Source organism: Eptatretus burgeri, chromosome 7 (assembly GCF_056783735.1).
Source record: "Eptatretus burgeri isolate ZD-2024b chromosome 7, Ebu_testis_v1, whole genome shotgun sequence".
NCBI lineage: Eukaryota > Metazoa > Chordata > Myxini > Myxiniformes > Myxinidae > Eptatretus > Eptatretus burgeri.
Window position 1 is genome coordinate 91,318,769 of NC_140967.1, and position 57,500 is coordinate 91,376,268.

At 46.5% G+C, this 57,500-nt stretch overlaps 1 long non-coding RNA gene across 1 annotated transcript; it reads right to left on the reverse strand.

Annotated features, from left to right (window-relative positions):
• Positions 1-11,710: 11,710 nt before the first annotated feature.
• LOC147023787 (uncharacterized) lies at positions 11,711-47,494 on the reverse strand. The gene is made up of 3 exons (XR_015059757.1): positions 47,161-47,494; positions 16,558-16,627; positions 11,711-12,049 (listed from the first exon to the last, which is right to left on the reverse strand). It is a non-coding gene; the product is annotated as an uncharacterized LOC147023787 (long non-coding RNA).
• Positions 47,495-57,500: the final 10,006 nt, after the last annotated feature.

The following is a 57,500-nucleotide window of genomic DNA, read 5'->3' on the forward strand; positions in this document are numbered from 1 at the left end:
GAGATCCAAAGACAAAATCATTTTGTGGTTTTGGAAATGGACCCCCAAGCATTCAGATGCATGTAGGATTTCCCATCGACAGATATTTCTTAAGTTTATACTTATACATTTCCTACCTTTTGTATAGCACTATAGAGGGATTTTGGGAGGAGATGAGTTGTGAGTTTAGCATGTTCAATCCTGGAGTAACGTCCCTCAACTTTCCAACTTTTGGTCCAACAATTCATCCGTTCGTTCCTCCATCGCAAACCCCTCCCCTCGTCCATTCCCCTCCCAATCCCACACTTTACAACCATCCTCCTTTCCCGAGTCAACACGTCATGAATTACCTACGAGCTTAGTACAATGGAACCGAATTACTCCAACTCAGTACAAAGAATCCTTAATCATGTGCAAATCACTGGAATTTTAATTTCCTACAAAACCCCCCATTTAGACACAATGGAGGCGATCATGTATCTTTTCATTGTGATTTCTGTCCATCCATTGTAAATACATGCTCATGATTACTATCGTAAATACCTGCCATTGCTGATTGTATAAACCTTGCTGTGATTGTTAAACTGTTAAACGTTTCCAGCTTGCTCAATATCGTCGTTTCCTCCATTGGCCCAACATCGTGTGTAAGTTTAGTTCAACATGAAGTTTTACCCCACTGATTGGCTCTGGGATTAGCCAACAGCCATCAATGGTTCATTCAGTCGTACATAATAGACGGGTCACTGTTGAGGGCATGACCCATAATTAGGGTTGCCATGCCAACGGTAAGGTAACACGTTACCAGAGAGCAAAAACCTTCCTGGGCTCGGCCGTTCTAATTGGCGGTCAGGATTGTCTAGCAACCTGTCGGACTGCAGAGTATCTGTGGCTGGCAGCCTCAGGACCAGAGTTCGGGTAAAGGTGCAAAGAGCTCCCTCGTGATAACCCCAGATCCCGGATCCGTAACAATATCTAAGGGGGAAGTGTGCATCAGTCTTGGACATATGGTTCTGCATCCAGATGTCATCAACGAGATAAAAATCAGGTTATAATGTGAACCTTACAGAAAGAGATACAGTATCTCCAAAGAATTAAAAACTTCTATATTATGATGTTTACCACACAAGGAGCTGATAGATAAAAATGCAAAGATTTAAACAGTATTGGTGAATCTTCTGAAAGCCTCCTATGGATTATCAGAATGTGTATGTGGCAAGTTGACATTGTTCCAGAGCTGGGAATATACCCTAGAGGGAGTAAAGAGGTCATGGACATGCACCTGATCGCTTGGTTAGACATCTAAAGAATGTGCCATAGTCGCCAAGGTTCAGATTAGCTACTCTCCGTGATGCAATTACAAGAACGGCTAGCCATTAGAGTATTAGACCCTTGCAATGATGATTGCTACATTTACCCGGAGTGGTGATCAGCGTTGTAACTGCAGGTGTGCATGGAGCAAGGAGTGAGGAATGGCACACAATAGCCAACACTTTTCAAAAGTGAGGTGGAGTCTTGAAGATCCACAAGCAGTTCACGAGGGAGCTCTTTGCACCTTTACCCGCAGTGTATCAATGCATCACGAGGGAGCTTTACCAACAATGTATCACCTTTACCCTCAATGTATCACGAGGGAGCTCCTTGCACCTTTACCCGCAGGTAGGAAAATCAGCTTGACACCCTTCCAAAAAAACTGTGTGATCTATGATGCAATGTCCTGCATTCAAAGTGTCAAAGCAAGTTCTCAGTTATCCATTTCTATTTGGGTTAAAACCGAGCCTCGAAATCCAAAAGGTAAGTCGTTATGAACTCGGGGATGTAACATTACAGAATGGGGTATATTTTCTTTAAGGATACATTTTAGTTTATTCATTAATGTGACAGCAGCACTGCTGTGTTGCCTTAAGTGTGGAGACCTATTCTTTCTGTCCATAGATGGAATCAACAGAACATTGATCGGGGTTTGCAAACCAAAGGCGTCGCTATCTTCCAAAATGATTCGGGGCCCGAGACTCCTCAAACTTCAGATCCCCTCACCCCCAATATGACATTTATCACAGTCAGGTAAGGTATGGGAGCATGTGCCGGAGTAACGCGTCACTGCATCTACTTTCCACCGGTACTCCAGGGGCCTCCATCTGGCCATCCCCCAAGCAGATGCCTGGCCCATCCCCATTTCCTTGAGATGCTGATCAACCTGCTGCAACCACGAGGCACGTGGTCGACCCATTGGTCTCCTCCACTCACGAGGCTCCCTCCCTGGAAGAATCAGGTGAGCACGATCAGCATCAGGAAAATGAGCCACATGTCCATACAGCTGCAGCTGATGCACATGGACTGTGCAGGTAGCAAATCTCATTTGAGTCTCTCTCAGCAACCACTCATTGGACACAAGGTCCAACCAGTGATTGCCAAGGAGTCTCTGAAGAAACCAGGTACCAAAGGAATTAAGTCTCCATCTCAGATCCCTGGTCAGAATCCAAGTTTCACATCCATAGAGCAAGACTGGAAGCACCAAGGACCTGAAGACTTGGACTTTCGTCCTCCTGCACAGGTACCGACAGCACTACACCCCATAATCCAGTGATTCAACGACTCCCCAGGCCCGACCCAGATGTCTATCAACCTCTGGCTCACAGTCCGCGGAGACATGAATATCATTGCCAAGGTAAGTGAATCTCTTTGTGACCTCAACATCCTCACCACAAACAGATACAGACAGGATAGCAGCATTTAAGATGTCATTGAAAGCCTGGATCTTAGTTTTGACCCAGGAAACCATTAATCCCAGGAGGCATATGGAGAAAAACAGGTTAATCATTACAAAGTGGCCTATCATAGCCAAGGAGTTAAAATAGATTTGGGGCACAACAAAAAACATTCGGGGCACATGCCCCATGGGCCAGTGCCCAGCGATGCCCCTGGTGCTTACCACCACAGGAAGCAAGAAGCTGAAGTTTCAGCCATTCACCCTTCTTCGTTTCTTGCTCCAACAAATGGTTAACACCTGAAGCATCAGTACCTCAATCAACAACCTGTTGATCATTTTATTCCATCAATTGTTCCACTTGTCTGACGATGCAGATCGACACTGGTCTTCATGAGTAAGACTAGTTAAGCCTTTCTCTATTTAATAGGGGCAGGCTTATAGCTGTTGTAGGGTTTGTTTCTACAATTGGTACGCCTCATTTTTAATGCTACGCCAGAATTTCTTAGACCCTGAGGAATACTAAACCACCATTAAGAAATTGTCCTTTTTTTTCTGCCAATTTGCGAGCTGTATTTTGGAGCTGGCTGGTGGGACCTTCAGAATTTAATCTTGCATCAACAATGCATCAAGAATAATAGAAAGGTAAGTGGGGTTGACATAATTTTGACCTTGACCTAATTTTAGGTCATGACTCGATTATAAACGTTTTGTCATTAATTAAATAATTCTCCTCCGATTTTCATGATGTTGAGTTCTTGATAGATTGTAGATGGGGACACATTTTCTTAATTTAAACTCTATTCCTAAATGTTGAAGGTCAAGATCATATGGTGATCCAAAAATAATATGGCCATCATTGGATCTGATTCTTCCAGGGAGGGAGAGGCTTACCTTTGGCGATTGCTTTGTGATCGCAGATATCTCGTTCTTCGTTCTTCATTTTCCCAATGTCTTCTTGGCTTGTGGCTGTCTTTATCCGGGTCAACCCTTCATGAAAAGATCTGCTGCAAATCCCCTCAAAGCAGGTGATGTCCTAGCCCAGCACCAAGATGGAAGATAGGATATGTAAACTAAACAGTCTGTGAGCCAAATTAATTGCTTCATCCCATATCAGCTGGAACAAACCATTTGGAACCATTGATTTTGACAAATTTCCCTGACAATATCTGCTGCTCTTCCTTCGCTCCAATTGGTTCTTCTGACCACGTCCTTATTAAAGTGGACATCTCTCTGGCTGTTATCAGAGAACCACCTCACCGCCGTCGAGTCTGGCATTTCACTCAAGCCGACTGGCAGGGTCTCCGAGCAGCCATCAAACTTACAGACTGGTCTCCTATCACTACTTTCTCAAACATCAACTCATCCTGGGAATTCTTTCAAAGAAACTTGCTCTCCCTCATGCACAGATTTATCCCCTCTCGTGTTCAGTTGTCTTACCCTTCCTCCCGCCCTTGGTTTACTGAAGCTTGTGGCGAGGCAGTTGTCCTGAAACAACTTGCCTTTGCCTCATGGAAAGCAAACCCAACTGAGGGCAATCTCAGTTCTTTCCACAAAGCTCGGAACAAGTGTGTAGCTACCCTCAGGAGAGCCAGAAAACAACATCTTTCTCATCTCAAGTCTGAACTCTCTAACCTCTCTCCCTCCTCAAAATCCTGGTGGCGTTTAATCAAATCTGTTTCTGGTGTATGTTCCCCCTCCATCCCCTCCCTTACCTCAAATGGCCGCACTGCTGATTCCACACGTGATAAAGCTGAATGTCTAAACTCGGTGTTTGCAGCTAAATCTTGTGTCCCAAACCCATCACTATCTCTACCCACTTTACCCAGTCGCACCCAACTGTCCCTGGACTCTGTATCCTTTTCTCCTGACAAGGTGGAGAGCTTGCTTTCAAACCTCGAGTCAGATTCTGCAACCGGTCCAGACGGCATCAGCCCACGTGTCCTCAAAGCCTGCTCTTCTGCTCTTGCTCACCCTCTCTCTGTTCTATTCACCCTCTCATTTTCCCAAGGTCATCTGCCATCTGCTTGGAAATCTGCTAACATCACTGCCCTGCATAAAAAAGGTGCAAAAACAGATCCCTGTAACTATAGACCAATCAGCCTTCTCCCAATCATCAGCAAGGTTATGGAATCCATCATCGCTTCAGACATGAAATCCTTCCTCTTCTCCAATGGCTTGATTTCCAATCATCAATTTGGTTTCAGACCAGGTCACTCTACCCTAGATATGCTGCTACTGCTCTCCCATCAATGGATGGAGGTCCTCAATGCCAGACAGGAAATCCGAGCCGTTTCCCTGGACATATCACGTGCTTTTGACACAGTCTGGCACCCTGCCCTACTCACCAAACTCTCTGCCCATGGTATTCAAGGCCATCTCCACTCATGGCTCGCAGACTTCCTCTCCTGTCGCAGTCAACGTGTGGCCCTAAATGGAGTTCTTTCATCCCCTCTTCCTGTGCAGGCTGGAGTTCCTCAAGGTAGCGTTCTGGGCCCTGTTCTTTTTCTGGTTTTCATCAATGATCTCTCGGACTCTCTGGAAAATCCTCTATTTCTCTTTGCCGATGACTCAACCCTCTGCCGTACCATCTGTCATCCCTCAGCCCGGCAAGCAGCAGCTTCTTCGCTCACTGCAGATCTGGATAAAATCACAAACTGGTCCAACACGTGGAACATGTCTTTCAATCCAGACAAATCTCACACTCTCACTATGTCTCTTCGAAAGGACCGTTTACAAAACCCCCCATCCACTTTCTCAACAATCCTCTGGAAGAAGTCTTTTCTTTCAAGCTTCTGGGTCTCACTATCTGCCATGACCTTTCCTGGGAAAGTCACATTTCCAACCTTGCCTCAAAAGCCAGTCGCCGACTGGGAATCCTCCGTCGTGCAAAGTCCTTCCTCGGCCCTCTTGAGCTCCTGACCACTTACAAAGCTTTTGTCCGTAGCCTGATGGAGTACTGCTCTCCCATCTGGGCTGGTGCTCCTGCCTCCCACCTTTCTCGACTTCACGCTGTCGAAACCAGGGCTTTTAAGATCATTGGCATCTCCCGCAATGAAGCTGAGTCTTTGGGCCTCTCACTCAATCACCGCAGGTTGGTCGGTGGTCTTTCTGTCTTCTACCGACTCCTCTCCAGCCTTGCCCCCCTGCTCTCTCTGCGATTTGTCCCAACCACATTTCCACAGGGCGCTCAAGGTCCGCCAACAACCCCTTCTGGTAAAACTACCAAAATCACGAATCACTGCTCATCTTCACTCTTTCATTCCTCTTTTTCCCGCCTTTGGAGTAAACTTCCTCACTCTCTTCTTTCCCATTCTTCTCTTCACACTTTCAAAACAGCTGTTCACCACCACCTCTTATCTTCCCCCATCCAAATCCTCGATCTTTTCTACCCCCGATAATCCACCCAAGCCCACTTCCTTCAATTCTCCTGCTTTCCTTCCTGAAAGTCCCTTTAATGTCCATCTTCCCCTCGCCATGTTCCCCGTCCCATCCCCATCCCTCTCCCTTCCACAGTTCACCTGTGTCTGTTCCCCAATGTTTTGTCCCTTCCACTCCCGCCCCTCTTGTCTCATGCCTCCTTGCTGTGAGTTGTGTGTTAGCTCTCATACGAGCCTCGACCAAGGTATACAAAAAAAAAAAATAATAATAATAATAATAATTTGGAAAGCTCAATAAAGTGGGTTGTAACCTGACCAAGGTTACAGCCAAGGGTCAGAGGAAAGGGAAGGGAGCAGCTGCATCGGAAAGCATGTGAATTTGGCTCAGGCTCTGGCCATGCGTAAAAAGTGAGGTCAAGTGTGTGTGGTAGAGAAAGTGTAGTATTAATCGTGGCTCATAGAAGATGATAGAAGGTTCTGGCTGCTAATGGTAGCTACCCCCCATACTGCTGCTGCTTGGCGTTTCGTTGTGCGATTGAAGTGGTGATCGTGTGTGAGAGGTTGGTATACCTTTGCAGCCTGCTGCAAACATCCTCTGCATTTCTTCTGCTCCCAAGCCACGACTGCTACAGCTTCCGAGCAATATAACAGGGACTCAGGTTCACTGGTCAATTCTGCTTGTTTCACATGTTCAATTTAATTAATAGTGTTCACCATTAACTTGTATGCCTGGTGTTGGCTTAATGGTTAGGGTGGTGGGCTTGGGATCCTAGGATCCTGAGTTCAAATCTCACTTGGCTGTTGAATTAATATCAGGTGGGGTTGACTCTGCCTGTCATCTTTCTGAGGTTGGCAAAATGAGTGCAGGCTTGCTCGTATCCTGTGTTGGAGTGGCATGCTGTACAAGATTGTGCCCAATAGACAAGGAGACTGCTTCGGCAGCACCAACGCTCTGAAAAGAGTATGGTCCCAATGGATGGATGGATGGTCCTGCTGTTGCCATTTCCTGCTTATCTTTCTGGTGTTCCTTTTGTTATGCTGCGTTCTGATTTGTTCTGCGTTTTCGCTCTTCCAGGATCTTTGACTGTACAAAAATAAATAAATAATAATTGCACTGCTTCAGATCTAATGCCCTCATCAGTGAAACAAAATGGTCGATTCAAAGCAAATGTTAAAACTTGCTCATCTACATACTTGCAGATGAGACAGCCAGCTTATCTCCGAGAGAAGACGCAGTCGACGATTCAGTTCTTTTTAACCAGTGCCTCCCCAGAACGGCAGCTTTTGCCCCATGCACGCGAAGCAAAAAGTGGGGTTAAGCAATTGGTTCATGTCCGTCTGTCCGTTTCTCAATCTGTCTGTCCACAAACGTCGGTTTATGATCGAGAAACAACTAAAATTTTACTCTGCCTGCCTGGCAGTCAAACAAAAATTAAAATCAATCCAAACAGGAAATTTATTGCCTTTAAGGGCATCATAAAGGACACAAACAACAGGCAAGAAGGACTAATGTAACACGTTAGATCGGGTGGTCTCATCGACACTGCGTCAACGGCGGTAAGACAGTAAATTCCGTAATTAATATTTTTATACGACTTTTACAAACTTTATTTTATTTAAATTGAATTACATACTTGAACACTGTGGAACACAAATTTCCTTCTTGTCATTTCCAAAAAACCTTATGTTTAGCACTAATTGGAGATCTTAAATAAGGTAAGGGTGGTGTTTTGGACTGCTTCAGTGGCGCTACACTTTATCCGGATATTTTTTTGAAACAATCTTTAGAATAATTATTATATTTAAATTTAAGTATATACTTAAACACTGTGTGGGGTATCGTGTTCTATGAATCCATACTTGATGTCCTGCCAGCTTACAGAGAAGTCTTTAATATACCTCACTGGTTGGACAGCTGTTGGGTCGTTTGTGGATATTGCAGCTCTATTAATCAGCAATGAGTGGAGCTGTATGATCCCCCATACTTATCCTTTCTCGGTCTATCTACATGCATTGTTGAACACAGAAATATTCTACTGTAAGCTCCACAACGAGTTGACAAATATACTTTACACTTCATATAAATATGTCATTAATCCTACTATTAATTTGCAATTGGTCACTGGCTTTGACACCGATACAAATTTTTATTACAGACTCTAGGCATCAAAAAGTTACATACAGGTAGTGGACGAAAAAAAATGGAAACACTTGTGTAAATGAGGGACACCAAGCAATGGCTTCCACAAAGGTGTGGCAAGGAAATAACATCGCAGCATGTTTATGGTCATGTATAAAAATGCTGCACAGACCTGGTTGCCTATAATTTAATATGGCTAGTATGGCTGCAAGAGGAGACCCCCAATGTCCCCCATCCACACAGCACGTGTGTTCGTCCAATGGTTTGATGAGCATGACACTGATATGATGTTATCCGTATGTCATGGCCTTCTCAGTCACCAGATCTGAACCCAATGAAGCATTTATGGGATATTCTGGAACGATACCTGAGACAGCATTTTCCACCTCCATCAAACATGTGTGAGTTGATCGACTTTCTCGTGGAAGAATGGTGCCGCATCCCTCCCGGAGAATTCCAGACGCTGGTGGACTCGATGCCACGGTGCATACAGACTGTACTGGCCGCACGTGGTGTGAAGTTTACATGATGACTAATCTGGGTTTTCAGCTCAGTTAAAACAATGGCATGAAGTGTGCAGCATACCTATCATGACTTTGGAACTACAATTTTATATTATAAATATTTGGCAATAATTCGTGGGAATAGCAGGTTCATCAAGACCTTTCAGGTGCAGGAAACTGAAGGCTAGACAATCGAACCCAGCCAGGGCCTCCATAATTCCAGAGCACACAGTCCTCAGGGTAACATAGTGAGCAGAAAGGCCTCCCCTGTACTTTTTGGGTGTAATGAGTGTTTGAGATGCTGGGTTAACAGTTGGATCTTTTCATTGGAAAGTAGAAAGGTGGGTAGAGCTGGCACAGGTTTCAGTCGGTCAGGGGAAGGAAAGGAAAAAAAACTTTGGCTATGAGAGTCGGCCTGACAGCCCGACCAGCTGAGGAAATAGAAAATGATGGTCTTGCATCCTCCCACCCCACCTTTGGAGATGTACAGTACAAAACGGGCATGAATGGACCCCACTTCTCAATGCTGTGCACCGATGAGGGGCAGACAAGCGGTGCCTTCACCCGAGGTCCAGCATTGCTTCAAAGGCCTTCCGCTCGTTGGCGGCAACATTTACGTAATGAGTTTTCCGCTTTTCTAATTATGTCCGAAACATCGACTTTCAATCAAAAATCTGCACGTTAACATGTTGCAACGGAAATCTGAAAGATGTTTGGGTTTCACATTCTTTACACGGTCTGCCTTGAACGTCGTGTGCACAGATTTATTTCCATTCTGTAAGCGTGCTACAGCTAGAGACAATAATATGGATTATTGATGGGATTCCTTGACCCTCTAAACCTACAAGGGCATACATCATAAGGGAAAAAACAGGAACCTTCCTGTCCACTTGAAATGTCCAGCAAGAAGTGTTCTGGCACATAAAACCTGAAGTGAGAATGTTTTGGACATGCAGACATTTTTGAGGTGGTAGTTTGTAAGATTTAATAGTACGAGGGAATACTTTGAATTATAGAATGTGGAAGCAATTATTTTTTTCCTGCTCTTATGGTTTCTAAGATTAATGGAGGAGCTTGTACATAATAAATTAGGGCTCAGACTTGAACAAGGAGACTACTTTAATGTAGGAATATGAACAAAACTGTAGACCCGGTGTCACGTCTTTGGGGTCGATTCGCGAGTCACAATTTTTAATTCTCACGCACCAACCTGACAAGGTCAACACCCTGCTTCAGAGGCTTTCTCTCGTTCAGATCTGTATCTTTCCACCCCCCCCCCCCATCTTATGTACTCTGACCTCACTTTTTGTGGGAGTATTATTTAATGCATCGGGCCATAAAAAATTACCGAACGCATGGGGAGGGTAGGGGGTGTATGTCCAAGTGTTAAGGAGTGTGTTACAAGGGGGGGGGTAGTGTTATGGAGGGAGGGGGAGTGTTTCCAGTTCTGTTATGTAACACTAAATCAATTGACGAAAAAAAAAAAATTTTCCCAGGAACCCTTAATTTAAAGATGCGAGTATTTAATGATACACTCCCTATTCGATACATTAATGATAAAAGCAAATCGCTTTTATATAAGTTCCATCATTGTTAGTCAATCATTGATTTTTTTTTCCACAGATACTGAATCTCATTGGCAAATGAAAGCAATAATATGGAACATATTTCGAAAAGGTTACATCACTCCAGAGTGATTTGTCCGATGACATCATGACCGCTGCCTGGTCTTATTAAACGGCACACGATACCGCCTTTACTTTTCCAAATATAGGTTGTCGGAACTGGAAGGAAAAAAAAAACCGGGATAAATAGCATCCCAAGATTAAGATATGAAATAAGGGGAGGTGGGGTGTCAGATTTGGGCAAAAAAAAAAAAAATGCATTTTGTAATTTTTGAATGCCCCCGGACAATGAAATTTCCAAAATGGCACGATTGAGTCACAGGTTTAAAGACTCAAATGTAAAGGTTCAAGTCCATGTACCATGGATTCTTCAGCTTCACGAGTCGACAGGAGAGTGCGTGAGCCATACATAAACTGGTCCAAGTTACAATAAACCTGCTATACTGCACAATACTACTATGTGAACATTAATTACATTATTCTACCACAACAACCTGCAGAATTATGAATTAATAGATTACTGCTGATGACAATTCTTCTTCTCATTCGTTCATAAGTAGCACAAGACTGTGGGGTTTAATTGGCTGAGGCAATGGCTGTGCCATTGAAGCAATGCCCTCTGCTGGTCATTTGTAATTCGTTCATGGTGGCGACCACAACTCGCCGACTCTTCACAAAGGACACCATGTGATCTTTAACGTCCACCAATGAATGCTCGCAAACAGGACATCCGTTTAATGTCCACCCAAGGGACGGCGCACACATTGATTAACCACCCTGCCTGTGAAACACCAGGATGACAGTTTATATCTGGGTTAGGATTCAAACCCAGGCCAGACAGCTTCAAGGTGACTGTGCCAACCTCTGAGCCATCCTCCCAGCCCAGTTAGGGAGTGATTGTTTAAAATCCATTTCATCTGCAGGAGTAAAAAAATATATTTATCTTCAAACAATATTAAAAACTGCACTCGGGCAACCAAGGGATGTGACGATCATGAGAGTTATCATTTGGGGTACACTGGTTATATTGAGTGGTTAACTTGATGACAGAGTGAGTAATGCCCTGTTATATTGCATTCAATGCTGTGGGTTTGATTGCCGTAGCTGGTCAGAAATATGACCGAAACCAAGCCGAAACAGCCTAGAGGCGAGTGTGCGTACCTTGAGGCCATCCGGTCAGCCCACTGTTGCCGACAATGACTATATTATACACAACTACAAAAACTATAATGATACTGCATATTATAACGATACCAACGATATCATCACTGTAATCTGCCGTGACAACACAGACATTGCAGTACGTATAGTGCGCTCATCGATCCATCAAAATATCCCACACGAGATTAAACTACAAAGCATGATTTTTATTGCTTTATTCCAGGGCAAGGTCAAAACCCATGGCACCGTGCAGAATTAGCTGTTTAAACTCGGGGTAAAAACATCTGTTACTGCACCGTCTGGATTCACAAAGGAACCTTATTCTGTAGCTCAGCACAAGCCCTCACCAGAAATGCCAGGAATTGCTGTCGGCCTATAGCTCTGGCCGTCGGTTCTGAGGCTGCCAAGGTTTGACGGACGCCAGAGTTAACCTGAGCCAGAGAATCTGTCCGAGAAAACGCCAGGCCATATTGAAACAGCTGAGATCTTCCCACTTTTATCAGCAGCACGTTAGTAAGCCCATAAGGCTACACTGAACTTCCACCGGTTGCACGCTTCTATGGAGTAGGGTATGTGGTCAATGGATGATACAGCATCGCAAGTTTCAGCAATACCGCAAGAAAAAGGGAAACAGTGTCAATTCTACCAAATTGATGAATGCCTAAGAGAGCAATGTGGTTTAGCAGGAAGGTCGGCAGTGTAGCTAAGGATAATCAAAAGGCATTCATCATGTACAAAATAACAGGACTAGAGTCCGGCTCATATCACTAAAGGAGTATATGGGCTAGTCAAGGATATAACTCGGCAAGCCAAGATAAGATATGAAAAGGATATAGCCAAAAATATTAAGCATAACAGCAAGACATTCTTTAACCTTAACTGCACTGGGAGGGCTGGGAGCCCCCCTCCTCCCACCCCCATGACATTTTTCACAATATTTTTTTGCAACCGTCGAGGATTTCAAATTCCACTCTCATGACTTTTTCTATCGGCTCTTGCACACATTTTGATACCACGTACATCCAAATCGGACTTACCTTTCAGGCGTCGCATGACAATTAGTAGTCACATGTCCTAAAAAAAAAAATATTAAAAACCTGCAATTTTTGTGCAACGAACACATGTGACCGAGGGCGACATGCTTTAGGACACTGATGGTGTAAATTAATTGGCCTGTAATTTTTTTCTGAGCGTTTTTGCACGTTCTCAGACAAACTGAATAATTATCGACAAACAAAATACATCCACACCTATAAAAGACAAAATCTCTGTCTGTCTTTCTGTCTCTTTCTCTCGATGTTCTATGCATGGCCACATCTTTTAAGTTACAAACTCCAAACTCAGAGTACAAATACAACTTTGTGAGTGGGCAACACAAGCAATGTGGCCTCACGTGAGGGTGTAGGGGACGGGGAGGGGAATGTAAAATCTCTATGTGAATGTGTACCATGTAGCTCCTCCTGGTGGTAGTGGCAGAGGGAATTACAATTTCCAAATTTCCTTTGGCTACAAAGTGTTACTTATTCACGTTTCTCTTCGCGCACAACGCCGGTTAATCTGCATGTAAAAATACAAAATTATCATGATGAAAAAAAAATGTTCACCGTTGCATTCATTACGTGATATATGCGTATGCAAATTTTCAAGTTCATCGGACCATCGGCGATTGGACCCAGTCAGGGAAATGTCAAAATCACCCAGTTCAGTTTGGGGTAAATGCACAAGGGGTAAGGAAAGGGTGAGGACAAGTGTGGGCCCATTGAGGTACAGCACAGGAAGAGTGGTTCATAAGGAAAGCCAGATGGCAGGCTTATTCCCCTCGCCGAAGGAGAGGGTATTGCATTTGGGTCCGTTTGTTACTTGGCCAAAATTTGTTTTCCAAGTATGTTGGTCTGTCTGTTTGTCTGTCACAAGATTTTAGGCCACAGTTTTCAAGCAATCGTTCTGAAATTTGTGTGTGTGTCGGTGACCGGCCAAGGACAGCAACGCTTAATTTTGATGAAGATCCGGATCTGAGAATTTTTTAAATGATTCTTCACCATTGAGAGATCGGGCCAAAAACGATATATAGCACAATATCTCAAAAGGTTATGGATGGATTCACACGAAACTTGGGGGACAAGTTGGGTATGTGACAAGGACGAATTGATTCAATTTTGGTGAAGATCTGAATACGGTTCTGCATACGAGAGTCATTTAAATTTTAACTGATTCTTCACCATTGAGAGATGGGGCTAAAAAGGATATTGCACGATATCTGAAAAAGTTGTGTGAACAGATTCGGATGAAACTTGGTGGACAGGTTGGGTGTGTGACAAGGACTAATTGATTCGATTTTGGTGACGATCCGAATCTGGATCTGAGAATTTTTTAAGTGATTCTTCACTATTGAGCGATGAAGCCGAAAACTATGGAAAGCATGAGATCTCAAAATGTTGTGGACAAGTTATGACAAAACTAGGTGGATGAGTTGGTTAAGTGACAAGAACAAGCCGATTCGATTTCGGTTAAGGTCCGGATTCAGATTGACCTATGGCATACAATAGGTAAACTATTCAACCTGGTGGAGGTATGCGCTCTCCTGAGTGTCGCTCCGTTTCGCCAAGTTGTCACTCTATGAGTGATTTTTCATTTATTTGTTTGTTTGTTCCGCACAGAACTTTCGTGTTTTTCTCCACAACCGCTCATCAGATTGATACAAAATTTTCATCATTGGTGTGACTACTCACGTAGAATACTGTAATGATAATTATGATGTCATAGGCCACGTGGAGTGGCAGCCATATTGGAAAAACTTTGGACCTCTGTATCTCTGAAACCGCACCAAGGAAAAAATTTCAACTTGGCACATAGCAAATACTCCTCATGGGGAATAAGTGTGACTTTTTTAAAGTCATAGGTGCCTTTGTTATGACGTCATAATTGCGTACGTAGAACACTACATCCGATCAGTATGAAAATTTTTGAGGCTCATCTCGGGATAAGATGCTTCACAGAAAGAAAAAATAAAAAAAATATAAAAATAAAAAAAACGATGACTTCATCGGTCACGTGATTCGGCAACCATATTGTTTTTCTTTTTTTAATTTTCAAAAATCTTCTCTGAAATGGTTGAACATATCGAGGCGAAACTTTACAAATATACCGCCTATCCATGAGGAACAAAAGGTTCACACATATGACGTCATACGTCATATGGTTTGGCAGCTATATTGGATTTACCCTTAAACATATAAAAAATCTTCTCCAGAATGGCTGGACAGATCAAGGGGAAACTTCACACAAATGATCCCCCAAAGCATATGTGTGCAAGTTGTTTAATGAATAATAAATTGATGTCACAGGGTTTAGCAGCCATATTTGATTTAAGAAAAATATTAAATAATGTTTTCTCTGAAACTGCTTCATCAATTGACGTGAAACTTCACAATTGTGATCCAGTAGTGATGGGGAATACATGTTTTAAATTTAAAAACTTGATCGGACACATAGTCTGGCAGCAAGAATTATTCCATTTTTTGATGTGGGTTTGTGTTTTTTGTTGGTTTTTTTTGTTTTTTGTTTTCGAATGAGGCTCACTTGGATATGCCTGGATGGGTTTGAGGGTAGAGGAGTAACAGCTGAAATGTGAATCCTATCCAGGTTCCTCCTGATGACTTAATCTTTTATTTTTCCTTGTTTGGGTTCCTTCTGATTACTCCAATGTAGGACTGTTCCTGTTTGGTCTTCCATTTGATCTGAATTTAATCCTATTCTGCATTTATTTGAATAATAATAAAAAAACGTCATGGATCAGGTGTCCGATTAAAGCAGGGTTGCATCAAAGCAGGACCTCTTGGTACCTGGTCATCACTGCCAGCAGTTATAAAGTGGCAGTTGTAATTATGTCTCTTATTAATTATGTAGCACACCAGTGCACAAATGCCACACAAAAGAAGTTCTGGAGAGGGTGTGCAATCTCCGATTGCTCTTTTTCTTGTTCAACAGTTATTTTGCTTAAACATTAACGCAAGAACAGTTTGGAGAATTGCCAATAGCTGAGTATCTATCAAGGAGGTGAGGAAGGGCTTTTAGAAGAGATCCAAGTTGGAGTTGAGGAAGTGAAGAAACAGCTTGAAAATTTAAGGCATGATAAAGCTACGAGGCTGGATAATATGCATCCAAGGAGTATCGAGGTAGGTGACTGAGCAGGTAAGTGTGATAACGGATATCTTAAACAGCTCGTTGGAGTCAGGATAGGTACGAAGAGATTGAAGAGAAGAAAATGCAACACCATTATTTAACTTGGGAGTTCATAAAACGCCTTACCCCATGCAGTGTTAAAGTATTTAAGTCAACTAAAATAAAATAATTTTTTTAAAGGTTGTAAAAAAAAAAAATTCCAGAAGTTCACTGCAGTTGTCCAGTGTCTTTTACACTACCCTATCTAATACGTTACATAAGTTATTTGTACCTGCTGTTTGCGTCCTTTACAACATCCTTAAAAACAATAAGTTTCCTGTTTGGAATGATTTTCAGTTTTGTTTGACTGCCAGGCAGGCAGACAGAGCAAAAGAAAACGAACTATAATGTTTCATTCTTGAAATGTGTTTTTCATTCTTGGACACAAGAGTAAGATCAGGGTGTGGTGATAGATGTGGGGGTAAATGGACAGCACAGTGCCAGGCAGCCACATTGTAAAGCTGATTGTATTTGTAGGGGGATAAATGATAAATGAAAGAGGTAGTGTTAACACCATACAGGAATTTAGTGAGGCCTCATCTGGAATATTGCGTTCAATTTCAGTCGCAACATTTGAGAAAAGACATAGCCGCCATGGAAAGGGTCCAGTGCAGAGCTACTACATTGACTCCTGGGTGAGCGAGACTTAGCGATGAGGAATGGCTGAAGGAGACTGGACCACATTTAGTGAATTACAAAAGGGGATTACGAAGGGATCTGATTTAAAAAAAGTTTAAGACAATGAAGGGTATAGAAGGAATAAGCAGGAAAAACTTTCAGCAGAATGCGGTACAAAACATTGATAGTTTAATGATTATGACCAAACTTCATTGTATGTACTTACAAATTGTTGGAAAAGTGCTCGAACCGCACCAGGAACATTTCAAACTAGTCTGGAAGTACCCAACTCGAGCCTGTGGCAACAAATTGGTGGAAATGTCATGGAGTGTTCATATATTTTATTACAGAGATGTGTATTTAGATGTGAGTATTTTTGCAAAATACTGTGGGAGTTTTGTTAAAGTTTGGTTGTGAAGTAAAGAAAGCGAACTGAGAGATGACCAGCAAATGCCGGTTGTTTAATTCAGAGCCTTTTCTTTGTAATTGCACTTTTTATACAGGATGGTATCGAAGCTCATCCTTCTTCATATGCAGCACAGGGCTGTGGGTGGCATTATTGGCTGAGGGTGTGGCTGTGCCACTGATGCAATGCCCCAATTACCACATTACACTGGTACTCATTTTACTGACCTCGGAAGAATGACAGGCTGTTAAACCCGCCTGGTGGTAATTCAACGACAAAAAGGGGCTGGAACTCAAGACCCCCAAGATCCCAAGCGAGCCACATGAACCATGAAGAGAACACCAGGCTTATCAAATCTCATGAAGGAGCAGAATAACAGGGAGCAAAGGTCAGGTCAGATATGGGAGCATGTGCTGGAGCAGTGCGTAACTGCGTACACTTTCAATCGGTACTCCAGGGGCCTCCATCTGGTCATTCCCAAGGCAGATGCCTGGCCCATCCCCATCTCCTTAAGATGCTGATCAATCTGCTGCAACCATGAGGCACGTGGTCGGCCCATTGGCCTCCTCCACTCATGAGGCTCCCTCACTGAGAAAATCTGGTGAGCAGGATCATAGTCAAGAAAACGAGCCACATATCCAAACAGTCGCAGCTGATGCTCACGGACTATGGAGGTAACAAATTTCAATGGAGTCTCTCTCAAGCAACCGCTCGTTGGACAGAAAGTCTGACCAGCGATAGCCAAGGATTCTCCGAACAAACCTGGTACCAAAGGAATTGAGTCTCCATCTCAGAGTCCAAGTCTCACATCTGCAGAGCAAGACTGGAAGCACCAAGGACCTGAAAACTCAGACTTTCATCCTCCTGCACAGGTACTAGCAGCACCCCACCACACCCCATGATCCAGTGAATCCATGACTCCCCAGACCCCAGCAAGAGGTCTGTTGACCTCTGGCTCACAGCCCGCAGAGACAGGAATATCACTGCCAAGGTAAATGAATCTGTGTCATCAACATCCTCACCACAAACAGGTACAGACAAGATAGCAGCATCCAAAATGCCAACGACAGCCTGGATCTTAGCTTTGACCCAGGAAAGCCATCATCCCAGTGTCTCCGACTCTTCAATCAGCACCTCAAGGGCCCACAAAAGGATATCCAGAGTCTCCACAAAGACGACTGCATCATCTGCGAAATCAATGTCAGAGATCTTGACATTCCCAAACGATGCACCGCAGCTTGATCTCTCCGACATCCTCCACAGAATTCAGTCCAGATAAGCGCTGAAAAGTGTGGGGGCCAGTACACACCCCTGACGAACTCCAGTAACCATTGGAAATAAGTCAGAGATGGTACTACCACATGTCACAGCACTCTCAGTACCAGAGTATAGTTCAGATATCAGATTTAACAGTTTTCGTGGCATCTCACAAAGACCACGAATCCTCCAACAGGCATCCCGATTCTCTGAATTGTATGCTTTGCAGAGATCACAGGCTGCAAGCAGCTTCTGCCAAAACTCCCGTCTGCATTCAGTGAGGACCCGAAGAGCAAGGATACGGTCAATCATTGACCTCTTTGGTGTTCAGCCTGACTTGTGGATGCTGGTGCTCAAGCAGATGGTGGCGAACCATATCAATAATTATCCGAGCAAAGACCTTGTGCGGCACTGAGAGCAGCGTCACCCCATCAGTAGTTCAGTTATAGCAGTCATGGCGATCACCCTTCCCTTTCCAGAGAGAGACAACAAGGCACCTCTTCCAGTCAGTTGGGATGATGCCTGTGTTCCAAGCAGAGCACAGAACTGCATGCAATGACACGAGTACAGCATTTCCACCAGCCTTGAGAATTGCAGCATGGATGCCACAGATACCAGGAGCTTTACCCCCATTTCAATCGGTTCACCACAGGCTGTGTTTCCATAAATGAAGGTGGATCACAGTTGAATGGAGGGTCAGCAATAGGGATCATAACACCTTGACATCCAACTTGACAGCTGGTGGATCGGCCTGGTACAGCCACTCAAAGTAACCAGCCCAGCGGGCCTTCACTTTGAACTCCTCTGTCAACAGCCCACCACCCTCCACTCTCACTGCAGTACACCGAGGAATGGGCTTGGAGGAACACAATGCACGAATTGCCCTGTAAGCAGAAAGAAAAATCACTTGACCACAAATGATGCTCCACCACCTCACAGATTCCTTACACATAGACCTCCTTGTATACCCCGATTAAAATAGGTATACCATATCCCTGTGTCGTAAGAGGCGACCAGGGTTGCGTCAGGAAGGGCATCCGGCGTAAAACGTGCCAAATCACTATGCGGATCATACGGATGATCCGCTGTGGCGACCCCTAACGGGAGCAGCCGAAAGAAGAAGAAGAAGAAGACCTCCTTGTCCAGCTTCAGAGCAAGCACAGTTTTATGCCTCAACTCCCTCAACAGCTCAGCTCTGCCAATAAGCCTGGCCCTGCGACTCTGGTCAATGATATCCAGTATCCCTTGAGACCAAATTCTTCTTTGCCCTACGGTGAGTTCCAAGACATCCACTGGCAACATCAAGGACGGTGATCTTGAAGGCACTCCACAACTCTTCAGTATTCCCCAAAGCACCCAGACTCCCCAAATCCCCACTTAGCCTGTTCGCAAACTCTTCAACTATCCTCTCATTATTGAGCTTGCCAACATCCAGCCTAGGCTGGGATGGTACCATCCTTCTGGATTAAAGCTGCAACTTCAGAGTTGCTCCAACAAGCCTTTAGTCAATATTGAGGAACTGAACACTCCAGTTAACCCTGCAGTTCTGGATCATGCTCCAGTAACCATCAGAAGCACATGGTCAATCTCCTTTGCCACACCACCAGCGTTGGAATACCAAGTCCAGCGATGAGCCTGTGGGCACTGAAATCATGAACCAGCCATCCTAAGTCCACGACTTCTTGCAAAGTCAAGGAACTTAATGCTATTCTGGTGTACAGCTCCAGACCCATGGAGACCAACAAATGTCTCATAACCATCCCTATCAGTTCCAGTCGATGCTTTGAAATCCCCCAAGACTAGAAGAGTATCTCGCCTGGGGCACCGATCAACCACAGACTCGAGCATGGCATACAATGCGTCCTTCACGGTGAGATCACTCGCCTCAGTCGGAACATATACAGAGACCAGGGAAACGACACCCAATCCTTCGTCTCCGAATACGCTCGTTGACCGGTGTTGCCTCAATTATCATGGGACTCAGATTATTGAATACAGCTACAGCAACTCCTTGGGTATGGTAACCATCAGAGCAACCAGACAAATAATTGATGTAACCATCCACCATGATCTCACCACTTTCCAGTCTCCAAACCCCAGAGAGTGCTGTAATACCCATGTTCAAATGCTTGAGCTCAGATGATAACAGAGAGTTGATCATCCTTTCTGAGAGATAGGACATTCTAGGCACTTACTCAAAGGGACCGACTCAGGTTAACCCAGATCGCCACCTGGTGGAGGACACCTCAGCACCACTCCCCCACCCCCTGCAATCTGACCCTGAAGGTTTACCCTGTGGTTTTCCTCTGATCATCAAGGAATGGGGGTCCCAAAGGTTTTGCCCCAATCACGTCATCTGGTGAGCTGCCCTGTGAAGGGCAGCAGCACAGGAAATACTCCCACGGAGTGGGTTTTCAGATTTCCTTGCATTTGTGGGTTTTGCGGAATGAAGTGTTTTATGGTGGCCGGAGTGCAAATCCTGCCACCAACCTCCTGAAAAAAGTAATCCAACTACAGGACGACGACCGCAGACATAGTTGGGCACTAGAAATGGAATGGCTGTTGGCTCACAAGGAGCTCCTCACCCTTTGACAGGTTTTGTTTTCAATCCTGCTGGGTGTCCATATCCATACAGCCTCCTCACCAGAAAACCTGGTGGTGGAGACGGTTTCGTCGCAGACAACCCGACCATGAAACAGGTTAGTACAGGTTTACATGGTACAGTTAGTAAGTCATAAATGTAATCTGGCTTGACCTGACAATCAGCAAAGGGTCAACATAAAAATGTGCTGAAGTGAAAACAGAAACGATTCTCCATGTTCGTGGGGTTTGAACTATTGGTAAAAAAAATGAAAGTGTCCGACACCCTCTGTGAAAAACAATACTTGGGCATTATTGACTAGTTTGGGGTCTGAGGAGCAGATTTAGTTTTGTGTACCAATTCTCATCTCTCTGCACTGCTGCTCCAATCCATTTGAAGGGGGGGGAGCATGTGGGTGGCAAGCCTGTCTGACACAACTCAACTATTTATCATTGAAGAATGTTGATTTTGGTGTCAGATGAAAATCCATATCCAGTCCACAACAATTGTACTTTTAACTTTAGGTATACTCACATTTTTGCCCTCACGAGAACCCCACCCCCTCCACCCATCAATGAAGCAAACTTCTGACGAGGCAGCTCTTCTGCACATTACTCTCCAAGAGGTAAATATGAAGAAAGATGACAATGAGGACGAACATCCAATTCCTCCAATGTCCTATGGAGCTATTGTTATTGATGGAGGACTTCTCATGCACTCACTGATTCCAAAGCCAACTTGCACCACATTTCATGACATTTTATGACTATGTTCTATCCATACTTGAGATCTCAACTGCGTAGCTGTGATTAGCTCCATATTGTTTGGAATTGGTATTTTGAGCACAGTATCAAAACTGAAACGAGATCAAAGAGAGGTGGCTCAAAATCAGGAACTTGCACATATGTGATGTGTGCCACACAAATCCCACATGGTCTTCGACGAGGGAAACGATTCCTCTCAGATTCAAGTAATAAGCAAGAACTGTTTGAGTACCTCTCTCTGGAAGCAAGTCAGGCTGGATACCATGATGACAAACATCTTCTGGTGATCTTAAAGGACAGTCTTCTTCACGTTCGTCTTGGCGACATCGTGATCAATGCCTGCCATCATGAGGAAGCCGATACGTGCATCGTAATACATCTTATGGCCGCTGCTAGGACATGTCAATCTATTCTCATCCGGACTGGTGACAGATGTCCTGGTCATCACCATTGCTCAGTTGGCTACTATTGGCCAAATCAACCTCAGTGTTGAACTCTGGTTGGCCTTCGAAAGAGGCAAGAACGCCTCCTTCCTGATGTGAATGCTATCAGCCACTCTCCTAGCCTGGTGTTGGCTCAGTGGTTCGGGTGGCGGCTTAGGATCCTGAGTTCAAGCCCTGTCGGCCACTGAATTAATACACCAGGGGGTTGACTCAGCCTGTCATCCTTCTGAGGTCAGAGAAACGAGTACCAGTTCCAGTGCGTGTACTGGTAGAGGGGCACTGCATCAGCAACACAGTCGCGCTTCAAGAAATGATAGCTACCCCGGCAGCTAAGCTGCCATACGACCACACACACACAGCCACTCTCTTGGACCACATCGGACCAGAGCTCTTTCCTTCTTTCATGCCATCTCAGGGTATGATTCCACCAGGAGCCTAAAAATGAAGGGGGAAACGGATGTGGTAGAATGCCTGGCAAATGATTCCTGAAGCCACAGAAGCTCTTCAGTGCCACAGATCAGCCATTTTCAGAAACTATAGATGAATACCAAACTGTCCTGGATTGGATGGTTTTCAGGATGTATTACCCAATGGCAAAAATTGGCAGTTCCAAAAATGACCTCCGGTGCTCCCTCTTCTCCCCGAAGAGCTGTGATCTCGAGTGGGTTCCACCAACACAGGTGCATGGTGGCTTCAAGCTGCTCTGCAGGCCACAAGTCATTAGCACATCATGGATGAGGACCCTTTCCAGTTTGAATGGAAGGAGAGTGAGGATGGTGGACTGGTGCCCATCTGCACCACGAGCAGGATGGCTGGGGAGGTCTTTCAGGTCGATGTAATCTGCAGTTGCCGAGGGAAATGCCCATCACACAAGGACATCCATTTTTTAATAACTAAATTTTGATACTTTCGTGTTGGATTTTTAGGAATATAGCACATCAAAAGTCATGCTGACAAAAGTGATGGATGTGAAGGTCATGTTTGACATCATTGATACATGCACCAATTCATTTCTCTTGAATAATAGATATTATTTCATGCATCACACATCGGGTTTCTTGACAGCCGTTACCAGAATGGGGATCATGAGAACGTGGGTGGAGGGGGGGGAGGGGGGACATACATGTGAGTATTCCTGAAGTGTATGTGGTCCACAATAGTTGTTCATCAGATAGACTTTCATCTGACACCAAAATGAACATTCTTCAACGATAAATTGTATTTTAACTTCAATTCAAACTTCTGGTATTTTAACAGACTGCTCTCATTTCGACCTCTCCTTCATTCCTTGCCTAAAAAAATCCAACGATTACAGCGCTTCTTCTCTCCATTCTCTGAATTCGCCTTCATTGCATCCATCAAGAATTGTGTTAAATCGCATCTCTGACCTAAAACTTTTAAAAACCACAGTTTGCCATGGATGCTCGCTTTCCATCAACCATTCTTTTTTTCCAACTTCAGTGCCAACTCACCCCCCTCACCCCTCACTCTCACTCTCAAAGCAACCATCCCACTCTTCTCCCTCCAAGCCTCCATCTCACCTCTCTCAAAAATTCCCCCCTCCCCTTTCTCCCTCCTTTCATCCCCCTCACTCTTCCTTCTCAAAGTTGCCCCCTCTCTCATCCACCAACCTGCCTCCCTCCACTGCCCTCTCACCTCCATCTCTTCACTCCACCTCCTCAAATCCTCAACTGCCTTCTTCCTTGTCTCTTGTCCCCCTCTCCCCCAGCACCACAGAGCCTTTTCTCCTCCTTATTCGGCCCCCTCCCCTTGCTATTCTGCAATACCCCACACTCCTTCAGCAACCCTCCTTACCCGCCCCCTCGTCCCTTGCCCTACCCTCCCCTCCTCCACCTCCACCTCCTGCACCCAAAGCCTCCTCCTCTTCCTCTTCATTAAAAGTGTGGACCTCAAATATCCGGGGCCTTCGCTCAAACCTTTCAGATCTTTCCATACAGGTTGCCACTGACAAACCAGACATTATCTGCCGAACAGAAACTTTCCTCTCCCAAGACGTGTCTGACTCCCAAGTATCTCTCCCTGGCTACTCCCTCTTACGGTATGACAGACCTGAGCCTCGTCCTGGTGGAGGTGTTGCTCTCTTCATCAAAGACTCTATTCCTCACTCTCCATGCACTGCTCTCACTCCCCCACAACCCCAGGAATACCTCTGGCTTCGGCTTCCCCTCCACTCCCACCTCATGTTTATATGTGTACTGTACCGTCCACCGAACAGTGATGACTCCATCTACACCTCACTATCCGAAAACATGGACCATCTTCTATCTTCTCATCCAAACTCTCTCTTCCTCTTATGTGGTGACTTCAATTGTCATCATGCCAGTTGGCTAGGTGTGGGTACCTCTCTCACCTGCCATGGCACCTCAGCAAAAGCTTTCTGCGACTCATTGGGACTGACTCAATCGGTCAACTTCCCGACCCGGATCTCAACCAATGGTACTCCATCTCTTCTGGATCTGGTTTTGACAAATTTCCCTGACAATATCTGCTGCTCTTCCTTCGCTCCAATTGGTTCTTCTGACCACGTCCTTGTCAAAGTGGACATCTCTCTGGCTGTTATCAGAGAACCACCTCACCGCCGTCGAGTCTGGCATTTCACTCAAGCCGACTGGCAGGGTCTCCGAGCAGCCATCAAACTTACAGACTGGTCTCCTATCACTACTTTGTCAAACATCAACTCATCCTGGGAATTCTTTCAAAGAAACTTGCTCTCCCTCATGCACAGATTTATCCCCTCTCATGTTCAGTTGTCTTACCCTTCCTCCCGCCCTTGGTTTACTGAAGCTTGTGGCGAGGCAGTTGTCCTGAAACAACTTGCCTTTGCCTCATGGAAAGCAAACCCAGCTGAGGGCAATCTCAGTTCTTTCCACAAAGCTCGGAACAAGTGTGTATCTACCCTCAGGAGAGCCAGAAAACAACATCTTTCTCATCTCAAGTCTGAACTCTCAAACCTCTCTCCCTCCTCAAAATCCTGGTGGCGTTTAATCAAATCTGTTTCTGGTGTATGTTCCCCCTCCATCCCCTCCCTTACCTCAAATGGCCGCACTGCTGATTCCACACGTGATAAAGCTGAATGTCTAAACTCGGTGTTTGCAGCTAAATCTTGTGTCCTAAACCCATCACTATCTCTACCCACTTTACCCAGTCGCACCCAACTGTCCCTGGACTCTGTATCCTTTTCTCCTGACAAGGTGGAGAGCTTGCTTTCAAACCTCGAGTCCAGACGGCATCAGCCCACGTGTCCTCAAAGCCTGCTCTTCTGCTCTTGCTCACCCTCTCTCTGTTCTATTCACCCTCTCATTTGCCCAAGGTCATCTGCCATCTGCTTGGAAATTTGCTAACATCACTGCCCTGCATAAAAAGGTGCAAAAACAGATCCCTATAACTACAGACCAATCAGCCTTCTCCCAATCATCAGCAAGGTGATGGAATCCATCATCGCTTCAGATATGAAATCCTTCCTCTTCTCCAATGGCTTGATTTCCAATCATCAATTTGGTTTCAGACCAGGTCACTCTACCCTGGATATGCTGCTTCTGCTCTCCCATCAATGGATGGAGGTCCTCAATGCCAGACAGGAAATCTGAGCCGTATCCCTGGACATATCACGTGCTTTTGACACAGTCTGGCACCCTGCCCTACTCACCAAACTCTCTTCCCATGGTATTCAAGGCCATCTCCACTCATGGCTCGCAGACTTCCTCTCCTGTCGCAGTCAACGTGTGGCCCTAAATGGAGTTCTTTCATCCCCTCTTCCTGTGCAGGCGCGAGTTCCTCAAGGTAGCGTTCTGGGCCCTGTTCTCGGATCACGTAACTCGGATCGCGGCACGTCGGCCACCGGACGGACAATCCCGTCGTGACCCTCTCGGACTAACGCCGGGAACTAGTCACGGGTGGGCCTTTCGGCCTCACCACGATCGTGCCAATCGGCCCCCCGCGTGGGATAGGGTTGCTCGCCAAATTCGACCTACCCAAGTACCCACACGGAGGGTAGACCGGGCGATCGCACCTCGCCGCAGGTCGACTTCAGACACGGGCCACTTTAAGCGACCCGTTCCGTACTATCGGGATAACCGAGCGGTGTTATCGTCAACCTGGACGGTTCGATTAATTATCGGGCGTTTTAGCCCACGACCAACCCTTTACGTGAAGTAAGATGGAGATTCAATTAGAGAAAAGACGAAGCGAAACGGGAAAACAGTTCAACATAAAGCACATTTATTTCGCGATGAACGGAAAGCACACGTATACAATTACACCAAAAGCAAATGTAAAAGAAGAAGAAACACACAATAATACACAAAAAGCAAATGTAAAAGCAAAACACAATGCAGATATACCACCGACTACCGAGCACACGGCAACACTTATACAGTTTTACTTCACAGACGGCGCCGACAACACATATACTCAAAGCAAAAGAAAAAGGGACCACCCTCAACGATGGGGGGGGGGCAGACGGGCCTGGGGCCGAGACCGCGTCGAGCCTACCCGTCTGGTGATGAGCCGCAAAATGGCGGTGGCGCCCCGACTCCGCGGGCCTCGCGGACAGTGTCTGGAATGGGGTGGGAACGGGGCCCCCTTCTCGCACTATCTCAGCGCGGGGGGGGGAAACAGGAGGGGGTTGTTGATGCTCGGGGGAAGGAGGATATCTCCCTGGCTCGGGTCCCGCGACGAGCGTCTCCACCACGACCTCGGTCGCGTTACCGGCCTCTCCTCTCCGCGGCTCCCTGACTCTGACACGAGCGCCCTCTCGACTGCCTTCGTCGCCGCCACCTCTCCACAGCTCCGTCCAACTGCCTTCTCCGACTCCTCTCTTGACTGGCTCTTCCCAACTCAACTCCGAACTGCCCTTGACTGGCGAGCGAACGCGGCCCTTTATAGCCCCCCGTGGCTTCGCTCTTTCACCTTCGACCCTTTACCTCTGGCTGGCTCCCCATTGGACAGAAGAAAAGTGGGCGTGAATGCTTTTTGATCCGCGAATCTGCATATAGCGACCACACTCCGACGCACCTGGAGGCGGGGCCAAATCGCCCCACGCTCGCCGATAGGACGGAACAGAAGTGGGCGTGAGTCGTTTTTGATCCGATTGCTTCGGAAAGGCTGGTGCCTTTGCACCCGCTGCTCAGTGCGCGCCCTGCACGAGTCCAGTATCGGTACCCACAAGCGGCGCGGGAATGCGGTGATGCGATGGTTGCGAGGGCGAGTTGTGACGGTAAAGGTCGTGGCTGTTGGCGTTGTTGTTGTTGTTGTGAAGCGGCGTTGCGGCTGGTGGTTGTTGTGTGATGGCTGTTGAGACGTGGTTGGTGGTGGTAGTAATGGTAGTAATGGCGGCTGGTCCAAAATAAAGATAGTAAAAGAAAAACGGCTATCTAAAAGGGTCGCAGCCCGCATGAATGACATTTATTCCCTCTAAACAACGGGTTTGGGCCTAACTACACATATACTTACAGAGATATCTCACCTAAGGGACCTGAATGGTGGTTTGCGAATTTCGTCAACCACAACACTACCCCCTCCCCTTTTTACAGACTCGTCCCGAGTCGTCAAATTTTCGTGTGCCATCATGTGTAGTTCTCCCCTAGTACATTTTACCTACGGATCGCTGAGTGCGACATTCATGGTATTCGTGTCCCCAAAATAAATAACCTGAGGGCTGAGTAACTACCTAAACAAACTCACTCACACGGACGACTTAAATAAAATTGCCGGCGCTAAGACAGACATGCCGGGGGCGCACTCATATTTACAGTACATCTTAATCTTAACTTACAAATTTTACACTAAACCATGGCCCAGGATCAATGAACTCTGCAGAAAGAAAGCAGTTAGCAGGGAGCCAGGCTGCTCGCATGCAGTCTCTGGCTCAAACAATGCAGGTGACGGGGAACGTGGCCGGCTGCTCACTCGCAGTCCAAGGCCTTCCCTTTTTAACTGAACGCAGTGAACCACAACGGTGCATGGGCTGCACAAACGCAGTCTCCGTGCCAGCTCAAGTGGCACACGCAATGAACACAACGAATGGATGGATGAACACAAACACGGTGCACGGGCCGCCACTGCAGGCCCGTGTTGTAGCTGCCAACAGGGCAGTTCTCGCAGCTTGCAAACTGTTGCCTTGCGGATCCTGGCACACATGGAAATGAACAGGGGGGGCAAAGCAAAAATTGAACGGGCCTGGTGAACAGGGGCAGTGGGCATGGCATGGCAAAGGTGAGCAGGCAACCACAGCCTGCAGAAGAAGGCCGCTGCAGGCAAACACAGCCGGCAGATGAACTGGCCGGCACAGGCCTTGAAGAAAAACAGCCAGCCGGCAGATGAAGTGGGCCGGCACAGGCCTTGCAGCAACACAGCCAGCAGATGAAGTGGCCGGCACAGGCCTTGAAGCAAAACACGGCCACCGATGGCACAGGCCTTGCAGAAAACAGCTGCAGACGATCCGGCCGGTACAGGCCTTGCAGCACAGCAGCTGCAGCCGATCCAGCCGGCACAGGCCTTGCAGCAAAACAACAGCTGCCGATGAAGCTGGCCAGCCTTCGCCGTTCAGTGGAGGTTGGTGGAGGGAGTGCGGTGGTGCTGGCCACTCAGAAGGCGGGCTCGGACCTACCCTACGGTCTCCCTCCCAACCTATCGCCTTTGCCTGTCACTGTCTATACACACTCCCTTAATTTGTCAAACCCCAATTTAGCCCCAACTTATTTTTTTATTTTTACTTCCCCACTATAAATCGTCCCCGAACCCCCTGCACTGTCCTTGTTCGACTAACCTATCCTGTCACCTAGCCTACTCCCAACCCCTACGTTCCCTTCCCGGAGGGGAACAAGGGAGAGCTAGATTTCTGTGCCGAGGCCCAATTCAAGCCTCAGGATGGCCTCCCCCAGAGTTCAGCGATCTATAACCAAAGTGGGTCCAGCGGCCAACAACGAGAGTGAGGGGATGGATGGTGCGGAGGGGTACACTTCCTAATCTACCCTAACCATTAACCTGTTAAACTACCCCGGGGCTTTCAACAAGCGCCTCTCGCTTAAACTATTGGTTCTAACAACCCAGATTCCCGTCGCCTGTGTTGGTGTCCTCACAATTTCAGGCCTCGCCCCCCAATTTTCTCTCCATGCCCTCACACGGTCTCATGGCTGGGACACGTGGCTCCCTTTGGCAGGCACGACCCTCTGCCGATTCTCCGACGATGGCACCCCCGGGCACTACACTGCCTCCGAGCCTACCAGCTTCCTAACACCGGGGAGTGCCCCCCCATGGCACCTCCCCTGAAACGCACACGTGGCAGGCTGGCTTCCCAGGCCCCTTTCCGAGGGTCACCCGTGCCCACAACACTGCCCACGCGGCTAATGGCGCCCCGGGCCCCCGCACCAAGCAGGCGCACCCGTGCCCACTACGCTATCCCGGCCCCCCATGGGCCCTTGGCCTACCACGGCCGACTAGCCTGGTGCCCGGGGTACCCACTTAGCGATACTCACCTTTCGCAGCCACGCTCCCAGCCCGTCAACAGGGCTCCTGCACCCCTCCAAACGGGTTTCGAGCCTACACTCCCACCAACAACAAAACGACCTCCATTTTGTAAATTTGACTAACCCCCTAACTCACTCTACACTGACCCCGGGGTCCCTTGGGCGGGAGTCACTCCTCCCCCCCAATCACTCATCGCACCATCCAGTCCCCATCGCTCCATACACACAGACCCGCTGGCCTCACTCACTCACCAAGCACATGCTTCCACTTCACTCACCAACAACTCTTCAACACACTCACCGCTGAACTCTGCCATCCTTCTAACTACCTCCCCTAACTAACTCGTGCTCCCACGTCGTCCCTTAAACTACAGCACGTTCCTTTTAACACTACGTAGCTAAGCTACGTCCCCTCTACACATCCAAAGTCTGTCACTGTCTCCAAATAATCCCATTCTCCATTTTCCCAACCTAAATCTGACTAACAATCCCTCTAAATAATCCATTCCACGGACTCCATGAGGACTTACCCCTGCCCCATGAAGTCGGTCTAGCTAAGCTAACCCTTCCCCCTAACTAGTTTCCATCCTGTGCCCTGGCAAGGGGGTCTTCCACCCCTTGCCCGGGAATCCTGTGCACCCGAAAGTGAGGCTTGCTTTTTTTTTTTTTTTTTCACATGCGCAGCACCAGCGCGGCAACTCACAGCTCACGCACTTTGCACCTGCCCGTGACGTCATGCAGCTGCACGTGTACCTCGTCCCTCCTTGGATGGTACCATCCGGCAGGGATACCCCTCCTGCCGGATTCCAACCCCGCGTGCAGCCATGACGTCACCGTGCGCATAAAAAAAAAAACACAAGCCCCACGTCTCGAGGGGTTCCCCACGCGAACACATGTGCTTTGCCCGTTGGAGCTTAACACACACGATCGCGTGGAGAACCCGTCCGGTCCAAATCCGATATCCTGCCTAAACTTTGTCCGTCCGCGGGATCGGCAAATCCACCGCTGGCGTTTCCGGACCGGGACTTCATTCTCGCAAGCGAGCATGTGGGGGCCTCGTGCGTTGCACAGCACGGACCTCGTGCTCAATGCTGGGTGAACCCGGCACGGTCCCCGAAACAGCTGCAGCCGCTACTCGGCTTTCTTTCCTCAGTCGCCGTCGTCGTCGCCATTCAACACACGCACTCCCGCGTGTTACGACGCTCACACTCCACACCATTAAACTCACACCGGGAGACGCGGCTGCATGTTCACACATGCCGACCGACATCTCCCTTACACACAGCGACCTTGCACACGCTCTCTCTCTCACACTCGGCCGCTCACTCACGCATGCCATTTCCCTTGCACACGTGGCTCCACTCACTCGCGGCCTTTCACTCACTCGTGCTGCTCCATTCATACTGGCCGTTTCACTCACACACACGGCCTCTTCCACTTGCGGTGCCCCTTTTACACACGGCGTGCTGGGAAGCACGCACTCCGGCACACTCGCCACCACACCACTCACACACGGGGTCGCTTCCACACACGGGGTCTTTGTCACCCACCCGGTCGCTCTCACACACGCCCTTGCACCCACCCTATGCGTGCGTTGCAGCACGCATTTCGCCACACTCGTGAACACACACCTCGACACCACACACACCAGGACAACCACACTGGGGATTCGTGTCCCCACAAGCGTCTCCGGGGCCTCTATACCCCCCAAGCTCGGCGTGCACCCGTCCACAGCACTCCTCCCCTCGAACTCGCAAAGCACGACCGAACTCACCTGGTCGTGACTCGCCTCAAGGGGGCATACTCCCTCCCCTCGTTCCTGGAGGAGGCCATCCAGCTGCTCGCACTGGGTCCCTACACGCTCCGCGAGCTCACCCTCACTATCCTCCACTACCTCCGAGTGTGTGTGTACGTCTCTAGCCTTGTCATTATCATGCAGTCTCTCCTCTATTTTTTCTGTCTCCCGTGTCTCTATACATTTATAAGTTTCTGTTGTCCCCTCCTGTCTATTAGTCTCCGCTTCTTTCTGGCGTCTTTCCCTTATCTTTATGTAGGTCAACCTTGCTTTCTCTTTAAGTCACTCCCGTCCTTCCCTGTTTTTCACTCCTTGCTCTTTCACGATCTCCGCGTACCTCATCCTTGCTTTCCGTATTAATTGTTCTTTTCTCTCCCTCCCAATTACTTTCACCTCGTCTCTTGTCTCCCGAATTATTTTTTCCTTACCCGCCTCCACCGCGGGCCCGACAGCCGTTGCACTCCCTCCCAGCTCGTTCGCTCCCACACGTGGAGTCGCCATTTTGAGCTCCCTGGCCACTGCCTTCATGCCCGCCTGCAGGCTTCGGCCCATGTTCTGCGTCTCACCCCGCAGCTTTTTCATTTCGAGTGCGTTTGTTTCCATTTTCGTTTTCATTTCGTTCATTTGCTTGTTCATGCCTTTTATTTCGTTTTTCATTTCATTTGTGTTTGTATCCATCCTCGCTGTCATTGCCGCCAGCATGGAGAATAGCTGGGCCATGTCGGGTGCGCTTGGGTGAGCCGATTCGGCCAGGATCGGGAGGTTTTGGCGGAGCGGGGGGTGGGGAGGTGTCATACACCGCGGCCGCCGCCGCACCTATTTCGGGCTCTGGGTTCAGTTGGACGAGTTCGTGTTCCTGCACAACCAACATTTCCTGCACGGGAATTTCATCCTGGACCATGGATCCTACATTACTACACATATACATTTCTAATACCCCCGGCTCCCGCTCGCCTTGAGACGCCATCTTATTTCTCGTAAAGGGTTAATTTGAATCGCTCGTAATTTGGAGGGAATCGGGGGTCGCTCCTCTCACCCCGGACCGATTCCCGTAAATTTAGCTGGAGACAGGAGAGCCCGTTTTCCCGTTCTCCGATACCAGTGCCGCGAGGAGGGCGATGAGTTTATATCGCACGACCTGACACCAGTGTTGCGGATTCGCGCCCGCCGGCGTGCGAACGGCCACGTAACTCGAATCGCGGCACGTCGCCCACCGGACGGACAATCCCGTCGTGACCCTCTCGGACTAACGCCGGGAACTAGTCACGGGTGGGCCTTTCGGCCTCACCACGATCGTGCCAATCGGCCCCCTGCGTGGGATAGGGTTGCTCGCCAAATTCGACCTACCTAAGTACCCACACGGAGGGTAGACCGGGCAATCGCACCTCGCCGCAGGTCGACTTCGGACACGGGCCACTTTAAGCGACCCGTTCCGTACTATCGGGATAACCGAGCGGTGTTATCGTCAACCTGGACGGTTCGATTAATTATCGGGCGTTTTAGCCCACGACCAACCCTTTACGTGAAGTAAGATGGAGATTCAATTAGAGAAAAGACGAAGCGAAACGGGAAAACAGTTCAACATAAAGCACATTTATTTCGCGATGAACGGAAAGCACACATATACAATTACACCAAAAGCAAATGTAAAAGAAGAAGAAACACACAATAATACACAAAAAGCAAATGTAAAAGCAAAACACAATGCAGATATACCACCGACTACCGAGCACACGGCAACACTTATACAGTTTTACTTCACAGACGGCGCCGACAACACATATACTCAAAGCAAAAGAAAAAGGGACCACCCTCAACGATGGGGGGGGGGCAGACGGGCCTGGGGCCGAGACCGCGTCGAGCCTACCCGTCTGGTGATGAGCCGCAAAATGGCGGTGGCGCCCCGACTCCGCGGGCCTCGCGGACAGTGTCTGGAATGGGGTGGGAACGGGGCCCCCTTCTCGCACTATCTCAGCGCGGGGGGGAAACAGGAGGGGGTTGTTGATGCTCGGGGGAAGGAGGATATCTCCCTGGCTCGGGTCCCGCGACGAGCGTCTCCACCACGACCTCGGTCGCGTTACCGGCCTCTCCTCTCCGCGGCTCCCCGACTCTGACACGAGCGCCCTCTCGACTGCCTTCATCGCCGCCACCTCTCCAACTCTCCACAGCTCCGTCCAACTGCCTTCTCCGACTCCTCTCTTGACTGGCTCTTCCCAACTCAACTCCGAACTGCCCTTGACTGGCGAGCGAACGCGGCCCTTTATAGCCCCCCGTGGCTTCGCTCTTTCACCTTCGACCCTTTACCTCTGGCTGGCTCCCCATTGGACAGAAGAAAAGTGGGCGTGAATGCTTTTTGATCCGCGAATCTGCATATAGCGACCACACTCCGACGCACCTGGAGGCGGGGCCAAATCGCCCCACGCTCGCCGATAGGACGGAACAGAAGTGGGCGTGAGTCGTTTTTGATCCGATTGCTTCGGAAAGGCTGGTGCCTTTGCACCCGCTGCTCAGTGCGCGCCCTGCACGAGTCCAGTATCGGTACCCACAAGCGGCGCGGGAATGCGGTGATGCGATGGTTGCGAGGGCGAGTTGTGACGGTAAAGGTCGTGGCTGTTGGCGTTGTTGTTGTTGTGAAGCGGCGTTGCGGCTGGTGGTTGTTGTGTGATGGCTGTTGAGACGTGGTTGGTGGTGGTAGTAATGGTAGTAATGGCGGCTGGTCCAAAATAAAGATAGTAAAAGAAAAACGGCTCTCTAAAAGGGTCGCAGCCCGCATGAATGACATTTATTCCCTCTAAACAACGGGTTTGGGCCTAACTACACATATACTTACAGAGATATCTCACCTAAGAGACCTGAATGGTGGTTTGCGAATTTCGTCAACCACAACAATATGTTCCCTCTTTCAGGGGTGTGGGAGGAGGGGGAGGGGGGTCAGGGAGCAGTGTAAGAGGGTGGGGGGGTGAGAATTGGCACACAACTAAATCTGCTCCTCAAACCCCAAACTCGTCGAAAATGCCAGAATATTGCTTATCAGAGAGTGTCAGACACATGGTTTTTGACTCCACTATGTATAGTGCTTTGGTGTTTGTTTGTCCATAAGAAATACACTCGGGGGGTGGGGGGGTTGCCAATCAATTTTGAGACTGAAATGGCTGAATGCTGCTTTGGTGGGATGGAAGAAAAATCATTCTGCAGAGAGAGTGATAGAAATAGGAAGGAGGTTGAAGGGAGATCTGGAGCAAGGCGAGACAAAGGCAGGTCTTATGGCACACTTTTTGATCATGGTTGCCTTTCTTGTGTTGATTGATGAGGTAATAGGCCAAAGTTGCGGAAATCAGTTTGAGCTCCAGTCATGACCCCCCCCCCAACCCCCTCTCCCACCCCATGCCCCTTCTCTACGAAAGATAACATACCTAATACTGGTCTGGATTATGTCCGGGTCAATTAAATTCTCGTGGATCAGTTGAGGTGTTGTGTGCTGAGAATTTGGCGATCCCTGCACAGATGCCTCCCTCCTGTGCACCGTGAGTTTGGTTTCCTGGTGCAAGCTTTTCACAGGTTTAGCAATTGCAAATAGGTCTGAGACTCTCTTTGACATGTTTTTATACACACAATAAAGACAGCCTCGTGGATGAAAAAAAGTTGCAGAGAAACAAACAGGCCAATCAAGTCGAAACACGCTGACAGACACCGGGTGAACATGGAAAATTCGAGGAAAATTCACAATGGAGTTACAATAAGCATCAAAATGAATGAGCATAGAAATTGAAAGGGTGAACGAAATGAATGACACAAATAAGGGAGAAAAAAAAAATCCAGCAGAGGAGGATGCAAGGGCATCATAATTATGTGCGCGGCAGGGATGACTGTGAAAAGGGCCACGACTCCCAGAGTCCCAGGAATGATGGGCCTGCTAAGAAGTAAGCGAATGACCAGCCGAGGGCGCTGACAGGGAATGAATTCCACAAGCAGCCACTCCAAATAAATTGTCTTGTGGAGCGACGTTGAGGCGCCGAAATTCCCTGTAGATCTGTGCTGCAGGCCGAGCAACCATTGGTCATGAGACACGGCTCAGGACGAGAACGCATCAGGTATTCTGACTAAACGAACCAGAAAGATGAACCGAGTAAATGAACTAAAACACAATAAGGTTTCAACATTTAAACTTTGTTGCAGTGAACCTCAACAGCTAGTGATGATGTTCAAAAAGAAAAGTCCTTAATTGCGACGTGATCACTTCAATCGGAAAAAACGCATCATGTGACTCGCAAGTGGAGGTACACGTAGACGAGGTGTAGTCAGGGAAAGTTTAATCGAACCAACAACATCAAAGGACTTGCCCTTCAGGGTCTAGGCGGTAGGGGTGTGGGTGGTTTGGGCCTAGGGGTGTGGGGGGGAGCAAGGGTGTGGGGGGAGGGGTTAGGGGTGTGGGAGGTGGTATAGTACAGGCATTTTAGCAGAAATATTTGGTCAACCTCCCACAAAAGCAAACTCAACAGATTTTGATTCCTGGATATGTCTTCAGTGACAGAAAAAAAGTCCTAAGGGATCCTCCGGGGGGAAAGTCCTGAAATCATGGAAATCCAATATGGCTGCCACCCGGCTTCAGGGAAAATGCGAAAATTGTAAAGATTGATATTGTTGTGGTTGACGAAATTCGCAAACCACCATTCAGGTCCCGTAGGTGAGATATCTCTGTAAGTATATGTGTAGTTAGCCCAAACCCGTTGTTTAGAGGGAATAAATGTCATTCATTCGGGCTGCGACCCCTTTAGATAGCCATTTTTCTTTTACTATCTTTATTTTGGACCAACCGCCATTACTACCACCACAACCACCACCAACCGCATCTCGACAACCACAGCCACCTTCTCCATAACCGCCTTCACAACATCCACCTTCTGCACAACCGCTTTCACACAACAACCACCAACCGCAACGCCGCTTCACAACAACAACAACGCCAACAGCCACGACCTTTACCGTCACATCTCGCTCTCGCAACCATCGCATCACCGCCATTCCCGCGCCGCTTGTGGGCACCGATCCTGGACTCGTACAGGGCGCGCACCGAGCAGCGGGTGCAAAAACACCAGCCTTTCCGAGAAATCGGATCAAGAATGATTCACGCCCACTTCTGTTCCGTCCTATCGGCGAGCGTGGGGCGATTTGGCCCCGCCTCCAGGTGCGTCGGAGTATAATCGCTATATGCAGATTTGCGGATCAAGAATGATTCACGCCCACTTTTCCTCCGTCCAATGGGGGAGCGTGGCTCCGCCCCCGAGCCATTCCTGATCCAAAAATCTGCATATGATTTCTCCTGTCGGACTATAAAGCACTGAGCGCGGAGCGAATCGAAGCAGTTGGACGGAGTTGAGAAGAGTGGAGAGTGGGAGAGTGGGAGAGTGGGAGAGTTGTGGCGGCGGCGAAGGCAGTTGGGAAGAGTTGAAGAGTTGAGCAGTTGGGAAGAGTTGAAGAGTTGAGCAGTTGGGAAGAGTTGAAGAGTTGAGCAGTTGGGAAGAGTTGAAGAGTTGAGCAGTTGGGAAGAGTTGAAGAGTTGAGAAGAGGAAAGAGTTGGAGAGTTGTGGCGGCGGCGAAATCAGTCGAGAGAGTGTCTGTCGGGGTCCGGAGAGGCTGGAGAAGCCAAGAATCTTTGTGGAGGTCGGCGCTCGTGTCAGAGTCGGGGAGCTGCGGAGAGGGGAGGCCGGTAACGCGGTCGAGGTCGCAGTGGCGTCGCTCGTCGCGGGACCCAAGCCAGCCAGATATCCTCACCCCCCCCCGAGCATCAACAACCCCCCCGTTTTCCCCCGCGCTGAGATAGTGTGAGAAGGGGGCCCCGTTCCCACCCCATTCCAGGCAGTGCCAGCGAGGCCCGCGGAGTCGGGGCGCCGCCGCCATTTTGCGGCTCATCACCAGACGGGTAGGCTCGACGCGGTCTCGGCCCCAGGCCCGTCTGCCCCCTTGTATTTGAGGGTGGCCTCTTTTTCTTTTGCTTTGGAGTATATGTGTTGTCGGCGCCATCTGTGAAGTAAAACTGTACAAGTGTTGCCGTGTGCTCGGTACTCGGTAGTAGATCTGCATTGTGTTTCTTTTGTTGCAATTGCTTTTGGTGCATAATTGTTGTGTTTCTTCTTTTGTTACATTTGCTTTTGGTGCATAATTGTGGTAATTGTATATGTGTGCTTTCCGTTTGCCACGGAATAAATGTGCTTTATGTTGAACTGTTTCTCCCGTTTCGCTTCGTCTTTTCTCTAATTGAATCTCCATCTTACTTCACGTAAAAGGTTGGTAGTGGGCTAAAAACGCCCAATAATTAATCGAACCGTCGAGGTTGACGATAACACCGCTCGGTTATCCCGATAGTACGGAACGGGTCGCTTAAAGTGGCCCGTGTCCGAAGTCGACCTGCGGCGAGGTGCGATCGCCCGGTCTACCCTCCGTGTGGGTACTTAGGTAGGTCGAATTTGGCGAGCAACCCTATCCCACGCGGGGGGCCGATTGGCACGATCGTGGTGAGGCCGAAAGGCCCACCCGTGACTAGTTCCCGGCGTTAGTCCGAGAGGGTCACGACGGGATTGTCCGTCCGGTGGGCGACGTGCCGCGATTCGAGTTACGTGGCCGCTCGCACGCCGGCGGGCGCGAATCCGCAACAATATTTTAATATTAGACCGGTGGTGGGACGGGAAGAATCACCACCGGAAGAGGGACCAATTTTCATCCAACTTTTCTAGATCAGTTTTTTGTGTAGATGATGAATATGAAAGGTGATCAGCCAGGTTCGGGGGCTTTTCCGAGATATTGCGGGTCAAATGTCAACCGGGGTCAAATTTAGCCAATTATGAGTTTTTACTATAAAACCGATTCTGAAAGCTAAAATGCAGTATTTTTATAACTCGTTTTTGCTTTCAAGTGTCTAATCTTTATTTTAAAAAAACACAACTCATCTTTTTATAGGTGACCTTAACTCAAAGGTCAAAGGTCAACAAATAACAACCGATGCAAAAACTGATACGATGCTGACACCGAGATAACTTGGTTGCTCAAAATAGTAATCATCATCTAATGTTTCATCTAAGCTAAACTAGAGGTACGGGCCGTCCTACGTCTGTTCTTTCTGCCCCACCATTGTAGCGTGCCACAAGGGCACCCACTTGCCCCCAAAGGGTTTTTAAAAATTTAGTTTTTTTATATTTAAATTTCATTATCATATGTAGTTTCTAACCACAATAGTAATAAAAATTCATGCATTGTCTATTGATTTTTATTCAGACATTGCCTTAAAAAAAAAATATCACACATTTTTCTTTAAAATATCTGAAAATCTTTTTCTTAACGCATAAATGCCCTTTTGTCTGAAATGCCCCTGCTCCTCATAGATTCTAGATGAAACATTAAGATGCTTTAGGATGTAATACCCCTAAAACATGTTTCAATCAGGTACAGTCAGATGAATCAACAGTAATTACATTTAAGAAATCTAGCTAAAGATAGTGGAAGTAGTATACCTACGTCACTGGATACAATCACCAAATATATAATAGATGTTAGTCGGACATTTCATCACAATCACCGTCTTCACTGTCTTCATCAGAAATATTACACAGAAGTTCCACAACATCCACAGGATATGGTATATCAACCCAATGGATTGATAAATCTTCAGTCCACACATGGTTTACTGGAGTGTCCAAGAATTGCTGGGGTCTGTGAGCCAGGCGCCACATCCTGGCTACATAGTTACTTCGAGCTGAATGTAATGCCAGTGCTGACTCACATAGGTGTAATGCACACAGATCAGCTACCTTGCCGTCACGAAATCGATTCCAGAAAATAGTAGATCTGGCTTCATTAATACATTTGCATCTCCTTTGATTGTAGATTGCACAAGTACATATTTGAAGTCCATCAAACACTACGCTGGAAAGTTGTTGCTCGTTACCCAGTTCTGCGAATACTTTCTGCATATTTTCATCATCTTTTATCAGTGTCCACCAAGTTTTCTTCCCTTTTCGGAAAAAAAGAAACGTAGTCATTTCCCGAAAAGGCGTGGATACCAAGCAATGCACGTTTCTGTAGTTCATCGAGTTGACATTGACTCAGATAAAGGAATCGCCAACCTTTTCCACTCCCGTGATCTATGATGATCTTTAAATTTTCACGTTCGTTGGCCAGTAAAATGATTGTAATGTCTGTATCCCCAGAACTTGAACGCACTACACAGACCGTGGGACCACCAGAGATTTCATCTAGTGCATGTTGGGTGAGGTAGCAGATCTTTGTATCAGCCTCTATGTGGTCAGTAGCCAGGGCTGGTATTTCCTCTGATCAGTGTGACGTTATCTTCATGCAGAGATTCCCCCTTGCATAGTACACAACTCTGTCTCCAATGATACTTTCCTCTTCACAGAGAACCTGTTCAATCAGGTCCATCATTCTCTCTTTGTTCTCTCAATTGCACATAAACTGTCCAAATGCAGCCGGAATTCTGATATCAGGTGTGCACAGAATGTACTCTTCTGACTGCCCTCTTGCAGTTTGTTTTATGGAATGTGCATTGTATGGGTCACACACGAAATATACCACTTTGTAACGTGTGGGTATGTCAGCTATAATTCTCCTGGCCAACAACCGAAACGTATCTGGTACATTCACCAACGAACGCAAATACGCAATAAGGTCAATCACGTAAACTGCATTTTCTGGGACATCATAGGCTGTGTTTCAGTAAATTCAGTGATGTGAGTGCAGCTTCCATCATCTTACTTTTTGGTGTTGTCCGACGGCTGCCATCTGCTGTCGGAAAAGGTAGAGGTACCGTTGCTAAAGGATACTTCAATGCTTTATCCAAATCGACGGACATGTTTTCTTTCCATGACTTTGCTGCCAGTAATCCAAGGATATCTCTCTGTACTGTTACATCTTTGGTCTTTCCTGCTGCAGATTTTACTGTTGTCTTCTTCAGGTTGTCTTGAAAGCTTCTCCATGGAACTCTTGATATCAGATTAAAAAAAAGTGTATGGTTTCACCATTCTTTTCGGAATAGAGTCGGGAGTTGAACGCATTGTAGAGTTCTCTTCCTCGTTGTTGTGTTGACAAAAGGTGGGCAGCGACGTCATCCGGTAATGGTTTGCCTGAAACTATGTTGAACAGTTTTGTTATGATCAATTTCATGTGAGAATGGATCGATAAAATCTGACTTGATAACTTGCATAGTCTTTTTTACATGATCATCTGATTTTTGGATCTTGTGTGGTCTTATGCACTTCCTTGGGTTGTGACTCGTGTCATCGAGCTTAGTAAAGGGGCTATCACACCTTGACGTTTTAGCCAGCGTATGGCAAGGTCTCAAAATGTATGTAAAACGTTGGCGTACACTGAACTGATGTTTTTTTTTTTTTAGTTTTGGGCGTATAATAACGTGTTGGATGTATGCATAACGTATACAGAACGTTTTAATCACATATAGATAACTTAGACCAACGAATGCTGAGCGTGTTGTCGGCGTTCACAACCTATGCCTAACGATAGTCTAACTTATGCATAGCGCGTGGCAGCGTATCGCCGACGATCACGTGGCGTAGGCTATTCATAGGCTGTGGCTCGACGATTCAAATCATAACCGCACTAGACATCGACGTGTGAAGCCGCTGTCACACCATGACGTTTTAGCCAGCATATGCTGACGTATGAAAAAAAATTTGCCAAACCAAACTGGCACACGTCGAATACATTATGGGTAAGTTTTGTATACGTTAAGAGCACGCTGGCATGTTGTCATACGCCGAGTACGTCGTGAAATTTTCAGCATGTTGAAAATTTTGACGTACGACACACGTTCCGCATAAGTTCTAGGCACACGTTACTCATAAGTCGCAACACGTCGAGGTAATGGTTAGCGTCAGTGTTCCAGACTCCGTTTTTTATTTTCTTTCTTTCTTCGGTATGACGGTGATGTTGACACTTCGATTTCTAGTGAGATTATGATTTAAATCGTTGAGCGGCAGCCTAATTATATTATAACCGCACTAGAAATCGAAGTGTCAACATCACCGTCATACCGAAGAAAGTTAATAAAAAAAAATTAAAAAAACAGGGAGTCTGGAACACTGATGCTAACCATTACGTTGACGAGTTTCGACTTATGAGTAAAGTACAAGTAACGTGTGTGGAAGTGTGTCAACGATCGCGTAACGTGCCTACAACACGTTACTCATAAGTTAGAAATAAGTCTCGGGTATGCTAAACATTACCTCAACGTGTTTCGACTTATGAGTAACTTACAAGTAACGCGAGTCGACGTGTCAACGATCGCGTAACGTGCTTACAACTTATGGCCAGCGTTATGCGGAATGTGTGAATCATACGCTGGCATACGTCGAAAAATTTAAAGCATGGAAAATTTGTCTAACACCTCGGAGTACTACGACATATGCTAGCGTGCTCTTAATGCATACAAAACTTACCCATAACGTATTCGACGTGTGCCAGCATTTTAGCCAAATTTTCCATAGGTCAGGCATATGCTGGCTAAATCGTCAAGGTGTGACAGGGCCTTAAGTTCCAGCAGAGAAGAAACCATAGCAGACGTAAATGGACGATTCAGCACCCACTTTCTGTATGCTGTTTCCTGGTGAGTGAAGTTCTTGATGCCACCTGGTGTCTGAATTTTTCATAAAAGTCTGCTCTCCAGCTGCATCAGTTGACTGTCTGATACCAGTATTGTTCCTACAGACAGACAGGCCTTTCTTCAGAAGATCATCCTTGGCACCAGGATGCGTATCAAGTGTCATGAGTTGACAATAGAATGTTCCATATCTAGCGTAGTTTTGTTCATAGCAAAACAAAATGGCAATGAGTCTGTCCAGCATTTCAGTCGAAGGTCATACTCATTCAGGTTTATCGAGTAATGGAGTTTATGTTGACAATCAACAGCTTCAATGTAGATTGCCCAGAACTGTGGAGTGGAAAGATGAGAAAATTGGTGGCATATTATCGAAAAAGTAGAATAAGATATTGGCTTTAAGCCTGTACAACATCGGCATAGTAACAACCGATGATAGTAAAAAGTTGCTTCAGGGGCCACTCTGGGATTGGGGGCCCTAAAGCTTTAGCTTCATTACTTTCATACTAGATACGCCACTGGCTGCAAAAGATGGAAATTACTCATTGTCATCAATTTATTCTTTTCAGTTTTAGCGTTTTTTATTTATTTATTTTACACAGACTTCAGGCTATTTTACCAGTTTGAAATTGTTTGCAATATAAAAAAATCAATATTTTTGAAAACGTTCTGGGGGCAAGGAAGTGCCCCTGGGGGACCCCACAAGGACATATGGGTGGGAAAATGGGTAGGGGTGCCCGTTCCTCTATTTTAGCTTAGATGAAACATTGATCACAATTTTCAGCAACAAAGACCAGTTTTAGGCATTTTATCTGTTTTCTCACGAGTTGTTATTTATTGACCTTTAAACTTTGAGTTAAAGTCAGCCCTAAAATGATTTGATTTTCTGTTTTGATAAAGATTAGACACTTGAAAGTATAAAGGAGCCATAAAATAGAGTATTTTAGCTTTCAGAATCAGTTTTATAGTAAAAACTCATAATTGGCTAAATTTGACCCCGGTTGACATTTGACCCGCAATATCTCAGAAAAGCCCCCGAACCTGGCTGATCACGTTTCATATTCGTAATCTACACAAAAAACTGGTCTAGAAAAGTTGGATGAAAATTTGTCCCTCTTCCGGTGGTGATTCCCCCTTCCTACCATCACCCAACTATATGTAAATAAATGTTTTTCTGCATTCTAATTGTTTCTAGTTATGGTCAGTATATTGATATACAAGAATAATTATAAAAAAAAGTGAAATGTATTGAGGGTAAAATAAAAAATTATATCTTTTTTGTCCAAAAATGTCAATTTTTTGTCCCGAAAAATTTTTTTTTATCTGATACTGATTTTGGCTCCTGGACAAAAAAAAAAAAAAGAAACGTTGAAGACACAAGATGAAATCAAGTCTCTGGCAATACAATATAATTATGTAAATCATTGAAACATGACAAAATTCACAATTCCACTTGGGGCAATGATCTGCCTGACGAAGGTTTTGAAATGAAAATGAAAATTTGCATTAAACTCAGAAACTACATCCATTATAAACTTACTATACATGTTGAGAAAACTTAAACGCATTAAAGTTAGAACTCGACAATGTCGTCATCATCCTCATCATTGTTACATGGAGTGTTTGTGCAACCAGAGCCTCTGCAGTTTCCACAAGCTGGAGTGCACTCAATGTTGTGCTTCTTGCATGCAAATCTCATGGTGCTACATTCAGCCTGGCAGTTGCACCTAATGACACGCAACATATTTTCAGGAGCTGGAGCTATTGATGTCTGAAGTGGCACAAAACCCTCGGCACACTTCTGCCAACCCCAGTCTGTGGAATAAGTATGCAAGTCTGACATCTTGAAACGAATCAAAGACCACCTTCAGAAGCATGCCGAGTCTGCAAAGATATCTTCTAGAACTTCAGCGCTCTGGGTTCAGTATATGGACATGCTAGACATTCTACGCAAATGCATCCGGGCAGAGCGCACTGGGAACTGGGCACTACATCTACAGGCCCATCCAGGAAATGCTGCCTTACCTGGCAGCCTTGGGCCACAACCTGTATGCCAAATCTGCGAGGGTGTATCTGCAGCAGATGTCCAACCTCAAAACTCAACATCTCAATGTCCAACAACGTTTTGATGAGGGGTTCCCTGTGGTTCGACGAAGTGATCGCCTGTGGGCAGGTCTTTCATCTGACCTGATCATCGAACAAGTTCTGATGAGAAGTTTGAAGACCAGCGGGGGGCTCACACGAGGGCGAGGAATGACAGAGCAACAACGGCTGGTATGGCTGCTATCAATGCCTGCCTGTGCAGAAATAAACCAGGCAATGCAGGAGCTCACAGGTGTGAACTACAACACTGGAGAGCAGAAGAAGGACATGACCAAGGCAAGACAATCTCGTGACTGGAAGGACACACCATCAGCTCTTCAGTATTTACAGGAACGGAATCCGTTCAGTAGTGATCCACGTCTGAGGAACATTGCCACTGGAGTTCATGCACACCCCACCGTCAACGTCGATACAGCACATGTTGTAAGAGCCAAAATATTGAAATCTATGGATGGGAAAACACCTGCAGAGTACACATTTAAGAGGAAAGACCAAGTTGTCACCCTCGGCATGAAGTCATCTGTCAAGATTGATGGAGAGAAAGTCCAAGTTGACCCACAATTCCTCTTCCAGAGACTGATCACTGTTGCACAGACAGCAGAAGATCTGGAGTCGGCCTTCAAATATGAACTGTACAGCTGTCCACCAGCCCTCTTTGATTCCTCTCTTCAGCTCCGAGAAGCACACAAGCCAGTCTTTGCTGATGCCATCTGGGATCTTCTTGGATCCGATGTCCCAGCCGATATCCCCAATGATGGGCAACAGTATGTTTTGGATGGCAGGACACTTGTTCAACGCATTCCACGGTCTCGTGGATCTACATTCAGAGACATACGCCACTAGTACACCGATTATGTAACAAAGAAGTACGGAGATGCCATAGTCGTGTTTGATGGTTATGAGAGTACCAACACGAAGGACATGACACACCAGAGACGGTCTAAAGGGAATGCTGGCACTACTGTGACATTTACAGCTGACATGCGTCTCACAATGAAGAAGGAACAGTTTATTGCCAATAGGCAGAACAAACAGCGATTCATTTTTATGTTGAGTGAAGAGCTTCAGAAGAAGAACTGTGAGACACACCATGCCTCAGGGGATGCTGATCTGATTGTACTGAAGGCCGTGCAGTCTGCTACTGTCACCAACACTGTGTTAGTTGGTGATGACACAGACATCCTCGTCCTCCTATGCCACCATGCAAGCTTAGAATCCCATGACCTCTTCTTTTGTCCCGAGCCAAAGAAGAACACGAAGAAGCCTCACATTTGGAACATCAAGGCTACAAAGAAAATGATTGATACAGACATATGCAAGCACATACTGTTTCGACATGCAGTTCTTGGGTGCGACACGACATCTCGTCTTCATGAGATTGGAAAGGGAGCTTCCCTCAAAAATTTCAAAGCAAACAACACATTCCGTGAGCAGGCCAAGGTTTTTGATACATATGCAGCTTCCGTATGTGATGTGGCAGATGCAGGAGAAAAAAAAAAACATTGGTGATAATCTACAACGGAAAGTCAACTGACACCCTGGACACCCTCCGGTATCAGCGGTACTGGGACAAGGTGGCTTGGAGCTCCTCTCACGTGCAACCACAGACGTTACCACCAACATCAGAAGCAGCAAAGTATCACAGCCTGCACGTGTATCTGCAAGTCCAAGAATGGAAGGGATGTGCAGATGAACTTCTTCCGACAGACTGGGGTTGGCAGAAGTGTGCCAAGGGTTTTGTACCACTTCAGACATCAATAGCTCCAGCTCCTGAAAAGATGTTACTTGTCATTAGGTGCAACTGCCAGGCTGAATGTAGCACCATGAGATGCACATGCAAGAAGCACAACATGGAGTGCACTCCAGCTTGTGGAAACTGCAGGGGCTCTGGCTGCACAAACACTCCATGTGACAATGATGAGGATGATGACGACATTGTCGGGTTCCAACTTTAATACGCTTGATTTTTCTCAACATGTATAGTAAGTTTATAATGGATGTAGTTTCTGAGTTTAATGCGAATTTTCATTTCGAAACCTTCGTCAGGCAGATGCGATTGCCCCGAGTGGAATTGTGAATTTTGTCATGTTTCAATGATTTACATAATTATATTGTACTGCCATAGACTTGATTTCATCTTGTGTCGTCAACCTTTCTTTTTTTTTTTTTTGGTGCAGGAGCCAAAATCAGTATCAGGTAAATATTTTTTTTTCAGGACAAAAAAAAGACATTTTTGGACAAAAAAGCTATAATTTTTTTATTTTACCCTCAATACATTTCACTTTTTAAGAACTATTCTTGTATATCAATATACGGACCATAACTAGAAACAATTAGAATGCAGAAAAACTTATATTTACATTTTAAAATATCAATCTTTACAATTTTCTCATTCTCCATGAAGCCAGGTGGCGGCCATATTGGATTTCCATTATTTCAGGACTTCCCCCCCCCCCTCCCCGGAGGATCCCTTCGGACTTTTTTTTTTCTCCCACTGAGGACATATCCAGGAACCAAAATCTGTTGAATTTGCTTTTGTTGCAATTTGTGGGAGGTCATCCGACATTTTGACTGTACTAGTAGGGGTGTGGGTGGTGTGGGAGGGGGTAAGGGTGTGGGGGGGGTAGAGGTGTGGGGGAGGGGTAGGGGTGTAGGGGTGTGGGGGGTTAGGGGTGTCGGGGGTTAAAGGGTTGGTGGCGGTGTTAGAGGGTTAGGAGTTTAGGGAGGTTAGGGGGTAGGGGTGTGGGGGGTAGGGAGGAGGGGTGGGGTGGGGGGAGGAGTAGGGGGGGTTGGGAGGGAGAGAAGGCAAAGGAAGGTCGTGAGATGTTTAATTAGATGATGTCGCGTTTTAATGAGCAAGTTTGAAAAACGTGCAAAGAACACGGTCTGTGGGGATCAACAAGCAATCAGGTCCAAAGCTTCATGACCACATTAAAGCTTCAAAAATGTTGAAGAATAAACATACTTGATTTTAACACCGAAGTATTTGCCACTTGGGTACAGATTCTGAGAAAGATAAACAGGTAAACGGATAATCACAGGAAAGCGTCTTGCAAGGATGTAACAGTAAGGGACGTGAGGGACGTGAGGGACGTGAGGGACGTGAGGGACGTGAGGGACGTGAGGGACGTGAGGGACGTGAGGGACGTGAGGGACACGACGGTTAATAAAACCGAGCAGAAAGGAGAGGAAAAAAAATTAAATCATTCTGGTATCCGGATCCGGATCTTCACCAAAATCGAATCCGTTCGTCCTTGTCACAAACCCAACGTGTCCACAAAATTTCTTCCGGATCCGTCCACAAGGTTTTGAGATATTCTGCACCCAGACAGACGAACAGACAGAAAGGGGTGAAAACATAACCTCGCTTACCTTTGCTGGCGCAGGTAACAATAACAAAAATGGAACACGCGTGGGTTGATTTACAGAAGAAGAAGAAGCGTATTAAAAACAGAAGAAGAAGAAGAAGAAGAATATTAAATATTTTGATCAGTAAAGTGTGTGAAACAGCACGAGGGTCTCGTTTCCATAGCAACAAACGATTCAAAGAATAAATAAAAATGATCTGCTTGTCGTTCTTGTTGAAAATTATCCAACATTGATTAATTTTTTTCCTATATTGAAGACTTTTGAAGGTTTTTTTAAAAGCAGGAACGAAAATCGGCTTTTAGTGTCGGGACGGCGCATTCACTGAAGAGATTCCCAGTTGAGAGGAAAAAAGACCGTTTGTGGAAGACTCGCTGATTGGCTCGCTGTGGAAGACTCGCTGATTGGCTCGCTGTGCAAGACTCGCTGATTGGCTCGCTGTGCAAGACTCGCTGATTGGCTCGCTGTGGAAGACTCGCTGATTGGCTCGCTGTGGAAGACTCGCTGATTGGCTCGCTGTGGAAGACTCGCTGATTGGCTCGCTGTGGAACTGCTCATTGTTCGCTGGACGAGCGATTATGACGTCATGCAGGGTTGCGCTCTTCGTTATCGCGGGTTTCATCTTGTCGTCCATCGGATTGGTGAGTTTTAAAAGGAATTATTTCCGTGATCCGATGAAGACTACCTCTACCCCCCTCCCCACACCTCTACCCCCCTCCCCACACCTCTACCCCCCCTCCCCACACCTCTACCCCCTCCCCACACCTCTACCCCCTCCCCACACCTCTACCCCCTCCCCACACCTCTACCCCCTCCCCACACCTCTACCCCCTCCCCACACCTCTACCCCCCTCCCCACACCTCTACCCCCCTCCCCACACCTCTACCCCCTCCCCACACCTCTACCCCCCTCCCCACACCTCTACCCCCCTCCCCACACCTCTACCCCCTCCCCACACCTCTACCCCCTCCCCACACCTCTACCCCCCTCCCCACACCTCTACCCCCTCCCCACACCTCTACCCCCCTCCCCACACCTCTACCCCCTCCCCACACCTCTACCCCTCCTCCCCACACCTCTACCCCTCCTCCCCACACCTCTACCCCCCTCCCCACACCTCTACCCCCCTCCCCACACCTCTACCCCCCTCCCCACACCTCTACCCCCCTCCCCACACCTCTACCCCCCCTCCCCACACCGCTACCCCCCCTCCCCACACCACGACCTTTCAGTTGATGGTCGTGGATCGATTTTTAGTTTGTAAAAGGATTCCGTTGTCGACGTCGTGGTGTTGTAAACACCCCCCTTGGTGACGACGTCTCCACTAACTGGTTTATTTCCCAAACAGACGTCATTCCAGCGTTTTCACACCTTGAATCCGCCATTTTACTTTTCTCCCCCAGTTCTGAAGACCGACGTACCGATCTATCCTGTGTGAATCACTCTGATCGGGATTTCCCTGCTGAGTGAATCTGCCGTATCCATGTTTAGTGTGTGTGTGTGTGTGTGTGTGTGTGTGTGTGTGTGTGTGTGTGCGTGCGTGCGTGCGTGCGTGTGTGTGTGTGTGTGTGTGTGTGTGTGTGTGTGTGTGTGTGTGTGTGTGTGCGTGCGTGCGTGCGTGCGTGCGTGCGTGCGTGCGTGTGTGTGTGTGTGTGTGTGTGTGTGAATTCACGAGAACGAATTACCAGAACGTATTGAACTTGTAAAGCTGGTGAGGAGTTTCTCACTCCTGATTCATGTGACGTGCATTGTATCTATGTGACGTGTATTGTATCGATGTGACATGTATTGTATCGATGTGACATGCATTGTATTGTATCGGTGTGACGTGCATTGTATTGTATCGGTGTGACGTCTGTTGTATTGATGTGACGTGCATTGTATTGTATCGATGTGTCGTGTATTGTATCGGTGTGACGTCTGTTGTATTGATGTGACGTGCATTGTATTGTATCGATGTGGCGTACATTGTATTGTATCGATGTGATGTCTATTGTATGATAACGATGTGACGTCTATTGTATCGTTGTGGTGTACATTGTATTGTATCGATGTGACGTGTATTGTATCGATGTGACGTGTATTGTATTGTATCGATGTGGCGTACATTGTATTGTATTGATGTGAAGTCTATTGTATTGTATCGATGTGGCGTACATTGTATTGTATCGATGTGACGTACATTGTATTGTATTGATATGATGTACATTGTATTGTGTTGATGTGAAGTGCATTGTATTGTATCAATGTGACGTCTATTGTATCGATGTGGCGTCTATTGTATTGATGTGACGTGCATTGTATTGTATCGATGTGGCATCTATTGTAGCGATGTGATGTGCATTGTATTGTATCGATGTAACGACTATTGTATCGATGTGATGTGCATTGTATTGTATCGATGCGACGTCTATTGTATCGATGTGGTGTACATTGTATTGTATTGATATGATGTACATTGTATTGTGTTGATGTGAAGTGCATTGTATTGTATCAATGTGACGTCTATTGTATCGATGTGACGTCTATTGTATTGATGTGACGTGCATTGTATTGTATCGATGTGGCGTACATTGTATTGTATTGATGTGAAGTCTATTGTATTGTATCGATGTGGCGTACATTGTATTGTATCGATGTGACGTACATTGTATTGTATTGATATGATGTACATTGTATTGTGTTGATGTGAAGTGCATTGTATTGTATCAATGTGACGTCTATTGTATCGATGTGACGTCTATTGTATTGATGTGACGTGCATTGTATTGTATCGATGTGGCATCTATTGTAGCGATGTGATGTGCATTGTATTGTATCGATGTAACGTCTATTGTATCGATGTGACGTGCATTGTATTGTATAGATGTGACGTCTATTGTATCGATGTGATGTGCATTGTATTGTATCGATGCGACGTCTATTGTATCGATGTGGTGTACATTGTATTGTATCGATGTGACATCTATTGTATTGTATCGATGTGACATCTATTGTATTGTATCGATGTGACATCTATTGTATTGTATCGATGTGGTATACATTGTATTTTATCGATGTGACGTACATTGTATTGTATCGATGTGACGTGCATTGTATTGATGTGACGTGCATTGTATTGTATCAATGTGACGTCTATTGTATCGATGTGACGTGCATTGTATTGTATCAATGTGGCGTCTATTGTATCGATATGGCGTCTATTGTATCGATGTGGCGTGCATTTTATTGATGTGACGTGCATTGTATTGTATCAATGTGACGTCAATTGTATCGATGTGACGTGCATTGTATTGTATCAATGTGACGTCAATTGTATCGACGTGACGTGCATTGTATTGTATCGATGTGGCGTCTATTGTATCGATGTGGCGTGCATTGTATCGACGTGACGTGCATTGTATTGTATCGATGTGGCGTCTATTGTATCGATGTGGTGTGCATTGTATCGATGTGACGTGCATTGTATTGTATCGATGTGGCGTCTATTGTATCGATGTGGCGTGCATTTTATTGATGTGATGTGCATTGTATTGTATCGAAGTGATGTGCATTGTATTGATGTGACGTGCATTGTATTGTACCGATGTGACGTCTATTGTACCGATGTGACGTCTATTGTATCGATGTGACGTGAATTGTATTGATGTGACGTGCATTATATTGTATTGATGTGACGTGCATTGTATTGTGTCAATGTGACGTCTATTGAAGTGATATGCATTGTATTGTATCGATGTGATGTGCATTGTATTGTATCAATGTGACGTCTGTTGTATCAATGTGTTGTGCATTGTATTGATGTGACGTGCATTGTATTGTATTGATGTGACATCTATTGTATTGATGTGACATACATTCTATTGTTGTGACGTGCTTTGTATTGTATCGATGTGACGTGCATCGCATGGTATCGATGTGACGTGCATTGTATGGATGTGACGTGCATTGTATTGTATCGATGTGACGTTTATTGTATCGTTGTGACGTGTATTGTATTGTATCGATGTGACGTCTATTGCATTGTGACGTGCATTGTATTTCATCGATGTGACTTGCATTGTATTGCGTCGATGTGACATACATTGTATTGCGTCGGTGTGACGTGCGTTGTATTGCGTCGGTGTGACGTGCGTTGTATTGCGTCGGTGTGACGTGCGTTGTATTGCGTCGGTGTGACGTGCGTTGTATTGCGTCGGTGTGACGTGCGTTGTATTGCTTCGATGTGACGTACATTGTATTGTGTCGATGTGACGTGCATTGTATTGCTTCGGTGTGACGTGCATTGTATTGTGTCAATGCGACGTGCATTGTATTGCGTCGGTGTGACGTGCATTGTATTGTGTCAATGTGACGTGCATTGTATTGCGTCGGTGTGACGTGCATTGTATTGCGTCGGTGTGACGTGCATTGTATTGCGTCGGTGTGACGTGCATTGTATTGCGTCGGTGTGACGTTCATTGTATTGTGTCGTTGTGACGTGCATTGTATTGCGTCAGTGTGACGTGTATTGTATTGCGTCAGTGTGACGTGCGTTGTATTGCTTCGATGTGACGTACATTGTATTGTGTCGATGTGACGTGCATTGTATTGCGTCAGTGTGACGTGCATTGTATTGCGTCAGTGTGACGTGCGTTGTATTGCTTCGATGTGACGTACATTGTATTGTGTCGATGTGACGTGCATTGTATTGCGTCGGTGTGACGTGCATTGTATTGTGTCAATGCGACGTGCATTGTATTGCGTCGGTGTGACGTGCATTGTATTGTGTCAATGTGACGTGCATTGTATTGCGTCGGTGTGACGTGCATTGTATTGCGTCGGTGTGACGTGCATTGTATTGCGTCGGTGTGACGTGCATTGTATTGCGTCGGTGTGACGTGCATTGTATTGCGTCGGTGTGACGTGCATTGTATTGCGTCGGTGTGACGTTCATTGTATTGTGTCGTTGTGACGTGCATTGTATTGCGTCAGTGTGACGTGTATTGTATTGCGTCGGTGTGACGTGCATTGTATTGCGTCGGTGTGACGTGCGTTGTATTGCGTCGGTGTGACGTGCATTGTATTGCGTCGGTGTGACGTGCATTGTATTGCGTCGGTGTGACGTGCATTGTATTGCGTCGGTGTGACGTGCATTGTATTGCGTCGGTGTGACGTGCATTGTATTGCGTCGGTGTGACGTGCATTGTATTGCGTCGGTGTGACGTGCATTGTATTGTGTCAATGTAACGTGCATTGTATTGCGTCGGTGTGACGTGCATTGTATTGCGTCGGTGTGACGTGCATTGTATTGCGTCGGTGTGACGTGCATTGTATTGCGTCGTTGTGACGTGCATTGTATTGCGTCGGTGTGACGTGCATTGTATTGCGTCGGTGTGACGTGCATTGTATTGCGTCGGTGTGACGTGCATTGTATTGCGTCAGTGTGACGTGCATTGTATTGCCTCGATGTGACGTGCATTGTATTGCGTCAGTGTGACGTGCATTGTATTGCCTCGATGTGACGTGCATTGTATTGCCTCGATGTGACGTGCATTGTATTGCGTCGGTGTGACGTGCATTGTATTGCGTCGGTGTGACGTGCATTGTATTGCGTCGGTGTGACGTGCATTGTATTGCCTCGATGTGACGTGCATTGTATTGTGTCGATGTAACGCTTGCAGAAACTACTGACTTTAGATATTGCAACAACAATTCGTGTATGTATGTTGATATATTGTCATAAAAGCAGATCGCACAATATATAAGATATGTATCGATGTGACGTCTATTGTATTGATGTATCGATGTGACGAATATAAGAGAAAAAAGCAAACTGCATCCGTAATTGCCGAAAAATGGACCCCTGTGGCCTGCATCGCCATGGCCTGCAAAAGCAGGTTATAGAACATGGCATTGCGCTCAATGAAGTTCCACTTTCTGAATCTTCCTTAATCTTTTCTTCACTAAATATAATTGTCTGAATGGTCGAAAAAATTCAGCTCAATGCTTTACTTAAATATATACATTTACGGGAGATGTAAAAATTGCTAATTTCTTTAAATTTTCAGATTTCACTCCATATTTCGACATTTATTCAGTCCATGAGATGTGATTCTAAAATCGGATATAATATTTTGATTATATACTTTAATTAGTTTGTGAGAGTAGATTTTGTTTCCAAATCAAAGCATGTTTGAATAGGCCGAAAAAAATGGCGAATTAAGACCCCAGCAGATCCCACCCCACCCCCCCCCAAACTATTTGATAGAGGGCTGACCAAGGATGATGCCTTGCTGAGGATAATTAAGTAAGGCTGTTAATTATCTTCAAAAGAGGTGTTTAAATTAACCCAAACACCCAATTTTCACTCGTGCACTCCCTTGGAGTTCCATTAGAATGCATGCAACATTTCAGGCCATGAAGTTTCATGATTTGGAGTAATGTAGGAGACACACAAACACACACAGTATTAGTACTGACTTTTATTGGTGTACTAGCAAATGCAACACTCTGCTGACAGGGATATTAAAGGGGTGGGGGAGAAAGAGGGAGGGGAGGGAAAGAGAGGGAGGGGAGGGAAAGGGAAGGGAGGAGGAGGGGAGGGAAAGAGAGAGGGGAGGGGAGGAGAGGGAAAGGGAGAGGGGAGGAAGGGGAGGGAAAGAGAGAGGGGAGGGAGGGAGAGGGAGAGGAGAGAGAGGTTGAGGGAGGGGAGGGAAAGAGAGAGGGAGGGGGAGGGAAAGAGAGAGAGGGAGGGGGACGGGAGGGAAAGAAAGAGAGGAAGGGAAGGGAGAGAGAGAGAGAGAGAGAGAGGGGAGGGGAGGGAAAGAGAGAGAGGGAGGAGAGGGAAAGAGAGAGGGAGAAGGGAGGAAGGGGAGGGAAAGAGAGAGGGGAGGGGGAGGGAGAGGGGAGCGAGAGGGAGAGGAGAGAGAGGTTGAGGGAGGGGAGGGAAAGGGAGGGGGAGAGAGGTTGAGGGAGGGGATGGAAAGAGATAGGTTGAGGGAGGGGAGGGAAAGAGAGAGGTTTGAGGGAGGGGAGGGAAAGGGAGAGCAGAGAGAGGTTGAGGGAAAGGGAGAGGAGAGAGAGGTTGAGGGAGGGGGAGGGAAAGAGAGAGGAGGGGGAGGAAAGAGAGAGGAGAGGGAGGGGAGGGATAGAGGGAGGTTGAGGGAGGGGAGGAAAAGAAAGAGCGAGAGAGAGAGAGGTTGAGTGAGGAAAGGGAGAGGAAGAGAGGTTGAGGAAAGGAAAGGAAAGAACGAAAGAGAGAGTGGTTGAGGGATGGGAGGGAAAGAAAGAGAGGGGGAGGGAAAGGGAGAGGAGAGAAAGGGAGGGAGGGGAGGGAAAGAAAGAGGGAGAGGAGAGGAGAAGAGAGGGATTGGAAGCGAGGAGTCGATGAAGAAGGGGGAGATAGGGAGAGTGATTTCTCATCAAACGTTGCTGTACACTGTGGGGAGGAAGGGGTGAGAGACAGAGAGAGACAGAGGTGTGGGAGGAGAGTGTTGCATTTTATTAAGAGGGGGGAGGGGGATGAGGAGTGGACAAAGCGAGAGTGCAAGATAGAGATAGAATGAATGGGGGTGGGGGAGAAAGTAATGGGATGGGTGGAGGTTGGGTTAGCAAACAGAATTATATATTATGCTTAATGACCGAACAATAAAAATCAAAAACTCATGTTATGACAGCTGTACACACAATGACAAAACAGATTGTGAAGTACTCCACTGGCACATCTGCAAAAACTTTGATATCCCAGTTACAGAAAATTAGTGGAAGCATGAACTGTAAGCAATCACTGAAAACATGGAAGCACCGCTCACATACAACCTAATGATCCCATAAAGTGTGAACATCAAAAACAAAGCATTGCGACCAGATATCATACTTCGGTCCAAAAAAAAGAGGGGGCGGCATTGCTAATTGAGGTGTTAATTCCAGTGATTTTGGACGAAACGATGCAGAAATCAAGGAATTGTCCAAATATCAAGACCTCAAGAATGAAGTGAAAAGTTCCTGGAAGCTGAAGAATGTCAAAATTGTACCAGTGATAGTTGGAGCAACAGGACTGATGATGAAGAACCTCACAGAGATCTTAAAAACCATCCCTGGGAATATATTGCTGCAAACAAATTACAGTTGGAAACAAATTACTGTCTGGGGCTTGGTGACAATCCTCAAAAGAGCCCTCGGAACAAAACTTTAAGAACAAAACTTCACACCTTGGTCCATGAATCGTGACCACCCTTTCCGAAATGGAGGTGGATACTTCAAGACCTGGGAGGAGTCCATTCCAGCTTCTGAAACCCGCATATGGAGAAAACAATGAACAACACACACACCCATGCCAAGTGCCGGTGTGGTAATACAGTTTATATTCATACACACATGTTCAAACATACACACAACACACATAAAAACGACAAACACAAATATTTACCTTTAAACAGATTTCTTTGAAAGAAGAATTCAAGTGGGAAATTAGCAAAATTTAATTCAAAAATATAACAAGGCACAGAACATAAAATGTCGGTCTATACTCTTTGCATTCACAGCAAGAACAAACATGGAGAACACGAGGTCGGATGGACCTTTTTTGTATATGTATCGATGTTGAAGTGAGGGGTGGATTATAAAAGCAAATCACACAAAAATGTTAAACAAAGCGATGTCCTGTAAAAATAAAATTGCACATTTTCGGTGGATGGGAAACCTCCCGAGACACCCACTGCACTGCATGGTACGGCACTGTGGGGCCCTACAAAGGCATAAACGTAGGTCTAATCGATGTTCGATTGAAAGCTTGGAAACTTTCACTGAAACAAATGACCAAGCAACTTGGAGAGTGCTTGCCAAGTTGCTTAAGCACTCAAGCAAGTACTCCAACGAAACGGTTGGCTTGGCAAGCGGTGAGCATTGCCTAGCCATCATATTAAACACACCTCCCCGAGACGCCGAAATGCCAAATATGTCCCAATTGGACAAATTAACACTTTTTTTTCGCAGTCAGAGCTGCTGCTAATTTCAATTCTGGAGCTTAAATTTTGAAATTTGCCTTTGTTAAAAAGATTCTCGAGTTATGGCATGTGCGGAAATTAAATTGAGCCTCGACGCTGGTGCCTATGGGCATTTATAAGCATTCTTCTTCTTGTGTAGGGCAGCTTGGCTACTGGGTAGCGATCTTTTTGTTGGGGCTCGACTATGCTGCTGATTCTGTGCTCCATACCAGTACACTGGTACTCATTTCACTGACATCGGAAGGATGACAAGCTGAGTCAACCCCACCTGGTGTTAATTTAGCGGCCACTGGGGCTCAAAATCAGGACCCTAACAACTAAGCCAACACTAGTTTTTTTTTTTAAATAACAATTGCAACGTATCCAGCAATTTGTTGGTATCGAAAATATGAGTGAGGACAGTGGAAAACAAAAACTTTATCATGAAGAAATTGTTGTAGCTTGTTCTTCTTCAAGGAATGGTTGAGCTGGCCAATAAACAAAGCAGCTTCACACCCCTGCGAGGTAACCCAGGATACGCCTTAAGACCCTACAGAACGAGGTGGCTGAGGATGTGCCTGATAAAGGATATAATTAAATAAGACTGTTAATTACCTTCAAAAAGCGGTGTTATAATTACCCAAACACCCAATTTTCAATCTTGTGCATCCTTGGAGGTCCATTAGTATGCATGCAAAGTTTCAGGCTGCTAGGTTTCATGGTTTTGGCATTATGGAGGACAGACACACAGACACACAGACACACAGACACACAGACACACAGACACACAGACACACAGACACACAGACACACAGACACACAGACACACAGACACACACACACACACACATTTATTATACAGTATATATATATATATATATATATATATATATATATATATATATATATATATATATATATATATATATTGTTGTGGTTACCAGATTCGCAAACCACCATTCAGGTCCCTTAGGTGAGGTATCTCGGTAAGTGCATGTGTAGTTAGGCCCAAACCCGTTGTCTAGTGGGAATACATGTCATTTATACGTGCTGCGACTCTTCAGGATAGCCGTTTTTCTTTTACTATCTTTATTTTGGACCAATCGCCACCATCACAACCACAACAACAACCACCAACCACAACGCCGCTTCACCACAACCGCCATGACCTTTACCGTCGCAACTCGCCACCATCGCATCACCGTCATCTCGCGCCACTCATGGGCACCGATGCTGGACTCGTGTAGGGCGCACGTTGAACAGCGTGTACAAAATCACGGATTTTCTGCTTCAAAAACGGATCCAAAACGACACACGCCCACTTTTTGCCGTCCAATCGGTGAGCGAGGGGCGAATTGGCCCCGCCCCCAGGGCGATCG